This window comes from Amblyomma americanum, chromosome 1 (genome assembly GCF_052857255.1).
Source record: "Amblyomma americanum isolate KBUSLIRL-KWMA chromosome 1, ASM5285725v1, whole genome shotgun sequence".
NCBI classification, from domain to species: domain Eukaryota; kingdom Metazoa; phylum Arthropoda; class Arachnida; order Ixodida; family Ixodidae; genus Amblyomma; species Amblyomma americanum.
The window spans coordinates 91534887-91606975 of NC_135497.1; the positions used below are offsets into that span (position 1 = coordinate 91534887).

The following is a 72089-nucleotide window of genomic DNA, read 5'->3' on the forward strand; positions in this document are numbered from 1 at the left end:
CCTTTTTTACGCACCAACTCCGCGCACTTTGTATAATGTCGCTTGCTGCTGAGAAGCATTCCCCTCTGTTTTTGTTAGCCTTACAAAATATGTCGCATACCCGCATTGGGGAGTTATTCTGTGCCTACAAGACTTTTTCTCATTCGCGCGTTTGCCTCTTCCTCCTCTTTTCCAAACCATTTACTCCCTGATTACCCAAAATACTTGCGCCGATATAAGGCACAGACTCCATGCGTTGTGGGTATGTGTCATTTGATGTTTTAATTTGGTAACAGCGCGAAAAAAAGGAGGAACAAGACACATAAGGATAAAGGTATATGCGCTCTCTCTGTCGCCTTCTTTGATCTATCGCTTTTTGCGCTGTGAAAATGAATTATCAACTCGCCCACTTGGCGAAGTTGCTGCAGGAATCATTGGCAGTGGCGAAGTCGCTTAAACGTCAGTCTATTCTGCCAGCCGCGGAGTGCACAGTGTAGTCATACTGTATGACTCCAAGTACGCTCTAGAGCGCCTGCAACTAGGCACCATCTATGGTAAAATTTTCCTCTGGTCTCTAACCTGATTCATGACAGTTCAAAATATTTAGTCTGCTTCTAGTGGCTACCATATCACGTTGGAGCCGCGGGTAACACAGCGCCACACCTTCTTGCCCTAGAAACTCGGTCATACCCATCTTCAGTGGCTGTCTCAAAGGGCGAGAACTTCGCAACGCAGCCATACTCGGGGATAACGGAAAGAGTGAGGGACGAGCTTCTGTCTCCGTGCCGTGGGGTGCGGGTTTTTCGTTGTCCGGGCGCTATGGGTGCGGAGGGGTGAAATGCGGGAGGTTGGAGAGACGATGCAAGGTCGCTATTGCTGAGCAGCCCACTCCCCACCGCACGGAGACAAAGGCCCGTCTCCATCCCTTTCCTGCCTAGCATCTACTGTAGTGTCGCAAAACAAAGTTGTTCCCGAGTAAAGTGGGGCATCACTTTTCGGCATTTCAATAATCGGTCGCCTCTGCACCTCCCTTGGGTTATACGAGGCTTGTGCGACAGAGCTATACTTTATTGTATCGCTTGCTCACGAAGTCTGCCTTTACGCCGGCATGGATGCCCAAAATTTATCATACTCACTTATGTGCGTCAATTGTTATGTTGTAGATGATATGAACCATTTCATTTTAGCGTGCCCGTGTTTTTATGCCTAGTATGAAGGAGGAGGTGAAGAAAAGTTTATTTAGAAAAGGCGACTGGGAGAATGGTCTTCGTGGGCGGGGTCCTCAGTCCAGGACTGCGCGATAGCTTCTGCTATCCTGCGGGCCCGCGCAATCAGCCGCTGCTGATAGCGCACGCTAGAGCTGGATAAAGCAGCTTCCCATGAGGAGGTAGTGGTGAGGTGATGAGGGGGGGAGGGGGGTTAGGGCACTCCCGCATGGAGTTGCATAGAATGGGTTGGGCGCTGTCGCATAAAGGACAGTGAGAGGGTTATTGTGCCGGGAAGAAGGTGTGCTTGTGGTGGAGGTTCGGAAGGAGTTCCACTGGAGCTTGCGCCATGCCGGGGCGTCCGCCCTTGATAGGGATGAGTGCGGCGGTGGAAGTGTTCTTCACTGTTACCTGGTTGTAGTCTGCAGAATTCGAGTATGTGAGTCGAATATGTGTGAACTATGTGTGAATGTGTGTGAGTTCGACTCGAGTATGTGAGTCTAACTCCTCTCTGAGGAGTGAGTGAGTTTGAGTATGTGAGTGTCGTTGAGGCCTGCTGCCTGGCCTGTAAGTTCTCGGGCGAGCGCAGGTATACGCGCTCGTTGCTAGAAAGGGACGCGAGGCCTGGAGCCCAGGCGATGCGTACCATGGGGAGTGAGCTGGTATCAGGGAGATTCTCCGGTGTGTGTTGTGCTTGGGGAGTGAGCAGTCCGGATACATACGCCTGGCAGGCGGCCTGTGAGTTGGTGACGACATTTATTGCTGCTCCCGCCATCATGTGGCCGTGATGCGGCTTGTAGTATAGCCGATGGCTCCCTCTTCCGCCAACTGGCTCTGATTCAAGGCGATCGATGCGGCAGCTTGTGCGTGTCTGTCCTCGTTCGTGACCGCCATGCACATAGCCGGCTGGTCGGAGTAGCTGGCGGCATCAGTATAAAGCGTGGACGGATCGTTTCCGACGGAGCGCGTCAGCGCTTGCACACTCTGACCTGTCTTCTGCCTCTGTGATGAGCGGGATGCATGTTGCGTGGAATTGGTGCCATCTCTTCCTTCGCACGGATCGCGGGCGTCATGTGCGCTGAGTCGGGCGGCGGAGAGGAATTAAATGCTGGGTACCTAAGGCGGTCGAGGAGTGCTCTGACTGTGCGCGTGCTTTGCAGCCGGACAAGCTGGCCGGCGCGCTGTTGTTCGGTCCGTTCTTCGATTGAATTGTGGATGCCTAGTTGGAGCAGGCATTGTGTTGAGTCGTGTGATGGAAGTCCCGTCGCCGTTTTGAATGCCAGTCGGAGGAGAGCGCTTAAGCGCTTCATTTTTATGCGAATGAATGTGTGGTAGGGCGTGCGGTACGTAAGCCGGCTCGTGTTCGAACATAAATCCCCTAGGCCAATGGTGGCGGTTTAGTCTGCGAGGAAAACGCTGACGTATTGTACGTTCGTGGACCGCAGCGGGAAAAATTAGCGGTGGTTTAGCTCTGGTTAAACCTTCAGTGGCGCGATAGCTACAGCTTGAGGAGAACCTGTTTCGTCCCTGACCATCGTGCGTCAGTACAGCACCGGCTGGGCGATTAGGAAAGTCTTCCTCATGGGGGAAGTGGAAACAGCGACGGGAGCGCCACCTCGAAGGTTACGCGAAATTCCGTGAAACCGGAGAGGTTCTCTTCGAGATCCGCACAGCGTTAGGAGCGGTTGCAGCCGCACGCTGTCGTCATTTTCCGCGGCAGGCGCACGGAGAACCGTCGTACCTTGCCGCTGGACTTCTGGTTGCAGGCAGCGAAGCGAGCGCAGCAAAAGCGCGCTCTCGTCACCTTCCCCAGCAAATGCTAGGGAATGGCTTTGCCCCAAGAATGCGGCGCGCGCGCTAAATCCCAGCCGCCACTGTCGGCGCATAAAAATGTTCGCCGCCAATATTTCAGAAGTCGCGCCCCTGCCCCAGCCGGAAAGTCGGAAACCCTTCTTACGTAGCCTTCTATTTCCAAGGAATGCCTCGTTTATGTTGTGTAGCTAGCTGGCCCGCTCTGTGTGTATTAATTGCAAGAGTAATAAATAGCATATGATTGTTAACGCTTTTTTGTACCTCTCCAGTGTCCCCCACATTTCCCCAAGCTGGCCGGGTGGAACTTCATCAGTTGAATTGCGAAGTCAGTATTTCGAAGCTCCGTTTCGCTGGGCGTTCATTCTTCATCTTCGTCCCACTTGACACGGCGCATGCGCACATCTGTGGCAGCTCGGATTCGCCGGCGCGCCGCCAGCAGCAGCAGCAGCTGCCCCGCACCACGTGACAGGTCACGTGACCAGCCAGGTGACGAACCACGTGATAAGCCACGGCAGCGCGCCGCCGGCAGCTGCTCCGCACCACGTGACAGCGTGGCGGCGCAGCCACGCTGAAGGCTCGAAATGCTACCGTAATGTAGCTATCGCTTGAAAAGACGAGGTTGTGAAGGATCAAGTCGTGGGACAAGTAATCGAACACACCTTTTAAGTCGGGGGCCAGGATCGCCTTGGTCTGTGCAGCGCTTGACGCCCCTGACTTCTGGTGACAGTGTCCATCGGAAATGCATGGGAACTTTCAGAAGCTGTAGCGTGTCTAAAAATGGCTCGATTTTCATGAGGTGATTGGTAGCGTTTTCTTCTTTAATGAGTGGAAGAAATATTGCAGACATATATTATTTTTTAAGTTTCATTTTTTTACAAATCGGAGGTAAATATCCAGAAAAATTGCACTTTCAAATATGTCGCTCTTTCATGTCATTTCGCGAAAAAACTAAGCTAAATATCAGAATTCCGTCCGCAACATTTCCTCCCTTTTTCTTTCTTGATTGTCAAGCCGCAATTTTCATTCATATTGAGCGTAGCATTTGCGTTTTACAGGCTCTGAAAATTGTGTATGTATTTTCTGCGGTGATTTGAAATTCGCGCCAATTTAAGTAGCGCGACGTGGCTCTATCTGGCGTCAGAATATTTGTCGCTACTATACTTTACCACCAGCCTCTTGGTTGTCTGTGTTCGTGCGCGCAGGTTTTTACTCAGAACTTGGACGGACCTGAGATCTTTCCTTTTTCTTGCTTGGGCTGTATTCGGAAAGGATTTCTGCGTTTCTTTTTTGCTGGAGCTCTTGGTGCTGAAAGGAAGTGGAATGCAAGGACACACCCAAAAGTGCCCCCCCCCCCCCCCCTTTCCTCTCCCGGCAGCCACACAATAAGGCATTGTTAGTGCCAAAACACAGGATGGGGGCTCCCTATTCAGGAGAGTGTGGGAGAACAGCATTGTTTCTTGCCCAGCGCAGGAGCGCAGTGACCCAGATGTCGATACAAGTCAAGAATGAAGCTACAAATATTCCTCACAGGAGGGCCTCGAGCCGATAGCGGCCGGCGCTTACATGAACCCACACGCCTGGTTGTTTGAAAACCAGTACTGGTACGCACGCCGAGCCGGGAGTCGGCGTTTCGGGTCCAGTCAATTCCGCCGCAAGGGGTAGGTCACTCAACTCGACCCCGAACCGATGTCCTTGTAAACGCTGTTGGGTCGAAAAGTAGGGTTATTGAAAGGAAAGGGGATAAATGCCAACTTGCTTTCCACGTGCGCCGTCGCACCTCCGATACAGTGATGGCGTGCCTCAATCCTGGACGCTGCTACTGCTTGCTCGACGCTTGGAGTCCCTACAGCTGAACCGGTCTCGAATCGCTAAAATCGAGTTCATGTAAACACGCAGTCGTTGAGTTGGATTGACCATGCTCAACCCGACCCCCGAATCGACCCGACGCTATCGGGTTCATGTAAACAGGGCTAATGGCGTAGACTGATTCTCATGATGTAGCGATTAACCTCATTTCACATCAGGCTTCTTTTCGCCGAGATTAAAGACAGTAATACGCCGCAGGCGATCGGGAAGGTCTTCGTGTGGCGCGTTTGCGACAGCGAGGTTTTGTTCGCTGCGATGACAGCTCCTAGCCTGCCTGAGGAGAATGAACGTTCCGTTGAAGGACGTTTCTCGCATCGTGTACCCTGACGGCTCCGGAACTGAGCGACGATCAGGGTCAAAAACACTCTTGAGGTTTAAAAGGACACTAGCCTTATGGAACAGTGGTGGAGACGTAATCATTCAGATCAGGCGCCGCGGTGGCTGAGTGGTTATGGCGCTCAGCTGCCGGCCCGAGAGACGCGGGTTCGACCCCGCCGCAACGGTCGAATTTCGATGGAGGCGAAATTCTAGAGGCCCGTGTGCTGTGCGATGTCAGTGCACGTAAAAGAACCCCAGGTGGTCGAAATTTCCGGAGCCCTTCACTACGGCGTCCCTCATAGCCTGAGTCGCTTTGGGACGTTAAATCCCCCCATAAACAGTAATCATTCAGATCAGTGACCCAGGCAGCAGTTGACAATAGGCAACTTTAAGGCTATTCCCGCGTGTACATTAGCACTACAACCACACCATCCTCTGAACAACTCACTCGGACCATATTTTCGTCCCTCACGCATGTGCGCGGGATGATATTACTGGCAGCCAACTGAGTCCATCCGCGCTCTGAAGTCCCACGAAATTCGGTGCTCCATTTGTCATCGCGGACATTGACTCCTCACTGCACCTGCTGTGCTGCCAGACCACTACTGAACAGCAGATATGTTTTCAGCTATGACGTTTGTTTACTGTCGCTCCATCGACTCCACGCAATTTGCCTCTCGCTAACAAGAATTTCAGCTTCTCTGCCTTAACCGGCTGCCACACTTCTTGTCTGCTGTCAGGTACGCCGGCCTTCCGAGAGCTGCACACTGCAATCTGTGAACTAGGGCTGCGGCCCTTGAGCATGCGTCTTCTTAAAAGGGATATAAGGGCGTTAACACTCTCCTTTCCGAGCTTGGTAGCTATCATCCTAGCGCACTCTTCAGATACAGAATACCTGTATGATGACCCGCGTCACCTTCACGACTTCACCGGCTTTCGTTGGCTCCGCAGATACCACGTACGCGGTCTCAAATGTAAGACCTGGACAGTGCGTTAGCAATTGCTATCAGACATTCAGTCAGACGTCTCCTACAACTGCTATATACCACTGTGCAGTTGCGGTTACTGTTGCGCGCGGCTAAAACGCTGTATCCTGCTTCCAGTTGGCTCTACCCTTCCAGTTGGCTCTACCCATCCTGTTGACTTCCATCCATCAGCAGGCAGCATGGGTGACTGTAACAGAGTCCAGCGGCGAATAAGCTTCTCTTGTTTTTGGCCACGTTTTTCACTTTATATGTAGCGAAATTACGTTCTTTGATTTGATTTCGTTCTGATTAACGGGCTGACCATACCCATGCGCTAATTTACTGTGCATCTATTTGCTTTTGTACAAGAGAATCATAAAATTGCTTCATTAATTTTGCTGTGAACTTTTATGGTTTATGGGGGTTTAACGTCCCAATGCGACTCAGGCTATGAGGCAAGCCATAGTGAAGGGCTCCGGAAATTTAGACCCCCTGGGGTTCTTAAATGTGCACTGACATCGCACAGTACACGGGTCTCTAGAATTTCGCCTCCATCAAAATTCAACCAGCGGGGCCGGGATCAAACCCTCGTCTTTCGGGTCAGCAGCCAAGCGCCATAACCACCGAGCCACCGCGGCGGCTTAAGTGAGGTTAATAACGTATAGCGTAACGTAATAAACATATTCTTGTGTTTTCCGTCCCACCCCTTTGGGCCTACAATTCCCAGCTACCAAACGTTGTTATCTTTGTGTTTCTGTGATTTTTGTATATCGCCGCCGGTACGTGTTGCTGTCACTTTGCTGGCTACGTGAAACACAGCCAGGACACTATGGAACAACCATGATAAAGCGCAGCAGTTTCTAAGATGCTCGAGATGTTTATCAGTGTTTTAGGCACTTTGTCATCTGGGAATCCTGGAATCCTTGTTGTTCGTTCTCTTCTTTCCCTTTCTCTTGCCTCAGGCGACACAGAGGCGGCTGGGTGACTAATCATTGTCATTCGGCCACAGCTCCACCCCGGCTTGCCAGTGCCCTTTGCCACTGGCCTTTGCCATTGGCGCTTTTTGGCGGGAATTAGAAACCCGCTTGGGCGGCCACGCGCTGCGCGACCGTCCGAGCGGAGCCCAGTGAGGGACTCTTCGAGACAGCGTAAGGTGCATACGCTACTTTTTGTCCGCACCGGCCTTTGCCGTTCGGACCAGTGCATACTCGAGCTCGTCAGCACGGGTCCACTGACCTGCACCGGATCGAGCCTGTCCAATGGGGTCCAGCGACCTCCGACAGGCGTACCTTGCGTTGTCTGGCCACTCTCTCTCGCAAACGGCCCAACGATTGACACGAGAGATAGAGATCACAGCACTTCCGCTTGGACATTGTGCTGCAGCGGCGTGCTAGCGACGGGCATTGCTCTTGTCGCTCCATGCGCGCAGCGGAGCCTTGCTCCTCGCGCGTTCCCGGGACGGGGTGACTGCTGAGTGTGTGTATCGCTGCAGGACGACGTTGATAAACGTCTCTTTTGTGAACATGGAGGCCTGTTTTCCTTGCGGCGAGTCGTTCTCCTCCCTGCGGAGGTTGAGTGCGCCACAGCGATGTCCCCTCAGGGTGCGTGTGGTGACGGCTGATCGGGGCCCTTGCCTCTCGCGAAGCCCGAACACGCGGTGGTTGGTAACCTGTACGTGCCCACTGAGAAACCCACACTCTCTAATGTCCGCTCCCATCTCGAAGTTGAGAGCGGCCGAGAGCGATCGCCATTCTTAACCCCACATCTGCCAACCGCACTTCCGCCTCCGACTTGTTTTCATTTTGTGGGCACAAGTTCTCCAGCAAATTGAGTTCATCGCTTGCCTGATTGCGTGCTGTCTATCACCGGGATTCTAGTCGCGGCCGCGTGATATTTTGTGTAGGTGCAGGGTAGCAGTTCGTGGTTCGCACGCCTCCGTCAAGCCGCGACACAAGCTCGCGTGGTTTGCCTCCTGAGGACGTGATACCCATCTGTCGACTATAGAGTCAAGCCTGAATTTGGATCCCTGCCAGATAAGACCAGCCAAAAGAGCCAAGTCTCGGCATCAACCATAGTGTTTCTTGCAACAACAGCTCCGGTTAGTTTACACCAGCCCTGAATGCCGCTTATCGCCAACGGCTCAACCGTTGAGGATCCCGATGTCTGGCTCAATCAGTTTGAACGTGCGGCCGTTTTCAGCAACTGCGGCTACCCGACGAAAATGAGGAGCGTTGTTGGAAAGCACCGCAAGGATGGGGTAGGAAAACCACGAAGATTCCTGAGCGCCGTGAAATTCGTTCACAAGAGAGCTGCTCAAGGCGTTAGTCAGATACAACTCAAGGGAGCGGCAAACGACCCTCAAAGGACGCCCTTGAGCCAATGGCGTCGACCGATTCTCATGACGTCGCGGTTAATCCCGTTTCATGGAGGCACCTGACAGCCACCTGAGGTGGCACTCTAAGCAATTAACCGCGACGTCACGAGAAACGGTCGACGTCATGGGATGGAGGGTGCCCTTTGAGGGCTGTTTGCCGCTTCATTCTTGGCTAGCACCGTCCGGAAAGAAACAGCGTAGCTTCTTGCTGTCACGCATACAGCACATCAACGAGACAGTGGTTGTTCAGGTCGATAAAGTAAAGGACCTCTTTCGTTGCGCTGACCCTGGTATAGCGAAGACAATGAAGCCTCTTTGATGCGACATGTTAAGGAGTTACTATTCACCGGTATGATTCGCAGCCCACCAAACGCCGTCTCTGAATCCATCAGTGAATCATCCACGATTCAGAGGACCTTGGATGCACAAGCCCGCCATTACCAACGACCGGCAAAGCAGCCCGGTAAGAACGTACAGGTGCAAGCAGGGACAACCTGCGGGATCTGACCTGCGTGATTATCAGGGAAGAGCTGCGTCGGCTACTTCCGTTTTAAGCCCAGCTGCAAGCAGCCACTCTATCGTGCTCGTGCATAAGGAGGTGCATGCAGGAGGTGAAGCAGGGCGAATATTTGCCCTGCATCAACACGTGTTTTTCTTGCTGCAGTTCCAGAAACTGCGAAATTTCTGAGAAACCTAGTTCTCCTTAGTAGACATATGGCTGGACTCAGATGGATACTACGGTCCAATTACTCACTTAATTGGGTGCTATATTGACCATATATTAAATAGAATATATGGTATTACTGTGATGAAATTCTGTCAATTGTCGCACTTTCCGTAGTAATTAATTAGCAGAATTAATTTACTAAATTCACTTATCGCTGCAATCACCGTAACTTGATACACTATACGTGCAAGCAGCTGTTCCTGGCAGAGAAAAAAGTACCAGCCTTCTTGTATACGTGAGGGTCTTGTATGAGAGGCTGAAAAAAGTAAAGAGCAAGTGAAGAAAAGATAAACGAGACAAACACGAAATAGGTAATATCGCATGTAGACCAATTGCTAAAAGACGGAACACGGTGGCCAAGCCTTGGTGCGCACAACATTTGGAGCCAAAAGTACAACTGGCAACAAAAGGAAAGGAAATCAGAAGGCAGCCTATAAGAAACGATCGCCTCCCGAGAGCACAGAATTGGCATCCGGCCGTTCTTTCAGGGAATCCCAACGAAGAGGAGGACGAAGGGACCTCGTTCCATGCTTGCGCACCAAGCGCCACACGTGTCCTCGTTCGGCGCTGGCCAATAGGCGAACGTGCTGTTCCGGCTTCGAATCGCCCCCGATCTCCAGGGCCTGCGTCCTTGCTTCTGTACTGGACAATTCAGCGACTTCCTGCTGTCTCCCCGTCTCCCGATAAACCATCGGCATTTCAGCGCGCTCTTCAACGAAACTCGCGGCGCAGATCGTCTTCGCGGGTGACAACTTGCAGCAGTGGACTGCGTACGGCTGGATCCCAGTATGGCCCGTGGGCTTATAATTGTTACCGCACCCGGAGCGGTTCTGGCCCGCGGACCCCGTTGTTGTGCACCCTGCTGCGATGACGCACCACTGCCCCTACAGGCTTCAGCTGCTGCAATTAGCGTCGACCCGGAGCTGCTCCTTCGTTCTGTATGAGCGGCTGCTGGGAAGCGAACGGCTGGTTGACTTCGGCGAGATCTGCGCTCTCCGTACCGAGGCAGGAAGCGTTGCTCTTCTCTACGGCACACTGGTGAGCGTTCTGCGTCTCGTGCAGACCCTGGAACACCTTGGCAATTTCGCGCTGAAAAAGTGTCCCATTCCTCTGCATTCCCAATGCGAGATGTCTCACGATACAGAGCACGACGGTCGGCATTACCATATGGACGAGCCTGGAGTCAACGCTGGGCACAATGTCATCGCCTTCCGCGCCCAGCGCACGGTGCTACTGGTTTCTGACGGCTCCGGTCGTCCTGATGAAGGCGACCAGCTAGTGCTTCTGGTTCCCCACCACGCTGTTGCTGGACCGTCCAGTCTGGCTCCAGACACTTTGGCCGATCTTCCACACGGCTATCGCTGTCACGCAGAGGCAGAACTGCTCACGGACTTGCGTCATGGGCTCTTCCAAGCCTCTGGTCGAGTCCTCCGTAGCTCTGCAGACTACCCTGTGCAGACACCTGGAGTGCTACGCAGTCTTCATATCGTCGATGACGTGTCAGGCCTCACTAACCTTCTGCGAAACATCATGCAGGTTATTGCCAAAAACCTCGCTGACGACGCCCGTGGAGCGCATGGGCTATCCTGCCCCGTGATCGTCAAGCGAGACGAGGAAGAAGTTGGGGACCTCCTGCTGGTCCCGTCCTGGCCGCTACCCGCTGTCCTCCAGTAGTCCTGGTGGGCCAGATGGGCGTCTACCATCTGCAGCGGCTTCGGTGTCGTCGAAAAAGAAGCGGAAGAACTCTCGTACCAAACCACGCAGCATGAGTACGCCACGGCTGCCGAAGATGTTTGCCTAGGGGAACGTCCGTGTCTTGATGAGGCCCCTGCAGGACCTGCGCCGGGAGCTGGACGTGCCACGCTACCGCATGCCTCACTTCCGCCGTCGTCTCACATCAAGGCAGGACCGACAGAAGGATTAATGAGTGGAGCCACCTCACTTTGACTCATTGATACGGCATTGATGCCATGATGCCTTTTTCTTCACACTGACTTCAGACTGCGACTTGAGGCGACAAGCCATCGACGTATTTATCGCAGCGAAACTACATATACCCGAGGACGCCCGCCGCCACGCATGACCTGCACTCCATGATGTCTTGCAATACGGACGTGCATTTCTTTTTGTTCCCCATCGTTAACTATATGCATGTGCCATATAGTGACGATAATGTGCTGCGGTATAAATGCAGAATTATTCAGTCGATCTTGGCGTTTTCTACTCATTGTGTTGCTTCGACTGCCGATGAGACATTCGTTCTGTTAGCCAGACCAGCTAAGTTTGCTGTAATCGGCCCTGACTATAGTCTTTTTTTAAGTTGCGGATAAAAGGGAGAGTTGTTGTTGCCCACAGATAAAGCGCTAAACGTGCTGCCTTGATTCCGGGGTCCTTTATTTCTGTCTGAAATCTAAGGCTTCGCATTCTCGTGTAGATGGTTTACGCGGGGAAATCAAAAGTGAAGAAAAAGTATTTACTTACCCACTTTAACGACGTTAGCCTCATTTGTGCCACAGGAGAAGTGTTCTATAAAATCTAATATCGTATTGTATCGCTAAGCCGGCTATTGGTGATGGATGGATGCAAATTGGGGCCCCCAGTTGTCAGCATGCTCGCTATTTCTTTTCCTTTCAAACTTGTGGTGCTAACTACAATTCGCCATTTTTGTTTAAATACAAAGTCTACTCAGTGTTACGTTTGATCAATTTTCAGTCATAAGCTTATATCCTATCACCGCCCTGCTTTTGAGCCCCCAATAATCCAAACGGTTTTTGCAAACGTCTACCACAAATTCATTCACATTACCTTCATCACAAAACCCTAATGTCTCAGGGAGAGTGATTGTGAGTGCATCGAGATCTGAATGGATACTGCCACATTATAGTAAAACATGTTCAATTGTTTCTATTGATTTACCCCACTGCACATGTGTCATCTTATTGCTTTAATTTCTTTTTGTAGCTGTGCGTTCTAAGATACCATGATCTAGCTACAAAGAGTTGGGTGCTCCCTCATGAGTTTAAATAGAACGATCATTTTCCTAATTTGCCTTTTCCATTTTCAATACAGGTCTGTAGTCTGCTTTGCTTTCATTGCATCAATCATTTGACATGCTACGCGCACAACTGTGTAAGAGAACGGCGAGTGACAGACATCATGATCGCTCTGAACAAAAACACCAAAGCTTATTCTGAAGTACACAATTGTGTAAAAAGCGAACTCGCAGCTTTTTCTCAGCATGTGCAGCACTGGCCTAGCAGTGATTTTCTTGTTTCAGGGAAATTTTGGATCCTTCAGGTAGCAAATCACTGGTTTCTAATGCCATATAGCGAACTCAGTAAATATTTAGCAAAAAAAATGAGCAGGGTAGCACGTCGTCCGCCATTTTTGTGCAGACATACTTTGCCATTGGTAGTAACATCAATTTTTTTCTTTGCAGTTTCAAGCGTATTATGCACCTTCCAAATGGAAATTATTTGCATGATCGTTCGGGTGCTTGCTTCATAAGTTACGGCATTTCCATGTTGCTATTTCTATCAATTATGACCTTTTGGAGATTTTTCATATCCCTTCCAAAACTTAACTGCCAGTATTTTGCGCTTGAAACCTAAGAAATTTTCTTTCTCAAGCAGCTTAATGTAATATTAAGCGGATTTGGATTGTAAAACTTTTATTTCCAACAGTTTGAGGGGCTTTAGGCCCCTCGCCTAATCGAAGGCCAGAAGGTGTTGGCCCCTGGCGGCGTCTTCGGCAGCTTGGACGACCTTTGTGGTGGTGTCCGGATCGGAGCTGAGTAGGAGAGCCTCCCATTGGTCAACCGACTTTATTTCTTGTTCCCTCCAGGAGGGCAAGAACGCATTTGCAAAGAATATGATTGAGTTCCGCTGAGTCGTTACATAGCTTGCACGCATTTGAGTATTGTCCTGGATAAAAAGACTACAGATAACATTGTTCGGGAACATATATGAGCTTGGAGACGGCCCCAAGAGGTTGCCTGACTCTGTCAATGGTTTATCAGCAGGCGGCACTTCGCTCCATTGAGTCTGTAATGTAGTGTGATCTCTATAGCGCACAAGACAATCCCTGTCTGTGAAACCCTCGGTATGCCCACTGGTTCGGAAAGCAAGACCTCAAGCGAGTTCGTGAGCAGCTTCACCTCCAGCCAGGGATGCGTGTGCAGGAGTCCAGACAATGATAATTTTACGGTTGCCCATTGCGGTTCTCAGGATTCCGTTCGTCAGGAGGGAGACCCTCCCCTTGCGCTGGTGGTCAGTCGCACAATTTATCAATTACCTTTAATCTCCCCCTCGGCATCACAACTTGAACGTCTCGAAGTTTTCCACAGAAAGGGCCTAAGAAGAGCCATTGGAGTTCCTCAAGCGGCTGCGAATAAGGCAGTACTTCATGAGTACTTCATGAGCTGGGGGATCCCTTCTCCAGCGGCTCTGCAAGAGATATGAGTCGAAGGGTTACTTGGCACTCAGTACTCTTAGTTCTTTAGGCCTTAATCTCCGAAGGCAAAAGAAAAGGTTGAAACCCTCCTGGTCTTTTCCGATCTGCAGGGTCACAATTCCCCATATGAGCGCAAAGTGCAGCTCTCCTTTGGCAGCAACGCATTCACTCGTACTTGAACATTTAGAAACAGAGTATGCCCGCCATCTTCAAATTTTCATGGATGGTTCTGTGGACAAGGTCAAACAAGCTAGCGCAGCGGCTTTTTACATTCCTTCTTTGGACTGTAAGTGGTCCGTACGCTTTACTGCTGTCGTATCCTCCACAACGGCTGAAATCGTTGCTATTGAGGCGGCTTTACGGACGTTAGCGTCTTGTCTGGCTCAACCTGTTGCAATCCTGATTCAAAATCTGCCCTTCAGAGGTTAGAGCGCAGATTACCTAGTGATGCCTTGTCTATAAGCTCTCTGCGCTTGGTGCAGAATCTGCACACCAGAGGCTTTACTGTATATTTCCAACGGGTGCCCTCTCACATAGGAGTCAACGGTAATGAGGTGGCAGCCCAGTTGAATAAAACACCAGCCCGTTTCTGGTGTTTACATCAGACCGGATTTTCAGACACGGGTTCTGGTGTGACCTGGTGTAGTGTTTTCTGGTGTGACCGTGTCTGGTGTTCCGACCAGACCGGTTTTTCAGACACGGGTCCTGATGTGGTGTAGTGTGGTGTGTTTAAGTGTGTTCCGGTCTAGCGTTCCGTGCTGTGACCCGGTAATCTGATACCGGTTCTGGTGTGGTTTCGTTTGGTGTTTCCTGGTGTGGTCGGTGTACCATTCGATTTGGTGTGGTTGGTGTACTGTACAATGTCTTTATAGAGATGCTGTGAGTTTGGACATACTATCGTGAGCAAAAACCAAAGAGATCCCTGAGCGCATGCCAAATGGTTTAAAACAGCAAGCACTCCTGATGTCGAGACAGGTGCACTAACATCCACCGATCTCGCTGTGCTGGTCTTGACGGCACGAGCATTTTATAAGTGGCACCTGCACACAGGCATAGTTTGGCACACACTCGCAGCGTCATAATTTTTTACGATTGTACGCTAGAGCATGCACATAACCACATCAATTGTGTTCTTGCCGAAGATGAAGAACAAGCATGTATAGAAAGAAAAAATGCTCACATTTGCTCAAAAGCATCCTTAGCTTTATTGGTAGACAAAATTGGCAGTACAGTTAAGCTAGAGGCCCCTTGCATCGTAGCATGCATCTTTTTTGAGAAAGTCGAAAATCTTGCATTTCCCTGACAGCAGCTTGACTCCAGCTGTGTAGCCCAATACCTGAAGAACAACAGAACAAAATCGCAAATTTGTGTGAAGTACACTATACTAATCAAAGCACAAAGGCAACTAACAAATGTTGCCATTAAATTTAGCTCAGTGGTGCAAACATGTACAACACATTCAATACGACTCGCAATGCCTCTGCAGTAAACCAAGCGAGTCTTCTGCTTTATAGTAAATCAATGCTACTCACATAAAGCACCCCACTTGCATTAAGTTGCTTGAAATCAGTTGCTGGATGTGCTAATATTTCATAGTTTCATTCGCACAGTGTGACAATGCATACACGGAAAGACGCCAAAAAACGCTTTGTGGTGCATCCCCCTTGCCCTTGTTCGTCATCATGCTGTGTGAATGAAAGTGTGAATTATTGCGTTGTGTTTTTTTGCATTCATAGCCAATTGCGCATATTTACACCACAGCTGGGTACGCCCGCTTCATAATCTGAATTCCTACCAAATATTTAGCATTGCATCTGATATTGATCATGCCAGTCCTTCTAATACAAAATCAAGCTTTCTTATACAATGAACAGCACTCTAGCATCTCGGTTAATTTCATTCATTACCAGACTCAGAGATTCTAATACTTCGTAACCTAGAGAAATAAATTACGATGGAAATTCTACTGCTGCAGAAAACAAAAAATTAAGAGGGATTAAGTCATTAGAGAAATTATTAGAAGATGCCCATAAAGATGGGAACAAAAATGAGATAAGCTGCAATTAAAGTAAAAACAAAAGATTTGATGCGAGTGCAATTCAGGGTGACAAAATCCATGTATTGAGACATTTTATGCCCACAGGGTGCAGAACAGTAAAGCAATGGCTGGCCGCATCTATTTAGAAGACCATTCCTCTGCATTTCTTCCTATTTTGGCAAAAAAGCATAAAAAGCAGACTGTTGAAATTTATTTTAAGCTCAATGCCACATACAAAACGACAAGGCTGGAATGTTAACGATTCGAAAGGCAACTTTTTTCCCACTCAATTTCAATGAAAATTAAACAATATGCTCTGAACCCTGGCACTTGTAAAACCGCAACAGATGTGCAAAAAAAGCTGCCAGATTATTTTCTTGCTGAATGTGTTGAAACCAAAGCTGCCTGAGCACACATCAGTTTTGTTTATGTATTATCTTGCTATACACATCCTGAGCATCTGGTGCAGTTCACTGCATGGTACCTGCAGACATTTGCACACATACAAAACCCACAGTAGATTCTGGGTACTGTGCACTATCCACTATGGTGCCTAGCACTCCCTGTCTTCCAGTGAGATGCATTTCTTTTGGTGCATCCACGCGCTAGGGTTCCAGTTACAAAAAATGTCCTAGTTGATTCCGAGTAAAGTGAATAACATAATTGCGCTTTTAGACTGACGTGGTGTGCAAACACTGGTGTGCAAACTATCAACTGAGGTTTATTGTGGCGTGCGCTCATATATAAGGTTAACATGTCAAAACGTAAACGCATCTCAACCAGCAAATTTGCTATCGTATCGTCAAGCATCAGAAAGTCTTTGTCTCAGCAGATCGGTTTACATTTGGTATCTCTTGTCCAAGAATTGCTTTTCCTGTTTGGTAAGCAAAACTGAAGGGTAACTAACACACGTCCCTTCTTTTCCTGATTCCAAGCATTAGCTTCCCACAGCTCCCTGGTTGTCTTATCTCTGGATTTGAGAACTGTAGTCTGTTGCAAGTGTGGTTCGCAGCTATCACATCTGGCGCAATGTGCCGCCAGATTTCAAGGTGACTTAATCTGCCGGAAGTTGCGGTTATGCTCTCTGAGTCTTTCATTTAAATATCTGCCCATCTGGCCCACATATGCTCGGCCGCAAGATAGCCGTATCCTGTAAACCACTCCTTCACAGCACTCAACGAACCTGTTTGTGTGCCTGACGCCACAAGACTTCTCTTCTCCAGGACTGGTTTCGTCATTTACCTTCGCACACATTCCTTTTAGTTTTCTTGGTGCGGAAAAAACTACTTGCACTTCATGCCTTCTAGCAACTTTTTTCAAATTGTGAGAAAGTGCATGAATGTACGGTAGGAAAAAATTTTCCGAAAGGCATGAAGTGCATAGTTTTTTCCGCACCAAGAAAACTGAAAGGAATGCGTGCGAAGGTAAATGAAGAAACCAGTCCTGGAGAAGAGAAGTCTTGTGGCGTCAGAAACACAAACAGGTTCGTCGAGTGCTGTGAAGGAGTGGTTTACAAGATACCGCTATCTTGCGGCCGAGCATATGTGGGCCAGACGGGCAGATGTTTAAATGAAAGACTCGGAGAGCATAACCGCAACTGCCGGCAGATCAAGTCACCTGGAAATCTGGCGGCACATTGCGCCAGATGCGACAGCGGCAAACCACACTTCCAACAAACTACAGTTGCGATGAAATACAGAGATAAGACAACCAGGGAGCTGTGGGAAGCCTAGTGCTTGGAATAAGGAATAGAAGGGACGTGTGTTAGTGACCCTTCAGTTTTGCTTACCAAACAGGAAAAGCAATTCTTGGACAAGAGATACCAAACATAAACCGATCTGCTGAGACAAAGACTTTCTGATGCTTGACGATACGATAGCAAATTTGCTGGTTCAAATGTGTTTTTCATGTCTTGACATGTTAAGCTTATATATGTGCGCACACCACACTAAACCTCAGTTTATAGTTTGCGCACCAGTGTTTGTGCCGTCCCTGTGTTCTCCCACGTCAGTCTAAAAGTGCATTTATGTTTGACTATGTTAACTACCAACTAGCCCAATTTGAAACCCTATTAAGAATAAGCTTAACCAGTTGATTGGTTCTAAGAAGGCATATCACTTGCAAGAGCCGCTTCTCACAGCAAGGCAGATAGCAATAACGGCTGCAGGACACTCTAGTGCAGCAAGGCTGAATGGTGGGCCAGTTGGTAAGTCATGTCAAAGAATAATTTTCACCAGCCAAAAAAAGACAGACAAGAGGAGAACCAATACACAGGAAGCAGTGTAGGTTCTCCTCTTGTCCCTCTTCTTTTTCGGCTGGTAAATATTGTTCTTCGACTTTAGTGGAGGGCTCCAAAACAACTTAGAACAAGTGGGGTTCTTTAATCTTTGCTGACATTGTATGGCAGACTGGCGCCTTTTCGAAAGTAGCAATGTTTACTGCCACACAAATACATGTAAGGCCGGCCTTTGCTAATACGGATTCCAATGACGGGCCAATTGCCTGTACTGCTTTGAATGTGTTTGAACGCATGCTTTGAAGACCAGAATTGCGAACTATCTTCCATCAACTATGCCACGCTCGATGTGACCGCTTACTGATACTTTAATATCTTGTTTCTTTAAACCTTATTGCTGACCCTTGTGTTACTGTCTGTTAATTTGTATCTTGCTTATAAATCCACTCCTGTAACAGTCCCAGTGGGACTAACAGTATGATAAATAAAATAAGAATAACACAAAATTCGCATGATCCCTCCCAACATGTATGAAACAAAGTATTGCATCTGCTTCGAGCCATCTCTACAAGGCCTCACTGGGCCATCCCTCCTAAGTGTGAAAAAGTGGTTAAGATATTCATAATCAATGCCACAAACTGTTTCTTACAAATAATGCAGCAAAACTAGCAAAAGATAGCTCAAGCACACCTATGCTTGAGTAAAAAGTAGCCAAAAACCTTTTACATGTAAGCTGAAGTAGCCCAAGTTAGAATATGATTTGCAAAACTATATGCATAATAGCTCGACAAGAGAGCAGAGAAGGGAAAAGAGGGGTCATTACGGGCTACATGACGGACGCCAACAGTCACTTCCATCATGGCATCTGTCAGCTAGACAATAGGTCGGCTAGCATTCAATTCAAGCTTATTTTGTGCAAAATTTTCAGTGATGGCTACAAGTTATAATATGGAAACTTTCGTCATTAAGCAGAGACAACCAGAGGATTCACGGATGATGGCAAATGTGACAGCACCCACGAAAGCCTACACTGAATCAGCATCACTCAAGCCTCAGCAGTTAAAATCCAAGCTTCAGGGCAATTGACTCCCAAGTACCACCAATCTTCTGTCTCCATTGCATGATACTAAAGTATTCATTAAAAGTTGTTCATTATGGGAAATTTCACTGCTCATGCACTGCCACATTGCACATAGAGCATGGGCCGTTAAGCTTTTATCCTCACATCAGCTAACTGCACCCATATATTAACCTCCTGTAAATGAACTTTCACATGAAGACAATATCTACAATTATTTGGTCATGTCTTATATGTTTGTCATTATCCTTTGTTTGGTGCTTTTATATTATAAACCACTAACAAACCTGAGTCGTAATTCTCACATACACTGATGGATTGAGTATATGCCTCTGAGATAAAGCCAGCTAAAGCTGGCAATTAACTCTCAGTGCATCGATTTTTCATTTCAGACAATGCCTTGCGGAGAGAATTGTAAAACATCACTCCAGCACAGAAAAACACACGAACAAAGAGAATAGACACAATGGTCACCGGACAAATTTTTGTGCACTGGAATGATGTCTCATAATTCTGCCCAGAACCAATTATCCCAGCCCTCTATGCTTAGCCTTGTGGAGAACCTTTTCCTTGCCTTCCATTGTCACCTCCTGAGCACTTGCTACTGGAACTGCATTGTGCAACTGCTTCTATTGACCAGATGGTAGTGGCAGCCCTCTTGTGAAATACTGCATCCTTTGGGATTCCCTTCTTGGTGCCCTAAACTGCCTTCTCTACCTTGAATTCAGATACACCTACAGGAAAAAGAACACGTATAAAAATTCTTAGCCATATTCACAGCCAGGAATATGATATTAATTGCATTTGTACACTTCACAATGGCAGTACACTTTAACACCTGTTGAAGCAAGTAAGTAAGAAATCATTTCGTTTATTACCAATGCAAAACATACACCTTGGTGTTGATGGTGCTATGCAATAGCGGTGAGTTCTGATAGCAGTGTACAAAAGGCAACTGCATGCTTTCCCTTTGAGAATTTGCATCTTTAACTGCAGAATTATTGAAAAATAATTGACTTGATCCTTGAAAATCACAGATTAGTTTAGTAAGTGGAGCAACAAATACTGAAAATAAAATAGTAGGAGCACTGGCAGTGTTTATATCAACAAGCAGCGACTGCTAAGAGCAATTTTCTAATTACAGTTCTTCCCCCATACCCTTGTCAAGCAAGGCACTAATGCCGGTTGACCTGCAGTAAAGCTAATATGTCCTCAACATGCTGCTCAGCAAATTTCTTGTAGTCAAAATTGAACGAAATATTACTTAATATTTTTTTAGCTAGAAGTGCGTGAGCTATTGATATAGTCCAAGGCAAACAACTTAGTGCCTCAGAACAGTTTTCAATGAGGAGCCCACACACGCTGTACTCGCCACTGTTTCCTTATACAAAGCAATACAGGAGTGCATGGCCTATGGTGTTCATGCTACGAAATGCAAAACATAAATAGAAACACAACTGAAGTGCAAAGAAAAATGAGAGAAGTTCTACCATTACACCTTATGTGACACTAGAGAGTACATGTGCATGAAGAAGTAGTAAAATGGTTATTTTGAAATTTTGCACAATCATCAAATCGTCACGACCAAAGTCAGTATGCCTTTTCTTTACACAAAAGGTTTCCAGCGGCTCCGGCACACATTAGTTTCTTTTTAGTACAGTGCCTCTAAGTGACAGAAATTGGTCAAGGACCAAAAAATAGTAATAAGTGTGCATTGTGATTTTCACTTCCATGCTGCATTACTTAACACAACCTCCCATCTTACCTACATGATTTGCTGCAGGAGCAGAAATCCGGCGTCAAATTCCATGAAGGCACAATTAAAGTGCAGTTCAGCGAGTTTGAATACGCAAAAACATGATTTGAACCCAATAGCTTAAGTAAATTTACAAGTGGTCCGTAACATTATGCTGGTAAAAAGACGACTTGAGGTGTCAATGCTTATCAAAGTTGCCTTCTGATCTCAGCTTTGGTGTGCTCATAAAGTGAGGGTGGGGTGCTCAGTTACAATGACCAATTGTCATGGCTGGTACCTTGTGCTACCCCACTTCAATGATGAAAGCTGTGACAAACTATCCTCCAAAATCTGACATCTGGCATAAAGGCTCAAAAACTAAAGCAAATAAAGGGCCACTGAGACCTGAAATTATTCCCTACTTGCACAGTTATGCACATCATAAAGAAAGCTGACAAACGGCACGAAGTTATACTGGTATTCTGGCCCCAGATGCTTGCTCATTTGAGCGACAGTATCCTAACTAAAGCAACAAAAAAGACATGACTGTTGAAGAAGGAACAATAAGGTCCCAGAAACGCTCATCAGCAATGTGAAAAACAAATTCTAACCGCTCATAATAATGCAAGTCAGCCAATGAGGCCACTGTGTCAGTCACCAACTAAGAGACCATATACAAAATATACACTGCAAATGCACAAACTCTACATGAGAGCAAAGCATGCCCTGCATTTGGGAAACAAATTTGTGTCAATGTAAGATTAATGGCAACAGTAGGCATCCCCATTCATGGCATCTGCGAAGAAGGAAGAGGGCACCTAAATGATGCTGTACAATTTAGAATTCAGCCTTTCAGTAAACTATATTTTTTCTAGTACCAGAAGGCAAAAATGAAAGGAAAGCTGCCAGCTGTCATGAGGCCTGCAACAAAAAAAAAGCACTGAAGCAAAGGGATGCACAAACAGAAAAGAAGGGATGCACTATGTGATGACACAACACAAAATAACACAGAAAGACAGGGCACAACCAATCAATGAAAAGAGAACAACAGAAAGAAGGCAAGCAGTACTAAACACTGCTACCTCTGCAAATTGAGAGCAGAGAAATGTGCAACTCCTAAAAAATTAGTTTCAAGGACTATAAACACCTAATTTTGGTCACATATTTTTTTTAATGCGGCATTAGACAAGTATATTCACTGAACTTGCACAACGTCAACACCAGGCAAGTGAAATGGCAAAAAAAACATCAAAACTCACCAAGATAATAACTGAGGTAATGTTTTATGTTGAAGATTCACCTTTTTTTCATTTAGCACTTTCAGCTTTTTTGTGCACAGGCTATATTATAACAGATCCTGAAGTAGTTTGCAGTAGACGGTGCTTATTTTGTACTCAGATCTAGAGGCAGTAAAAATATTGCAACTACAGTGAGAGGCCGCAGAAAAAAAGCTTACAAGGGAAGCTGTAAAGTGCAATTCATGTTTCATTTTGAGGTGCATTCACAGCTGCACTATATAACACTGCTGATATTCTTTTGGCCAAGTGAAATAAGACGCCTTTGCTGGAGAAGCCTCGGAAGAGTGCCATGTGACACCGGCATTATTGCAGAAGAATGACATGATTATCCTGCTATAATTGTCTATGAGGAGTGCCATGTGACCTGGGTACTAGAGAAAAAAGGATAAAAGCATTGTCCTCATGCTGTAATACCACCTCAAAATGCTGCCCTGTAGCCCATTACTTCATATAGGTGTTTTTTAAAGCCTGGCTGCATTGAAGGGGGCCTCTAGTAGCTTGAGAACAGGTGGGGAGGGAACTAGAGCAGGAGAGCGAGAAAGTGGCTGAGGTGAGGCTATGCCAGTGTGCTCGCTGTTGCTGTGTAGCCTTTGAGCTGAGCGGCCAGCTCTGGACTCAATCGTGGTATGAGGGTGTGGGTTTCCCTTTTTCTTCCACCCTTTGTGTTGAGCTGTAAACTTTGCATTTTTTTCCATCTCGGCTTTAATAAAACGTGTTAATGATTCTTGTAAAAATCGCCACGAAATTTTAGAAATGACAGAAGAAATGTTCTAACTACCATTGAAAAAAAAAGAAAATTGGTTGCTTGCTTCGGATTCATACACTCCCTACATTCTAGTACTGGGAGTCTCAGATTCTTCGTTAGTCTTGGTAGGGGCTCTGAGGCTTGCCGAGGCCCCCCTGAATTTAAGCACTGCTTCATACTGAGCATGAAAGTGGCACTATCTGATGGTGACCTATTGAGAAGAGACACACATCTTATTTTGAATAAGGGAACGCCAATACATGCCGTCAACGTTCTGGTCCAAAGCAGACATTGCAACACACTGATCTCAACACAGAGGTGAAAAAACAGATCTTAGAAAACTCAATACATACTTGTGCTCTGCAATGTACGCTGAAAGGGGCACAGACAAGAGCTGCCCCAAATCTGGACAGTCGAGACATCCTCTCCGATGAAGCTCTTCAGATTTCTTCACTACTGAACACCAGGCACTTCACCTGCATAACATAATTTCCCGCTGTGTATTTTTGCACCCACAATGCCTGACACTTCCTAGTAATTATTTGTATTGCTGGCATTTCACACAAACACAGGAAAATGTTTAAACAGCCAAACTTTAAATACATAACGCCACTTGCTCACACCAGTTTATCATGATGAGCTCTGCACTACACAGGTTATTCAAAAACACTTATTTTGAAACGGCTACGAGGCGCTCTTTTTCTAGGGCTACTTCGTCAAAATCTAGGTATGATTTTTATTCACGACCGCCTGCAACAAAAAGAACTTTACAGCTGGAGGCAACGTTACCAATGTTACACTGGTGATCGAGCAGCCAGCTTCCTTTTGGGGTATCGCTGCGACGCGTCGCTCAATTCACTCACTCGCTTGCATGCCTTCACGCGTCACCTCCCTCGCACCCTGAGCTTGACAGCTGGTGTAATCGGCTCGTAGAGGTGTGTTCTAATCTTAAGACGCCACATCATAAAGACGCACATACGCGTAGCGAATAACACAACCCGAAACAGACCGAGCGGCGTACGCTATCGGCAGTCCGCAACGGGCCGATAGTGGCGTCAAAAAACACGCGTGCAGGCAGCGCACGATCACGTCGCACGTCGAATAATAAACAGGAAGTCGTGCAACCACATTAACGAAATCCCGAAACACAGTCACACAGTTCGCTGCGACAGCGCCTTGCTGGGCGGTATCCAATTCGCACATTTACATTTAGGACTCTACGCGTGCCTGGCATTTAGCAAACGCATCTATGACAGACCTCGGCGCTCGCGTAGCAACGCATACACTGTGAACACTGACAGACCAGCATGTTGATGATTCGATGTGGCATGCACTTTGCTGCCGCGGAAACAACCAGCGAAACACGCGCAATGCCGAAGAGAAACGAACAGGACAGAACTGACAGAGCCTCGTCCCTTCCGTTTCTTCTCGCCTTTGTGCTCGCTCGTTTATTTCCGCGGTCGCAAATTGCACGCATTCCGGCGCTACACTTTGGGTCTCACCTGGAAACGAACACTCGACGCCTTGCAGTAACTCCTTTCTTCTCTTGTTTTTCGGCTGCCACGGTTGAAGTCGTACGTGTTGTCAAGATGAAACGGCTCCATGCTTCTCGGCGTGGTCACTTATTCACAAAGTACGCGAACGGCTGCATTGCTGACACGCGGCGCAAGCTACGATAAGCAGGAAACCCAAACGCAAGTTTGAAGCAACGATTTTGAACTCAAACACAAACAGCACACGAACAGCAGCACGGACCATGTCACGGCTCGGCGTAAGGCCTAACCGGATATAGCACTGGAATGCAGAGAGAGAGGGAGAGGATAAAGTTGAGGGTGTGTTGTTTCCTTCCACGTGACCTAGCAGCAGCGCGCTGGATTTGAACGGCGTTGGGAAGCACGCTATGCGCTGGCACGGGGCTATTAGCGCTGTGCGTGTCATGACAAATAATTACTGCGAACTGCTACCAAATTGCAGTTAGACTAAGGCGCTTCGCGCCTTCGTGTTTTAGAATGACCATAATCAGCCCCTCAAAGGCACTCGATGTTGCATTGGCGCTTCATATTAATCTTCAGATATTTCCTGACGCCGTGTAATTCACCGTGATATTCGACATATAATTATTTCTATATAATTAAATTATTATTTAATGGTGTGAAGTAATTGCTTACATATCTATTGTACAATTATGCTGAGCTGCTCATGATCCAAACAGCGAATTAATTCGCTTCTGTGGGCAGTGTTACATACTCAAGAAACACCATCTATCTGATGTGCACGCTACCAACACCAGCGCTCTGATGTGCACTTTAGTCTGGTGTGCACACTAGACCACACCAACCCACCCTGGTGTGCACATCAAAACACACTAACACACTAGGGTGTGCACACCAGCACACACCAAACAAGTCTGGTGTAAACAGTAGAACACACTAAAACTGTCTGGTGTTCACACCAGCAAACACCAGACCACACCAAAACATCCTGGTGTATTTTTCAACTGGGAGACAATCTCGCCCATAAAGCTCTCTCAATGATTCCATCAAAAAAACTATCTCAAGATGGGAAAAGACTGTACGGGAAAACGGTGCTCGATCATTTATGTACCCTGTGGAGTGCGCCCCACAAGCCATGTGTGACCAAGGGACTGAGAAGATCCCAGGCGACTCTACTACATCGAATTCGCACGGCCTCTGCTCGCACGGCCTCTGCTCGCACTCCTGCCTGGATGCATAAGACGGGCATAGCATCGTCTCCACCCTGTTTTTTATGTGGTGTGTGCGGGGATATCGAACTTTTTATTATGTACTGCCCCGAGTACAACGCGGAAAGGTATGTGATGTTCGCTTCCGTCAAGAAGACAGGAACCCGTCACAGTACATTTCAGGACATTGTCTACCCGAGTGGAAGCCAGACATGCAGAAGGGAGGCTGCACGCCTTCTTTTAACATTTCTGCAGGACACGGATCTTGTTCCTAAATGGTTGCAACAGGAACAGACTGTGGCCTACTGTGATTGAATGTGTGCGTAGATGGTGTCTTCCGGAGTGGACTACGTTATACTGTGAGTGAATGTGTGTATGGATTGTGGCACTACAATGACCTATGTTCTACTGTGACTGAATAGTATGTGCATAGATGGTGACTTCTGGAGTGAACTGTGATGTGGACTGTGTGGATTGATTGTGTGCATAGATGGGGACTGCGGGAGAGAATGTGTGCTATTATAAGATGGAGTGCGCATAGCGGGGTAGATGCGACAGGCTTTAGGACAATATTAATATAAAAGGGACGCTACGCTGGAGCAATTGCCGGCAGATAAAGCAAGGCTAACCCCACCTGTAGCTTTCAACACCTCAAATCAACTCAACTCAACCCTCCCCTTGGCAAAGTTCATCACTGCAACGTTTTATGACTATCGCTTACGTCCCAGTGCCCGCAATCGCGAGCGCGGAAAACTATTTCTTTCCGGTGAAAAAAAAAAACTGGCGTCTGAAAGGATTATATTCCATGCAGTTCTATGCCCTCTGTGTGTTTTTCCGTCTTTGTTTGCTGCTTCCATACCTACCGGTTAGTTTCCTGGTCCTTTTCTGCCACTTTGAGTCAACGCACGTATCGGCCAGCTTCCTCAGGCGACGTGATGGGTGGGTGGATGGAATATAGGAGCGTCCCCTTTGAAACGGGGTGGTTGCAGCTGGCACCATGCTTGGCTTTTTTTAAGTGAGTGCGTTAGTATCCCCCATATCGGTAAAAAAATTGTCAGGCGTCGGCAGTGGCGACCGTTAAAAGCCTCGCTGCCGGTGTGGCCGGGGCAGGTGGGCCACCTAGGTCATGTGACCTTGTGGCGTCATCACAACCTGCCCACCGGATTGTGAGCAAACTGCCCACGGTGGCAGGTGGCAGTTAAATTATTGATTGGTCACGAGACGTTACCTGGGTCGCGCAAGTCCCACCGGTGGTGACAGCAACCGCGATCGCACGGCAGTGGCGACATCGCTTAATCGATACAGCACTGCGCCAGGAGTGGTATGATGACAATGAGTGTAAACTAGGGAACGACCAATTCCACATGTATGGGCATTAACGCTATCGCGTCATACCCTTAAGGCGGAGCTTAAATGTCTCCAATTTTTGAACCGAAAAGCTTCACTACCAGTTGAGTTCCTTTTTACCCTTTCTCTTCTTTGATGTCAGCCCGAAGGGGAAAGGTAGAAGTTGTTGGATGCCGACGTCTTGAGGTTCTAAACTTGCTCAGTCACATTACTCGTGGAACTTCAGGAAGTAAACAGTTTAATCACACAAAATAGCTAAGACAGAACGGAAGGTACAACAAGGAGAACAACTATGTACATAGTGATTGATCCGCAGAGTGACCAGACGAAATCAACCCCCGGTCCCACCAAAACGTCTTCTTTTAATCCCTAAGTCCCCGCCCTCAGTGGGGACACCAACCAATTAGGTCAAAACACAAGCACGCATCCAATCAAGGACCGGGGAAAGGAAAACACATCCAATAAAACACATGGGAGAGGAAAACACATTGAAAAAGAGACAGAGGAGCGTAAAACACGCCCAATCAAAGATTGGGGAGAGGGGACAGTTCATTGTCACGAATACTAACAATTCCCCTCTCGGATCACTCCATCCTCCCCCGCGGGGCGGCATGATTACTCGCTTAAAGGGCATGCGAGGGCCGCACAGATTGTCGAAAGCCGTGCCACTTAAGGCGCCGTCGCTCCCCAATTCTTCCTGATGCCCCACGTGTACAGGAAGTGCCTGGCAGTCATATGGAGCTGATAAGTGCTCACAGTGAACATGAGGAACGCGTCTTCAAAATTGCCTCCTAGCCACACACTGAACGACCGCCGCCCGGGTAATGGCCTTGGGCAGCGTCGCCGCGGTAGGGATGAAAGGCGACGCGCCTTCGTTGCTGCTTCTCGGAGCGGGCTGCGAACAATGGGGCCCGGCCAAGCTGGGTCGTCTGCGCACCCCGAACTCCCCTCCGTCGCCGTCCGCTTGACTCGTTAGTTCCATGTGGAGTCAAAAGGAAATGGATCACAGCGTACGCAGTCTTGTCCACATACAGGCGGCGTTCCGTACGTGATTACTTGAGGCTCCGGATGTGTCCAAGCCAGCCGCGCCCGACACCTCCCCAACAAGTGTGCTGCATAACATCTTGGAATGAAGCACACACAAAAAAACCGAACAGACCAACGTGGCGCGGGCCCGGAGCCGAAGAAGCACCACCTGCCGCTGCCGAACCATATGCGTTGCCAAAGCCTCAGGGTACACCTCCATAAATGACATAACTCCAGGCCCCGGATACCCCCACGCCTCTAGTTGGCAGCTACGAGTCGCGACATTGCATCGGCATTAGCGTTTTGCTCCCCCTTTTTGTGCTCGACCCGGATATCAAATCTCTGCAGAGCGAGTGCCCAGCGTGTCAGCTTGGCGCTGTGCGGACTACTCAGAGTCAAATATTTGAGCGGGTTATGGTCCGTTATGACCCTAATTTGTGCGCCACACAACCAGACTTCAAGTCGCCCCAATGCCCAAATGATGGCATAAGCCTCCTTCTCGATAGTCGCCCAGCGGGTCTGAGCCGGGCTTAGCTTTTTGCTCAGAAAAGCGATAGGCTGCTCGCGGCCCTCGTCATCGCACTGGGCAAGGCAGGCACCCACCGCGTAGTCCGAAGCATCGGTTGCGAGCACGAACTCCTTACTTGGGTCAGGCGCATGAAGTGAGGATGCGCTCTTCAAGCAAGCTTTCACCTCATCAAAAGCTTTCTGCGCCTCGTCATCCCATGGGAGCCGCTGCGGTGTCCGCCTGTTAGTTAAGCTCGTCAGTGGGAGCACGACGCGAGAATAGTCGGGGACATATTGTCGGTAATAGTTAGCTAAGCCCAGAAAGCTTCTGAGCTCCTTCTTTGTTTGGGGCCTCGGCATCTCGTCTATTGCCTTGACCTTTCCTGGATTAGCGCTGTGCTTCCCCGACCCAACCACATGGCCCAAAAATTCGACTTCTCGTCTCGCGAAATGACATTTGCCTGCGTTCACGGTGAACCCGGCGGCTGCGATCGAAGCGAGCACCGCCCGAACGTGCCTCAAATGCTCCTCCCAGGTGTCTGAATAAATCGCGAGGTCATCTATGTAGGCACATGCGTACTCGCGGTGCGGTGCTAGTACCTGGTTTATGACCCTCTGAAATGTCGAACTCGCATTTCGAAGGCCGAAGGGCATGACCCTCCATGCGTACTGCCCCACCGGAGTGACGAATGCCGTGAGGGCCTGTGCCTGCTCGTCAAGGGATATTTGCCAATAGCCTCTCAGCATGTCTATTAGGCTGATGAAGTTGGCCTTCGCTACTCGGAACAGCAGCTCGGACGGTAGGCTCATCGGGAAGGCGTCCTGCTCGGTTATCGCATTCAACTTCCGATAATCGCAGCACAGGCGCAGCCCCCCATCTTTTTTAGCGACGCAAACCACTGGGTGAGCATGAGGACTCTCAACGGGATATATTAGTCCCCACTCCAGGAGCTCATCTACTTGCCTCTCCACTTCCTTCCGATACGCCATCGGGACCTTGTACGCATGGCCAGCCCGTGGCTGAGCACCCTCCTTTAGCACGATTTTGTGCGCTCCTAGCGTGCATTTGCCGGGCCTACTGCTGAAAACCTGGCCATTCTCCTCGATCAGTGCCTCTAGATCTCGGCGCTGCGCTTCGTTCAAATGTTCGAGAGCACCCGGCGGCAGCGCGTCGCCTGGCACTGAGCGCATGGGGAACGTGGGCACGTCGCCGAACTCCGCGTCGCCCTCGATTATCACCCCTACTACATTCACCCGTGCGTGGTATGCTCTGAGCTTGTTTGCGTGTACAGTCCGACATGCGCCATTGTCGAGCTTGATCAGATAACTGTACGGGCGCGTCTTCCGCATTACCGTCACAGGCCCCGTCCACTTGGACATCAACTTTCCCTCGCCATCCCTTTCAAGCAACGACACCTGCTGCCCATCTGTGAAGTGTTTATCGACAGCGCGCAAGTTGTATTGTCCAGTGTACCTGCGTTGCGCTACCGTGCTGTTGTTACTAGCCTTTGCGTTTGCCTTGGCCAGCTTCTCGCGCAAAGCTGACAGGTACTCTGCCGCCGGCGTTGCCAAAGAATCTGGTACTGCCCAGTCTCCCGTCCAAGTTTTTTGGAGAATGGATAGCGGTCCGGTCGGTATTCTGCCATACATTAACTCAAACGGCGACTGCCCGGTCGTCTCATTAGGGACCTCTCTGTAAGCCCAGAGCAAGAATGGCACAAGCCTATCCCAGTCACGTCCGTGCTCCTGAATAATCTGGAATAGCATGGATTTGAATGTTCCATTCCAGCGCTCGACTAGACCGTTGCTTTGAGGGTGGTCCGGCGTGGAAAACCTCGGAGAGGCGCCCAATTTTCTGAGAAGCTCTTGTGTAAGCTTTGCGGTAAAATTTGTGCCCTGGTCACAGCACACTGTTTCAGGGACTCCCAGGCTCGCGAATATTCGCAAAAGAGCCTCACACGTGGCCTTAGCGGTCAGCGCTTTTAAACACACGACTTCGGGCCAACGGGTGTTCATGTCCACTACACAAAGTGCATAGCGGTGCCCTCGAGCTGACGGTGGTTCTATCGGTCCTATGCAGTCGATGTTTACCACTTGGAATGCGGCCTCTGGTCTAGCGATCGGCGCGATCGGCACTCGATCTGCTGTGCGTGCACGCGACTTCACCTGACATGAGTGGCATGAGCGGCAGTACTGCTTCACGTCGCGTGTGACCCCGGGCCAGAAGAATGAAGCCTTTATCCGCTGAAGCGTTTTCCGCTCGCCGAGATGACCTGCCCACACTGAGTCGTGCGCCATTTTTAACACCTCTGCGCGTCGCTCGGTTGGGAGGACAAGCTGAGTACATGGATGCCCAGCAACAGGCTCCTGGTGGAACAAAAGCTCGTCCCGGACCGCCATGCCGTGTGTTCCCTCTCTAGCCTGAGCCCACGCTTCCTGGAGTGATTCGTCTCCAATCTGCGCCTCGCGAAACCGTTGCCGCGTCGTCTGTGCCACCGCGGTTTCCCCTTCGCTGCAATCTGCTGCTACCGCGCCCGCTAGAACCTCGTCAACCCGCTTCTCCCTCTCTTCGATTTCTTCGTCAGAACACTCGGCTTCTCCCTGTTCTTGCGCATGGACACGATCGCTCAGAAGCTGCTCATAGTCTTCGGGAGTGATTAACGCGCTTATCCCCGTTATAAGCTCGTCTGTGACTGCACACAGTATGCCCCGCTCCGACGGGTCAAATGATACTCGCGGTGCTCCCTGAGTTGTTACTAGGGGAACGTACGCCAGCTCCGCGACAACCTGCTTTCCGAAAGCCCCGGTGAGTTTTATTGTTGCCCCCGCGCATTCATATCGCGGCACGAGCGACCTGCGGATGACCGTGATGTCGGCCCCTGAGTCAATGCGCGCAGAACAGGGAGAAGTTGTTGGATGCCGACGTCTTGAGGTTCTAAACTTGCTCAGTCACATTACTCGTGGAACTTCAGGAAGTAAACTGTTTAATCACACAAAATAGCTAAGACAGAACGGAAGGTACAACAAGGAGAACAACTATGTACATAGTGATTGATCCGCAGAGTGACCAGACGAAATCAACCCCCGGTCCCACCAAAACGTCTTCTTTTAATCCCTAAGTCCCCGCCCTCAGTGGGGACACCAACCAATTAGGTCAAAACACAAGCACGCATCCAATCAAGGACCGGGGAAACGAAAACACATCCAATAAAACACATGGGAGAGGAAAACACATTGAAAAAGAGACAGAGGAGCGTAAAACACGCCCAATCAAAGATTGGGGAGAGGGGACAGTTCATTGTCACGAATACTAACAATTCCCCTCTCGGATCACTCCATCCTCCCCCGCGGGGCGGCATGATTACTCGCTTAAAGAGCATGCGAGGGCCGCACAGATTGTCGAAAGCCGTGCCACTTAAGGCGCCGTCGCTCCCCAATTCTTCCTGATGCCCCACGTGTACAGGAAGTGCCTGGCAGTCATATGGAGCTGATAAGCGCTCACAGTGAACATGAGGAACGCGTCTTCAAAATTGCCTCCTAGCCACACACTGAACGACCGCCGCCCGGGTAATGGCCTTGGGCAGCGTCGCCGCGGTAGGGATGAAAGGCGACGCGCCTTAGTTGCTGCTTCTCGGAGCGGGCTGCGAACAATGGGGCCCGGCCAAGCTGGGTCGTCTGCGCACCCCGAACTCCCCTCCGTCGCCGTCCGCTTGACTCGTTAGTTCCATGTGGAGTCAAAAGGAAATGGATCACAGCGTACGCAGTCTTGTCCACATACAGGCGGCGTTCCGTACGTGATTACTTGAGGCTCCGGATGTGTCCAAGCCAGCCGCGCACGACACTACCCTCGGTAAAGCAGTCGTCGCGTACGCCGGAGAATGACCTTGAACGACCTTCAGCCCAACCACGTTTATCTTCTCATGGCGCGGCTCGGGTGTCCACCGATATATGTGAGACAGTTACTGCGCCATTTCCTTTCCTCAAATCATACACACGCACGCATACTCACGCACAAACAGGGAGAGAGAGAGAGAGACGGGTTTCGCTCAATGAGGCAAGCAAGGCTTACGCCTTAAAACGGAGCAAACTAGACTGGACACACCAGAGGAAGAAGACACCACACGCGCTGACTCGTAACAAAAGGTATAACGAAAAGGAGCAGGAATATAAACGGAGAACCACCGAAAACTGCCCACATCACGGCAGCGTGAGATATGGGGACACACGTGGCATGAAAGAGATTGCGTACAAAAGTTACCAGTTAGGGGTAGAGGACCTAAGTAAAGGCATTCTTCACCTGACAGGTCCACTCAAGGATGGCTGACACACAGGTTAATTTGTTTGTTTTATCATAATAAAAAAGGCTTCCATTACCTCACTTATCCTGTCCTGGTGACGGGACAGGGTAGTGGTGCTCGGAAAGTATGGGCGTGCATTTGCATTTTCATTTACCTATTTTATCGGGAAAAACACCTTCAGTGGCACTGTCGGATAAAGAATTGCGTTACTTAGTTCTAAGTGGCTACCCTCTCCTCCTGACTAGCAATATTTGTACGCAACCTCATTTAGCGTTTCACCTTTACACCACGCCGTCGGAATGTTACGCAGTTTTCGGTCGTTACCTCCATGTATTCCTTCGCCTTTTCATTACACCTTTCGGCGCGAGTCAGCGCATGTGGTGTCCTTATTCTCATGTGTTTCCCGTCTAGCTTGCGCTGTTTTTCACCATGTGAATACGAGGCACTATTGCGAAATGTCGTTGAGCACACATGACTAACGCGAACATTTCAAGCACAAAGCATTCGGCGCTCAACTGTCTCTGTGATTGCAGGACTTATTGCGACATGCATGTGTGGTGATATGGCGCATTGTTATCCACGTATTAGGGGCGATATGATATCGTTCGAATCACTCCGTTCTGATTCTTTTTGCACTTCGATTGCAGCATGTACTCGCTGCAATGAGTCATACAGACGTATGGATGTATAAGAAGCGAATAGAATCAAGAGAAGATAGTTTTGTCATAGCGGTCTTACGTTTATTACACGCCGTCCAACCTCTGCACAAACTGAGAGCACAAGGCGCGGTTTAGAGTGCGCGGAAAAAGGCGACCCCATTGTTAACTATTTCCACATTAGAAATCTACACACGATTAGAATTCTATACTAAAGGTATTATAAATTATATATTATAGATCTATACCCGTATTTGAAGTACCAACATGGCCAATAAAATTTATCAGCGTAAAAAAACGCAAAATTCGAACGAAAGTGAAGAGAAAATGTCTTTGCTTGTTTACTCGAAGCAGCATAACAAACTGGCAATAAATTGGTATGGTTTTGTCCTTCAACAGCTGCACAAAAGCCTACATCGACGATATTATTCATTTTAAATTCCCCCCAAAGTGTGCGTCGATTGCCAACCGTGTACCGATTCCGCGCCGGGGAACTCCAGACAGCGATTCCTTCGTGGTTTTTCGTTTATACCTTTACACCATCGAGAAAATAGATAGTGGGCCTCACATTAGGTTGCCACTAGCCTCAAACAACCACGAGTTTGCCGCGAAATGTTTAACCAAGCCAGATTTCACATACGCCGACCTCAGAAGCAGTCCTTCGAAGCGCCGCCATATTGCATCAATTTAGGCGCCTTCTGTACATGTCGTGGAAATCACCAGAACCCTTATTGCGTTCGAGTATAGCAAGAGAGACTGATGGCCTTCTTAATGGCAGCGTCATAATATTCCCAAACGGCGGCAGGTGGCAACCATTCATCGGAATTCGTTTTTCCGATTTGGTCGTCGCCCTTTTCAAACGCGGCTGTAAAACTCGGCCAGTACTGATCTGTCTCCAAGTTTCCCCTCATTAGCATTGACGCAAGGGATTTATTTCACTTTTTTTATTCATATTTGTTCTGCACCGACTGCAACGCCACCAACCGATGGTTGCCGCTTGATACGCAGCACAGTATAGCGAGTAGCGAGCTTTGTAGTAAACTGGCAAAAAAGGTTTGGTTTATGGTTTATGGGGTCAAACGTCCCAAAGCGACTCAGGCTATGAGGGAGGCCGTAGTGAAGGGCTCCGGAAATTTCGACCACCTGGGGTTCTTTAACGTGCACTGACATCGCAGAGGACCCGGGCCTCTAAAATTTCGCCTCCATCGAAATTCGACCGCCGCCGCCGGGATCGAACACGCGTCTTTCGGGCCAGCAGCCGAGCGCCATAACCACTCAGCCACTGCAGCGGCTTGGCAAAAAAGGAACGGGTCGGGTTCGAGGGTGTTCCTTTTCTCCGCGGATGTTCGCGGGGCGGCCAAGCCTTGGCTGGCACAACATTTGGAGCCAAAAGTACAACTGGCACCAAAAGGAAATGAGAAGGCAGCCTTTGAGAAACCATCGCCTCCCGAGAGCGCAGAATTGGCATCCGGCCGACCTTTCAGGCAATCCCAACGAAGAGAAGGACGAAGGGAGCTCGTTCCATGCTTGCGCATCACGCGCCACACGTGTCCTCGTTCGGCGCTGGCCACCAGGCGAACGTGCTTTTCCGGCTTCGAATCTCACCCGATCTCCAAGGCCTGCGTCTTTGCTGCTGTACTGGAAAATTCAGCGACTCCCTGCTGTCTTCCCGTCTCCCGCTTCACGATCGCCATTTCAGCGCGCTCTTCAACGAAACTGGCGGCGCAGGTGGTCTTCGCGGGTGACAACTTGCAGCAGAGGACAACTTTCGGCTGGATCCGGGTACGGCGCGTGGGCCTACAAATGTTACCACAGCCGGAGCGGTCTTGGCCCATGGACCCTGTTGTTGTGCACCCTGCTGCGATGACGGACCACTGCCCCTACAGGCTTCAGCTGCTGCAATTAGCGTCGACCCGGAGCTGCTCCTTCGTGCTGTATGAGGGGTTGCTGAGAAGCGAGCGGCTGGTTGACTTCGGCGAGTTGTGCGCCCTCCGCACCGAGGCAGGAAGCGTTCCTCTTCTCGGCAGCGCACTGGTGAGCGTTCTGCGTCTCATGGAGGCCATGGAACACCTTGGCAATTTCGTGCTGAAGAAGGTTCCCATTGCTGTGCATTCCCAATGCGAGATGTCTCACGATACAGAGCACGACGGTCGGCATTACGATATCGACGAGCCTGGAGTCAACGCTGGGCACCATGTCATCGCCTTCCGCGCCCAGCGCACGATGCTACTGGTTTCTCGCGGCTCCGGTCGTCTTGATCAAGGCGACCAGGTTGTGCTGCTGGTTCCCCACCACGCTGTCGCTGGACTGTCCAGCCTGGCTCCACACACTTTGGACGCACTACCACCCGGCTATCGCTGTCACGAAGAGGCAGAACTGCTCGCGGACTTTCGTCATGGGCTCGTCCAGGCCTCTGGTCGAGTCATCCATAGCTCTGCAAACTACCCTGTGCAGACACCTGGAGTGCTGCCCAGTCTTAATGTCGTAGATGACGTGGCAGACCTCGCTAACCTTCTGCGAAACATCCTGCAGGTTATTGCCAAAACCCTCGCTCACGACGCCCGCGGAGCGCGTGGCCTATCCGGTCCCGGGATCGTCAAGCGAGACGAGGAAGAAGTTGGGGACCTCCTGCCGGTCCCGTCCTGGCCGCTACCCGCTGTCATCCAGTAGTCCTGGTGGGCGAGCTGGGCGTCTACAATCTGCGGTGCTTCGGTGTCATCGAAAAAGAAGCGGAAGAACTCTCGCACCAAAGCACGCAGCATGAGTACGCCACGGCTACGAAGCTGTTTGCCTAGGGGAACTTCCGGGTCTTGATGAGGCCACTGCAGGACCTGCGCCGGGAGCTGGACATGCGGCGCTACCGCATGCCTCACTGCCGCCGTCGTCTGACATCCGACAAGAGCGACAGGAGGATTAATGAGCGGAGCAACGTCACGTTCACTCAGCTTTATTGGTACGCCATTGATGCCATTGATGCCATGATGCCTTTTTCTTCACACTCACTTGAGACTGCGACTTGAGGCGAGAAGCCATCGACGCATTTATCGGAGCGAAACTATATATATACATGGGGACGCCTGCCGCAACCCATGACCTGCACTCTGGACATGTCTTGCAATACGGACGTGCATATCTTTTTGTTCACCATCCTTAACTATATGTGCCAGATAGTGATGATAATGCGCTAATGTGATAAATGCAGAATTGTTCAGTCGATCTTGGCGTTTTCTCCTCATTGTGTTGCTTCGACTGCCGATGAGACATTCGTCCTGTTTGCCAGACCAGCGAAGTTTCCTGTAATCGGCCCTGACTATAGTCTTTTTTTAAGTTGCGGATAAAAGGGAGAGTTGTTGTTGCCCACAGATAAAGCGCTAAACGTGCTGCCTTGATTCCGGGGTACTTTTTTCTGTCTGAAATCGAAGATTTTGCGTTCTCGTGTAGATCGTTTACGCGGGGAAATCAAAGGTGAAGAAAAAGTATTTACTCACCCACTTTAATGAGATTAGTCTCATTTGTGACACAGAAGTGTTCTATAAAATCTAATATCATATATCGCGCAGCCGGCTATTGGTGATGGATGGATGCAATTTAGGACCCCCGTTGTCAGCGTGCTCGGTATTTCTTTTCCTTTCAAACTTAATGGCTCCATTTACAATTCACCATTTTTGTTTAAATACAAAGTCTACTCAGGGTTACGTCTGATCAATTTTCAATGCTGAGCTTATATCTTATCACCGCCCTGCTTTTAAGCCCCCGATATTCCAGATGCTTTTTGCAAACGTCCATCACAAATACATTCACATTACCTTCATCACAAAACCCCAATGCCTCAGGGACAGTGATTTTGCCTGCATCGAGATCTGGATGGATACTGGGACATTTTATTTAAAAAATGTTCAATGTGTCATCTTATTGCTTTGATTTATTTCTGTAGCTGCGCGTTCTAAGATACCGTGATCTAGCTACAAAGAGTTGGTTGCTCCCTCATGAGTTATAATAGAACGATCAGCTTCTTAATTTGCCTTTTCCATTTTCAATACAGGTCTGGAGTCTGGTTTGTTTTCATTGCATCAATCCTTTGACATGCTAAGCGCACAACTTTGCAAGAGAACGGAGAGTGACAGATCGCATGATCGCTCTGAACAAAGCAACACCAAAGCTTATTCTCAAGTAAACAATTGTGTAAAAAGTGAACCCACAGCTTTTTATCAGCATGTGCAGCACTGGCTTAGGAGTGCTTTTCTTGTTTCAGGGAAATTTCGCATCCCTCAGGTAGCAAATAATTGGTTTCTAGTGCCATATACCGAACGCAATAAATATTTCGCAAAAAAAATGAGCAGGGTAGCACGTCTTTCGCCATTTCTGTGCAGATATACTTTGCCAATAGTAGTAACATCCAATTTTTTTTCACAGTGTCATGCGTATTAGGCACCTTCCAAATGGAAATTATTTCCATGACAGTTCGGGTGCTTGCTTCATGAGTTATGACCCTTTGTACGAAAGTATTCACATCCCTTCCAAAAATTGACCGCTGGTATTTTGAGCTGGAAAACTAACAAAATTTCTTTCTTTAGGCCTAAATATAATATTTAGGCGGGTTTGGACTGTAAAACTTCTATTTCCAACAGTTTGAGGGGCTTTAGGCCCTTCGCCTAAACGATGGCCGGAAGGTGCTGGCCCCTGAGGCGTTTTAGGCCAGTTGGACGACCTTTGTCTGGGTCTCCGGATCGGAGCTGAGTAGGAGAGCCTCCCATTGGTCAAGCGACTTTATTTTTTGTTCCCTCTAGGAGGGCACGAACGCATTTCCAAAAAATATGGTTGAGTTCCGCTTAGTCGTTACATAGCTTGCGCTCATTTGAGTTTTGTCCCGGATAAAAATGTCAACACATAACCGGGTTCGGGAACGTATGAGCTTGGAGACGGCGCCAAGAGGTGGCCTGACTCTTTGTCAATGATTGATGAGCAGGCGGTACCTTGCTCTCTTGAGTCTGTAATGTTGTGTGATCTAACACACAAGACGATCCCTGTCTGTGAAGCCCTCGGTATGCCCACAGGCTCGGAAATCAAGACCTTGAGCCAAAGTAGAAGACTGGGCGAGTTTGTTTGTACTCATTCTGAAATCCAGCGCACACAGTCCAGGGACGAAGAAAGGAAACGACAACACGAGCGCTGACTTACAACTGATCTTCGTTGAGCAACATGTGCACAATATATAGGAAGGAAGGAAGTAGCAGATGCAATCAGAAGCAGTCGACGTCAGGTGTAAATGGCCATAAAAGCGACAAAAACGTAAAAGGGTGGTTAGGATAAAACAAGACGAAGTCTCAAAAGAGATGGTAGCGGTGACCAAGCACTATGGTTGACTACGTAGCGAATGATGTCAGAGGGTGTAAAGAGCCATAAAAACGAAAAATACATCAATAACAAAAAAACGATAAAATATAACAAGTGGACGGCATATGAAGATGACGAGGTTATGCTGACTACTGTACTACCTTAATAAAAAGACTAAAAAGATAACATGATTGAATTAGGCATGCGCGAACAAATTTAACTAATTTTCTAGAAGGCAAGCTCACTCTCTCATTCAATGGTTTTTGACATATTACATGCACAATGACACGCTTGCAAAAGGAATTAACAAGCACATGTTTTCACATTTTTATCTTTTTCTTGTTCCTTTTTTGGAAAGGAACGTCCTTTCTTTGTCTGATAAGATTATAGACGGCGCACTGACACAGGTATATTTATTAGATTTTATGTTGAAGGCTTCAATCACTTCCCTGGTTAGTTGATCAGCGTGGCGTCCTATGACATTGCAAAGTTTTAATTCTGGCTGACAGGCACTGCAGTTTTCTACATGGGCTGCTATATGTCCTTTTTCCCCTTTTTCCACATCTTTGTCATGTTCACGTAACCGGTCATTAAAGAATCTGCCTGTCTGCCCATTGTATTTGTCACCGCATGTTAAGGGGATTGAAGAAATCACTTATCTCTGAGAGCATAAATTGAATTAAGTGCTTTCACCTCAATATAAGATCAGTGTGCAATAAACAAGATTTACTTAATATTCTACTAGAAAAATTTAACTTCAATTTTGAGGTAATAATGCATAGAGAAACTTGGCTTCATTCAGAGTATGATAATATCACTGATGACAGGTACAATACATTTTGTCTGAATCGAACTCGGAAAGGTGGTGGCGGTCGGTTGTTACACGTAAAAATATGTATAGAGTGTGATGTGCTTGATCAGTTTTTTATTGTTTCCAATGATGTAGAGTGCCTTACTGCCATAAGTCAAAGGTATCTTATAGCTGTCATGTATCGTCCTCCTAATGGAGTAGTTGACTCTTTTGTTAGTCACCTTGAAGGCATCCTTAATTATGGAAGCAATAACAACCTCAACTTGTTTTTGGGTGGTGATTTCAATATTGACCTGATGACTAAATGGAACACTCAGCAGTGCTTAGAAACCATACTCCTATCACACTCCTTTCACAATGTTATCAAAGACGCTACACGCATAACAACAACGTCGTGTACCTTATTGGACGTCTTTGTCACAAACATACCTGAACACGAAGTTTTTGGTGGCGTTATCACGTCTGCCATAAGTGACCACTTGCCTATTTTCTTACTCTCTAAAAAAACGCTAAGGAAACATAGGGACGGAGCCGATATAATTAAAGCATTCCAAGAGATTAACAAAAAAACTTTCAACACATTTTGCAGAAACCTTTGTGCAGTAAACTGGGAACCAGTGTATAGCTCCCCGACCTGCGATGCCGCTTATGAAGTATTTTTGAGATTGTCCATTGATGCATACTCAGGTTCATTTCCAATGAAAACTTGCAAGAAAAGAAGAAAAGTTCGAAAACCTTGGATAGATAACGATTGTTTGCAACTAATAAGAAAAAAAGAAAGGCTATTTACTAGGTTCTTGAACACTCACAATCTGAAAGACTGGGAAATTTTTAAAGGCATAGAAACAAAACAAATGCTAGGCTGCTGAAGGCAAAACAGGTTTATTTATGCAAATACTTTGAAGTTGTTAGTGCGCCTAAATAGAGCTCCTGTGCAGGAAAATATTAATGAAATCATATAGAACAATACAGTCATTACGGGAGCTATGCTAGTAGAGGAATTTAATACCTTTTTTGTAACCTTGGTCACCAGAACACATTCCTCGGAGGCAACAAATGGAATGATTAGAAATCCACAAAGTCTTTACATTGACCTTACAAGCGAGACTGAGGTCTGTGCCGTGTACCATTCACTGAAAAACAGCTTTGCTTGTGACATTGATAATATCCAAATAAGACCAGTAAAATATGCACTAGACCTCATTTTGTCGCCGCTCACATACTTACACAATATTTCCCTCTCAACAGGCACTTTCCCCAGGAAGATGCAATTCGCTAAGGTAGTCGCTATATTTAAAACAGGGGACAAAAATAATTTGTCAACCTATCGTCCAATTTCCATCTTGCCAGTTTTATCGAAAGGGCTAGAAAAACTCATTCACACACGAATTACCAAGTTTGCAACTAAACATAATTTAATTAATCCCACTCAGTTTGGCTTTAGAAAAGGAATGTCCACAGAATATGCTCTTTTGGCTCAAAAAGAAATAGTTTTGAAAGCAATCGAAGAAAAATATGTAATTGCAGGTTTCTATATATAGACTTCTCGAAGGCATTCGATAGCATAAACCATGTTACTTTGTTAAAAAAACTGGAAGTATATGGAATACGTGGAATACATCTCGAACTCTTAAAGTCTTACCTCGAAAACAGAATGCAGTGCGTTTCCATGCAGGAAATTTTATCCACTTGCCAACCAATAAAAGCAGGTGTCCCCCAAGGGAGCATACTTGGCCCCCTATTGTTTAACTTGTACATAAATGATATCACGAGCATTAGTTGCAACGCAGAATATGTAACATGTGCAGACGACACGACAATATTTTTTCCGCAGTCGTTCCTATCATTCTCTTCAATCCGAAATAAACAACACTCTTGAAAAACTGGCCACCTGGAGCGCAATAAATTCTTTACAGATTAATGTTAATAAAACAAAGGCAATTATTTTCACTTCCAGACAAGCAGCCAGCGCTCCAGAGATGACGTTCACCTTAGGCGACGCAGATATATAAATCGTAGATTCTGTCAAATGCCTTGGTGTCCACTTTCACAAAAATATGTCCTGGGACACGCACGTTGACCACGTGACCACACAGATAGCAAAAGCTGCTGGGGTCATAACTAAATATAAATCGTACTTACTGACGGCTGTTAAATTACACATTTGCAATTCACTTTTCCTTTCACATGTTAACTACTGTGTCTTAGCGTGGGGCAAAACAACAATTGGTAATTTAAATCGCATACATGTCCTACAGAAAAGAGCGATCCGCGGCATAGCAAAGGTTCCTTACCATGAACACACGCCCGAACTTTTCATTAAATTTCACATTCTTTCCATCCACATATGCACTCATTCTACCTTGCAAAGCGATATCAGCATGACTCGCATGAAATTCTCCGTACACTTGCAAACTTGACTCCTCACAAAAGACAATACACGCAATAATCTAATTTGGAAAATTACTTACTCACGATTAAAACTTTCTGAACAAATGCTCAGTCATGCACTACCGACCCTACTAAACCACCTTCATTGTCAAGGAATAAACATAAGCACCATTAACAACAATTATACTTAAGTCCTTCTTTTAACGCGAGAGTGAGCGTGTATGAAATTATTCATGTATTTAGAAATTCTCTTTCCATTGTAAAATTGGTGTGCTACCATGGCTGCCCTGTATATATTGACTTTTATTTGTGGCTGGAGATTGAGTGCATATTATATTGTATTGCATATTATACGTACTGACTGTTACACTTTCTAATGTATAAAGATGTATATTTCTAAATCTTCCAATGTATATGCCTTGTAAACAGGGGGCTCGAAGCTCGTCAAGTGGAAACTTCCACTTTTTATTCGAGCCCTCCTCGACCTCCGTTATTTCTTTTCCAGAGGAAGAAATAAATATTGATTGATTGATTGATTGAATGATTGATTGATTGATTGATTGATTGATTGATTGATTGATTGATTGATTGATTGATTGACTGACTGACTGACTGACTGACTGACTGACTGATTGATTGATGGTACGAACTGTTTTTGGTGTATGGTTATGCATGTTCTTGCTGTCTTGGAAGAAGGGTTAACTCGATTGCAGATATTGGCCAACTTTTCGGGTGCTCAAAACACCACCTTCAGTTTTGCATGATTCATAATGTTTTTGAGGTAATGGGACAGAGCGTGGCAGTATGGAATGACTGCGACTTTTTGTTTCTTTCTGTCTTTATTCTCCCTAACTTCTTCAATTTGCCTGCCTTTTCTTTTGACCTGCTTTTGAAGTTTCTGGGAGACAGAAATTAAAAATGATTGGGGTAGCCCGCTTCTGATAACCTATTGCATTGATTTTTAAAGCTGGAAAACATGCGGAGGGGACATGATTTTTTGAGCGCATTAGACATACAAAGACTAGCAATCGCTCTCTTCACTAATTTGGAATGAGCTGAATGGTACGAAATCGCCGGTTTCTTATTACGTGGTTCATAGGTCCAACAAATGTGGTGGCCTTGGAACAAATGTGGTGCACTTGGCTCTGTCCCATAATTTCAAAAAAATTATGAATCATTCAAAAGTGAAGGTGGTGTTTTCACCACCCGAAAAGTTGGCTAATATCTGCAATCGGGTTAACCCTTCTTCCAAGACAGCAAGAACAGTTCGCCCCATGTGATAAGGAAGTGATTTATTCAATCCCCTTAACATGCGGTGACAAATACTTTCGGCAGACAGGTAGATGCATTAATGACCGGTTATGTGAACATGACAAAGATGTGGAAAAAGGGGAAAAAGGATATATAGCAGCCCATGTAGAGAACTGCACTGCCTGTCAGCCAGAATTTAAACTTTGCAATGTCATAGGACGCCACGCTGATCAACTAACCAGGGAAGTGATTGAAGCCTTCAACATAAAATCTAATAAATATGCCTGTGTCAGTGCGCCGTCTATATTCTTATCAGACAAAGAAAGGACGTTCCTTTCCAAAAAAGGAACAAGAAAAAGATAAAAATGTGAAAACATGTGCTTGTTAATTCCTTATGCAAGCGTGTCAATGTGCATGTAACATATCAAAAACCATTGAATGAGACTGAACTTGCCTTCTAGAAAATTTGTTAAATTTGTTCGCGCATGCCTAATTCAACCATGTTATCTTTTTAGTCTTTTTATTAAGGTAGTGCAGTTGTCAGCATAACCTCGTCACCTTCATATGCCATCCACTTGTTAGATATTATCGTTTTTTATTGTTATTCATGTATTTTTCGTTTTTATGGCTCTTTACACCTTATGCCATTATTCGCTACGTAGTCAAGCATAGTGCTTCGTCACAGTTACGATCTCTTTTGAGGTTTCATCTTGTTTTATCCATACCATCATTTTATGTTTTTATCGCTTTTATGGCCATTTACACCTGACGTCGACTGCTTCTGATTGCATCTGCTACTTCCTTCCTTCCTGCATATTTTGCACATGTTGCTGAACAAAGATCAGCTGTAAGTCAGCGCTCGTGTTGTCGTTTCCTTTCTTCGTCCCTGTATTGTGTGCGCGGTTTTTTCAGAATGACCTCGAGCCAGTTCGTGAGCAGCTTCATTTCCAGCATGGGATGCGCGTGCGGGTTTCCAGACTATGTTCTTCTTGCGGTTGTCCTCTGCGGTCATCAGGATTCCGTTCGTCAGGGTGGAGACCCTCTCCTTGGCAGACTTCATCACTGCAACCTTGGAGTCACTGACTATCGCTTGCGTCCCAGTGCCCGCAATCGCGAGCGCGGAAAACTATTTCTTTCCGGTGAAAACAAAAACTGGCGTCTGAAAGGATTATATTCCATGCAGTTCTATGCCCTGTGTGTTTTTTCCGTCTTTGTTTGCTGCTTCCATACCTACCGGTTAGTTTCCTGGTCCTTTTCTGCCACTTTGAGTCAACGCACGTATCGGCCAGCTTCCTCAGGCGACCTGATGGGTGGGTGGATGGAATATAGGAGCGTCCCCTCTGAAACGGGGTGGTCGCAGCTGGCACCATGCTTGGCTTTTTTTAACGCGAGTGCGTTAGTACCCCCCCCCCCCCCCATACCGGAAAAAAAAAATCCTCCGGCGTCAGCGTCGGCATTGGCGACCGTTTAAAGTCTCGTTGCCGGAGTGGCCGGAGCAGGTGGACCACCTAGGTCAAGTGACCTTGTGGCGCCATCGCAACCTGCCCACCGGAATTGTGAGAAAACTGCCCTCGATGGCAGGTGGTGTTTAAATTAATGATTGGCACCAGAGGGTACCTGGGTCACGCAAGCACCACCGGTGACAGCACCCGCCATCGCACGGCAGTGGCGGCATCGCTTAACCGACACAGCACTGCGCCAGGAGTGGTATGAGGACGCGCAGGGATCTATGAGTGTAAACTAGAGAATGACTAATTCCGCATGTATGGGCATTAACCCATTCAAGATATCGCCTCATACGCTCAAGGCGGAGCTTAAGTGTCCCCTCCAATTTTTGAACCGAAAAGCTCCCCTACCCTCGGTAAATCTGTCGTCGCGTAGGCCGGAGAATGACCTTGAACGACCTTCAGCCCTACCACATTTATTTATTAGACGGCTAATGCGCCATTTCCTTTCCTCATACGACGCGTACGCACGCACGCACAGTAAGAGAGACGGGTTTTCGCTCAATGGGGCAAGCAAGGCTTGCGCCTTAAAACGGCGCAACCTAGATATGGGGACACACGTGGCATGAAAGAGATTGCGTACAAAAGTTACCAGTCAGGGGCAGAGGACCTAAGTAAAGGCATTCTTCACCTCACAGGTCCACTCAAGGATGATTGACGCACATTTCAAGCACAAAGCATTCGGTGCTCGACTGTCTCTGTGATGGCAGGCCTTATAGCGGCATGCATGTGTGGTTATACGCTGCTTTCTTATCCACGTCTGGGGGGGGGGGGGGGCAATACGATACCATTCGAATTCCATTCCATTCTGATTTTCTTTGCACTTCGATTGCAGCATGTACTCGCTGCAATGAGTCATACAGACGTATGGATGTATAAGAAGCGAATAGAATCGAGAGAAGATAGTTGTGTCATAGCGGTCGTACGTTCATTACACGCCGTCCAGCCGCTGCACAAACTGAGAGCACAAGGCGCGGTTTAGTGTGCGCGCAAAAAGGCAACGTCATTGTTAACTCTTTCCACATTAGAAATCTGCACAATATTATAAATCTATACTATAGATATTATGAATTATAAATTATAGATCTATACTCGTATTTGAAGTACCAACATGGCCAATAAAATTTATCAGCGTAAAAACACGCAAAATTCGAGCGAAAGAGACTGGAAAATTTCCTAGCTTGTGTTCTGCGAAGCAGCATAACAAACTGGCAATAAATCGGTATGGCTTTGTCCTTCAACACCTGCACAAAGGCCTACATCGACGATATTATTCATTTTAAATTCCCCCCAAAGTGTGCGTCGATTGCCGACCGTGTACCGCTGCCGCGCCGGCGAACACCAGACAGCGATTTCTTCGTATCTTTCGATTATTCCTTTACACCAACGAGAAAATAGACAGTGGGCCTCACATTAGGTTGCCACTAGCCTCAAACAACCACGAGTTTTCCCCTAAATGTTTAACCAAGCCATATTTCACATACGCCGACCTCAAAAGCAGTCCTTCGAAGCGCCGCCATACTGCATCAATTGAGGCGCCTTTTGTATAGGTCGTGGAAATCACCAAAACCCTTCTTGCGTTCGAGTACAGCAAGTGAGACTGAAGGCCTTATTAATGACAGCGTCATAATATTCCCAAACGGCGGCACGTGGCCACCACGCATCGGAATTTGTCTTGCCGCTCTGGTAGGCGCTCTCTGCAAACGCGTCCGTAAGCGAGAACTCATTTGTCACCAAGTTCACCCCTCATTGGCATTGGCGCAAGTGATTTATTTCACTTTTTGTATTCATATTTGAACTGCACCGACTGCTACGCCACCAACCGATGGTTGCCGCTTGATGCGCAGCACAGTATAGCGAGTAGCGAGCTTTGTAGTAAACTCGCAAAAAAGGTTTGGTTTATGGTTTATGGGGTTTAACGTCCCAAAGCGACTCAGGCTATGAGAGAGGCCCTAGTGAAGGGCTCCGGAAATTTCGACCACCTGGGGTTCTTTAACGTGCGCTGAAATCGCACAGGACACGGGCCTCTAGAATTTCGCCTCCATCGAAATTCGACCACCGCGGCCGGGATCGAACCCGCGTCTTTCGGGCCAGCAGCCGAGCGCCATAACCACTCAGCCACCGCGGCGGCTTGGCAAAAAAGGATCGAGTCGGGTTTGGGGGTGTTCCTTTTCTCCGCGGATGTTCGCGGGGTGGCCAAGCCTTGGCTGGCACAAAATTTGGTGCCAAAAGTACAACTGGCACCAAAAGGAAATCAGAAGGCAGCCTATGAGAAACCATCGCCTCCCGAGAGCGCAGAATTGGCATCCGGCCGACCTTTCAGGGAATTCCAACGAAGAAAAGGACGAAGGGAGCTCGTTCCATGCTTGCGCACCACGCGCCACACGTGTCCTCGTTCGGCGCTGGCCACCAGGCGAACGTGCTTTTCCGGCTTCGAATCGCACCCGATCTCCAAGGCCTGCGTCCTTGCTGCTGTACTGGACAATTCAGCGACTCCCTGCTGTCTCCCCGTCTCCCGCTACACGATCGGCATTTCAGTGCGCTCTTCAACGAAACTGGCGGCGCAGGTGGTCTTCGCGGGTGACAACTTGCAGCAGTGGACTCCTTCGGCTGGATCCCGGTACGGCGCATTGGCCGACAATTGTGCCCACAACCGGAGCGGTCCTGGCCCGTGGACCCCGTAGTTGTGCACCCTGCTGAGATGACGCACCATTTTACCTACAGGCTTCAGCTGCTGCAATTAGCGTCCACCCGGAGCTGGTCCTTCGCGCTGTATGCGAGGTTGCTGGGAAGCGAGCGGCTGGTTGACTTCGGCGAAATGTGCGCTCTCCGCACCGAGGCAGGAAGCGTTCCTCTTCTCGGCAGCGCACTGGTGAGCGTTCTGCGCCTCGTGCAGACCCTGGAACACCTTGGCAATTTCGCGCTGAAAAAGCTTCCCATTGTCGTGCATTGCCAATGCGAGATGTCCCACGATACAGAGCACGACGGTCGGCATGACCATATGGACGAGCCTGGAGTCAATGCTGGGCACATTGTCATCGCCTTCCGCGCCGAGCGCATGGTGCTACTGGTTTCTCACGGCTCCGGTCGTCTTGATCATGGCGACCAGCTTGTGCTGCTGGTTCCCCACTACGCTGTCGCTGGACTGTCCAGCCTGGCTCCAGACACTTTAGTCGCACTACCACCCGGCTATCGCTGTCACGAAGAGTCAGAACTGCTCGCGGACTTGCGTCATGGGCTCGTCCAGGCCACTGGTCGAGTCCTCCGTTGCTCTGCAGACTACCCTGTGCAGGCACCTGGAGTGTTGCTCGGTCTTCATATCGTCGATGACGTGGCACACCTCGCTATCCTCCTGCGAAACATCATGCAGGTTATTGCCAAAAGCCTCGCACACGACGCCTGCGGAGCGCGTGGCCTATCCGGTCCCAGGATCGTGAATCGAGACGAGGAAGAACTTGGGGACCTCCTGCTGGTCCCGTCCTGGCCTCTACTCGCAGTCCTCCAGTAGTCCTGGTGGGCCAGCTGGGCGTCTACCATCTGCAGTGGCTTCGGTGTCGTCGAAAAAGAAGCGGAAGAACTCTCGCACCAAAGCACGCAGCATGAGCTCGTCGCTGCTACCGAGGTCGTTTGCCTAGCGGGACGCCCTCGTTTCAGCGGGGTCACTGCGGGACCTATGCCGAGAGCTGGACATCCCACGCTACCGCATGCCTCGCTGGGGTCGCCGTTGCGTGTCCGGCACGACCAACGGATGGACTAGTGAGGGGGGCGGCCTCACGCTGATACTAATGAATGATACGCCACTGCTATTTGAGATGCTTTTGACCCCACATATAGGACTGCGCCTTGAGGCGTCAATCGTAAATCCGTCGAAGTATTTCTCGCAGCGAAACTACCGAGAAGTGCCTGCCACCACCCATGATCGGCACGATGGGGATTGCGTCATTGTTGATGGTACATTTTTCTTGTGCCCCATTATTGACTGTGTATAATATGCCCCAACGAGGCTGATAATCAGCTGCCGCAGAAATGCAGAATTCTTCAGCCAGTCTGTGTTTTGTCTTCATTGCGTTGCTGAGACTGCCGACGAAATGTGGCTATTTAGGCCGGCTTGTACGTGGTCGCTCTAGCAAGAAATTTCGCGAGAAAATGGAATTCGAAAGGAAAAACGTGCACGCGCGGTGTGTTCTCTCCCACTCAGCGTCCTTTTTTTTCTCGGCGTTTCCTGTTCGTGCCGGTGAAAATATCGTGTTTGTTCAAGCAACACCGAACTCTTATCGAATGGCCACTGATTCTTATCAGCGGAGAAGGGGGAATGCTTATACTGCGGTGAAATAAAGCACTATACCGGTTAACGTACTGCCGGAGGCTATTTGTTCTTGCGAATATTCGTATTCCGCCCTGTAAAATCCCAAGAAGGCGAACATTAAAGCAAGCAAAAGGAGCAGCAGCAATTGCTTCGCCCCAGCTTAACGAGATTCGCATCATCTGGGCCATCGGAGATGTTATGCAAAAGCAGTGTCTATTATCGTATCACATCCCTCAGCTAGCGGCCACCTTGCTTGCATTCGAGTACAACATGATATACTGGAGGCGATATTAATGGTAGCGTCAGTGCTTCCAAGAGCGGCGGCTGGCGTTCTCCACACGCATTCGTTCTGCCGCTTTGGGCGTCGCTCACTGCAAAGGCGGCCGCAGAGAAAGGATGTAAGCACGTGGATTCAAAGTGGCTGTTCGGGCGAGGTTTTTGTCGTGACGGAACATACAGCGCTACGACACCAGGACGAACGCAGTAAGAGACAACACGAGCGCTAACTTTCAACTGAAGTTTATTCATTGCATGTGAAGTTCTTATACAGGCTGAATATCGCAGAAATACTACTAGGCTATCATGTCATGAGTCACCACATAACGCACTTACTTTTCATTTACATCATCAGGGAATTCAATTTCTTTCTTTGAGAGCGAGATAGATGCTGCACTAGCACATTAATCTTTCAGTTTTCGTATGTGTCTGGCTTCTACAATCTCAGCATCTATCCCGCAGCATCTATCTCAAAGAAGGAAACTGAATTCCTTCATCATGTAAATAAAAAAGTAAGTGCGTGTTAGGTGGTGACTCACGGCATGATAGCCTGGTAGTATTTCTGCGATATTCAGCCTGTTTAAGAACTTCACATGCAATGAATAAACTTCAGTTGAAAGTTAGGGCTCGTATTGTCTCTTCCTGTGTTCGTCCTGGTGTCGTAGCGCTATATGTTCCGACGTGGATTCAAGTTTCGCGAGAAATGATTTGTCGCCTATATTCGTCCTGGTGCAATTGATTGATTACTTCTTGCAAAAATTTTTTCTCGACATTTTCCGCACCGACGGCAAGCGTCTTCAACGACTTGGCAAGATGCATGCAAACTCTGCTGGGTTGCACATAGATGGGCTGACTTCTGACTTCTAAATCGACCCGGTGACACGGAGAAAAGTTTCAGACGTCCGCTTCAAGGCGCAGTCGTCGTTGTGTTTGCAACGGACACCTCTGGGCGATCTGCATTTTTACTACAAAAGGAATTCGAACGCACGCTTGTCTGAAGGGGGAAAACTGTTCTATTTTCTAAAGCAGTTGTAACATTCAAAGTTCGTCACTGAAATTTCTTTTGCGCCATCATGTCTTCCTTTTTTACGCACCAACTCTGCGCATTTTGTATAATGTCGCTTGCTGCTGAGAACCATTCCCCACTTGTTGTTGTTGTTGTTAGCCTTACAAAAGATGTCGCATACCCGCATTGGGGAGTTATTCTGTGCCCACAAGACTTTTTCTCATTCGCGCGTTTGCCTCTTCCACCACTTTTCCAAACCATTTACTCCCTGATTACCCAAAATACTCGTCCCGATGTAAGGCACAGACCCCATGCGTTGTGGGTATGTGGCATGTGATGTTTTAACTTGGTAACAGCGCGAAAAAAAAGGAGGAACAAGACAAAGAAGGATAAAGGTATATGCGCTCTCTCTGTCGCCTTCTTTGATCTATCGCTTTTTGCGCTGTGAAAATGAATTACCAACTCGCCCGCTTGGCGAAGTTGCTGCAGGAATCATTGGCAGTGGCGAAGTCGCTTAAACGTCAGTCTATTCTGCCAGCCACGGAGTGTGTAGTCATTCTGTCTGACACCAAGTACGCTCTACAGCGCCTGCAACTAGGCACCATCTTTGGTAAAATTTCCATCTGGTCTTTAACCTGATTCATGACAGTTCAATATTGTTTCCTTCTAGTGGCTACCATCTCACGTTGGACCCGCGGGTAACACAGCGGCAGACCTTCTTGCCCTAGAAACTCGGTCATACCCATCGTCAGTGGCTGTCTTAAAGGGCGAGAACTCCGCAACGCAGCTTTACTCGGGGATAACAGAAAGAGAGAGAACGGGTCTTTGTCTCCGTGCCGTGGGGTGCGGGTTTTTCGTTGTGCGGGCTATGGGTGCGGAGGGGTGAAAGGCGGGAGGTTGGAGAGACGGTGCAAGATCGCTATTGCTGAGCAGCCTACTCCCCACCGCACGGGGACAAAGGCCCGTCTCCTTCCCTTTCCTGCCTAGCCTGTACTGTAGTGTCACAAAACAAAGTTGTTCCCGAGTATAATGGTGCATCACTCTGCTGCATTTCAGTAATCCGTCGCCTTTGCACCTCCCTTGCGTTATATGAGACTTGTGCGACAGAGCTATACTCTATTGTATCGCGTGCTCACGAAGTCAGCCTTTACGCCGGCATGAATGCCCAAGAATTTACCATACTCTTATGTGCGCCAAGTGTTCTCTTGTAGATGATGTGAACCATTTCATTTTAGCGTGCCCGTGTTTTTATGCCAAGTATGAAGGAGTAGGTGAAGGTAAGTTTATTTAGAAAAGGCGACTGGGAGAATGGTCTTAGGTGGGCGGGGTCCTCAGTCCAGGACTCCGCGATAGCTTCTGCTATGCTGCGGGCCCGCACGATCAGCCGCTCAGGGAACTCCCACATGGAGTTGCATAGAATGGGTCGGGCGCTGTCGCATAAAGGACAGTGAGAGGGTTATCGTGCCGGGAAGAAGATGTGCTTGTGGTGGAGGATCGGAAGGAGTTCCACTGGAGCTTACGCCATGCCGGGGCGTTCCCCCTTGATAGGGATGAGTGCGGCGGTGGAAGTGTTCTTCACTGTTACCTGGATGTAGTCTGTAGAACTCGAGTATGTGAGTCTCTCTCAAGAGTGAGTGAGTGTGATTGAGTATGTGAGTGTCGTTGAGGCCTGCTGCCCGGCCTGTAAGTTCTCGGGCGAACGCAGGTATACGCGCTCGTTGCTAGAAAGGGACGCGAGGCCTGGAGCCCAGGCGATGCGTACCATGTGGAGTGAGCTGGTATCGGGGAGATTCTCCGGTGTGTGTTGTGCTTGGGGAGTGAGCAGTCCGGATACATACGCCTGGCAGGCGGCCTGTGAGTCGGTGACGACATTTATTGCCGCTCGCGTCATCATGTGGGCGTGATGCGGCTTGTAGTATAGCCGATGGCTCCCTCTTCCGCCAACTGGCTCTGATTCAAGGCGATCGATGCGGCAGCTTGTGCGTGGCCGTCCTCGTTCGTGACCGCCATACACATAGCCGGCTGGTCGGAGTAGCTGGCGGCATCAGTATAAAGCGTGGACGGATCGTTTCCGACGGAGCGCGTCAGCGCTTGCACACTCTGACCTGTCTTCTGCCTCTGTGATGAGCGGGATGCATGTTGCGTGGAATTGGTGCCATCTCTTCCTTCGCACGGATCGCGGGCGTCATGGGCGCTGAGTCGGGCGGCGGAGAGGAATTAAATGCTGGGTACCTAAGGCGGTCGAGGAGGGCTCTGACTGTGCGCGTGCTTTGCAGCCGGACAAGCTGGCCGGCGCGCTGTTCTTCGGTCCGTTCTTCGATTGAATTGTGGATGCCTAGTTGGAGCAGGCATTGTGTTGAGTCGTATGATGGAAGTCCCGTCGCCGTTTTGAATGCCAGTCGGAGGAGAGCGCTTAAGCGCTTCATTTTTATGCGAATGAATGTGTGGTAGGGCGTGCGGTACGTAAGCCGGCTCGTGTTCGAACATAAATCCCCTAGGCCAATAGGCCAATCCCCTAGGCCGAGGAAAACGCTGACGTATTGTACGTTCGTGGACCGCAGCGGGAAAAATTAGCGGTGGTTTAGCTCTGGTTAAACCTTCAGTGGCGCGATAGCTACAGCTTGAGGAGAACCTGTTTCGTCCCTGACCATCGTGCGTCAGTACAGCACCGGCTGGGCGATTAGGAAAGTCTTCCTCATGGGGGAAGTGGAAACAGCGACGGGAGCGCCACCTCGAAGGTTACGCGAAATTCCGTGAAACCGGAGAGGTTCTCTTCGAGATCTGCACAGCGTTAGGAGCGGTTGCAGCCGCACGCTGTCGTCATTTTCCGCGGCAGGCGCACGGAGAACCGTCGTACCTTGCCGCTGGACTTCTGGTTGCAGGCAGCGAAGCGAGCGCAGCAAAAGCGCGCTCTCGTCACCTTCCCCAGCAAATGCTAGGGAATGGCTTTGCCCCAAGAATGCGGCGCGCGCGGGAAATCCCAGCCGCCATTGTCGGCGCATAAAAATGTTCGCCGCCAATATTTCAGAAGTCGCGCCCCTGCCCCAGCCGGTAAGTCGGAAACCCTTCTTACGTAGCCTTCTATTTCCAAGGAATGCCTCGTTTGTGTTGTGTAGCTAGCTGGCCCGCTCTGTGTGTATTAATTGCAAGAGTAATAAATAGCATATGATTGTTAACGCTTTTTTGTACCTCTCCAGTGTCCCCCACATTTCCCCAAGCTGGCCGGGTGGAACTTCATCAGTTGAATTGCGAAGTAAGTATTTCGAAGCTCCGTTTCGCTGGGCGTTCATTCTTCATCTTCGTCCCACTTGACACGGCGCATGCGCACATCTGTGGCAGCTCGGATTCGCCGGCGCGCCGCCAGCAGCTGCAGCAGCTGCCCCGCACCACGTGACAGGTCACGTGACCAGCCAGGTGACGAACCACGTGATAAGCCACGGCAGCGCGCCGCCGGCAGCTGCTCCGCACCACGTGACAGCGTGGCGGCGCAGCCACGCTGAAGGCTCGAAATGCTACCGTAATGTAGCTATCGCTTGAAAAGACGAGGTTGTGAAGGATCAAGTCGTGGGACAAGTAATCGAACACACCTTTTAAGTCGGGGGCCAGGATCGCCTTGGTCTGTGCAGCGCTTGACGCCCCTGACTTCTGGTGACAGTGTCCATCGGAAATGCATGGGAACTTTCAGAAGCTGTAGCGTGTCTAAAAATGGCTCGATTTTCATGAGGTGATTGGTAGCGTTTTCTTCTTTAATGAGTGGAAGAAATATTGCAGACATATATTATTTTTTAAGTTTCATTTTTTTACAAATCGGAGGTAAATATCCAGAAAAATTGCACTTTCAAATATGTCGCTCTTTCATGTCATTTCGCGAAAAAACTAAGCTAAATATCAGAATTCCGTCCGCAACATTTCCTCCCTTTTTCTTTCTTGATTGTCAAGCCGCAATTTTCATTCATATTGAGCGTAGCATTTGCGTTTTACAGGCTCTGAAAATTGTGTATGTATTTTCTGCGGTGATTTGAAATTCGCGCCCAATTTAAGTAGCGCGACGTGGCTCTATCTGGCGTCAGAATATTTGTCGCTACTATACTTTACCACCAGCCTCTTGGTTGTCTGTGTTCGTGCGCGCAGGTTTTTACTCAGAACTTGGACGGACCTGAGATCTTTCCTTTTTCTTGCTTGGGCTGTATTCGGAAAGCATTTCTGCGTTTCTTTTTTGCTCGAGCTCTTGGTGCTGAAAGGAAGTGGAAGGACACACCCAAAAGTGCCCCCCCCCCCTTTCCTCTCCCGGCAGCCACACAATAAGGCATTGTTAGTGCCAAAACACAGGATGGGGGCTCCCTATTCAGGAGAGTGTGGGAGAACATCATTGTTTCTTGCCCAGCGCAGGAGCGCAGTGACCCAGATGTCGATACAAGTCAAGAATGAAGCTGCAAATATTCCTCACAGGAGGGCCTCGAGCCGATAGCGGCCGGCGCTTACATGAACCCACACGCCTGGTTGTTTGAAAACCGGTACTGGTACGCACGCCGAGCCGGGAGTCGGCGTTTCGGGTCCAGTCAATTCCGCCGCAAGGGGTAGGTCACTCAACTCGACCCCGAACCGATGTCCTTGTAAACGCTGTTGGGTCGAAAAGTAGGGTTATTGAAAGGAAAGGGGATAAATGCCAACTTGCTTTCCACGTGCGCCGTCGCACCTCCGATACAGTGATGGCGTGCCTCAATCCTGGAGGCTGCTACTGCTTGCTCGACGCTTGGAGTCCCTACAGCTGAACCGGTCTCGAATCGCTAAAATCGAGTTCATGTAAACACGCAGTCGTTGAGTTGGATTGACCATGCTCAACCCGACCCCCGAATCGACCCGACGCTATCGGGTTTATGTAAACAGGGCTAATGGCGTAGACTGATTCTCATGATGTAGCGATTAACCTCATTTCACATCAGGCTTCTTTTCGCCGAGATTAAAGACAGTAATACGCCGCAGGCGATCGGGAAGGTCTTCGTGTGGCGCGTTTGCGACAGCGAGGTTTTGTTCGCTGCGATGACAGCTCCTAGCCTGCCTGAGGAGAATGAACGTTCCGTTGAAGGACGTTTCTCGCATCGTGTACCCTGACGGCTCCGGAACTGAGCGACGATCAGGGTCAAAAACACTCTTGAGGTTTAAAAGGACACTAGCCTTATGGAACAGTGGTGGAGACGTAATCATTCAGATCAGGCGCCGCGGTGGCTGAGTGGTTATGGCGCTCAGCTGCCGGCCCGAGAGACGCGGGTTCGATCCCGGCCGCAACGGTCGAATTTCGATGGAGGCGAAATTCTAGAGGCCCGTGTGCTGTGCGATGTCAGTGCACGTAAAAGAACCCCAGGTGGTCGAAATTTCCGGAGCCCTTCACTACGGCGTCCCTCATAGCCTGAGTCGCTTTGGGACGTTAAATCCCCCCATAAACAGTAATCATTCAGATCAGTGACTCAGGCAGCAGTTGACAATAGGCAACTTTAAGGCTATTCCCGCGTGTACATTAGCACTACAACCACACCATCCTCTGAACAACTCACTCGGACCATATTTTCGTCCCTCACGCATGTGCGCGGGATGATATTACTGGCAGCCAACTGAGTCCATCCGCGCTCTGAAGTCCCACGAAATTCGGTGCTCCATTTGTCATCGCGGACATTGACTCCTCACTGCACCTGCTGTGCTGCCAGACCACTACTGAACAGCAGATATGTTTTCAGCTATGACGTTTGTTTACTGTCGCTCCATCGACTCCACGCAATTTGCCTCTCGCTAACAAGAATTTCAGCTTCTCTGCCTTAACCGGCTGCCACACTTCTTGTCTGCTGTCAGGTACGCCGGCCTTCCGAGAGCTGCACACTGCAATCTGTGAACTAGGGCTGCGGCCCTTGAGCATGCGTCTTCTTAAAAGGGATATAAGGGCGTTAACACTCTCCTTTCCGAGCTTGGTAGCTATCATCCTAGCGCACTCTTCAGATACAGAATACCTGTATGATGACCCGCGTCACCTTCACGACTTCACCGGCTTTCGTTGGCTCCGCAGATACCACGTACGCGGTCTCAAATGTAAGACCTGGACAGTGCGTTAGCAATTGCTATCAGACATTCAGTCAGACGTCTCCTACAACTGCTATATACCACTGTGCAGTTGCGGTTACTGTTGCGCGCGGCTAAAACGCTGTATCCTGCTTCCAGTTGGCTCTACCCTTCCAGTTGGCTCTACCCGTCCTGTTGACTTCCATCCATCAGCAGGCAGCATGGGTGACTGTAACAGAGTCCAGCGGCGAATAAGCTTCTCTTGTTTTTGGCCACGTTTTTCACTTTATATGTAGCGAAATTGCGTTCTTTGATTTGATTTCGTTCTGATTAACGGGCTGACCATACCCATGCGCTAATTTACTGTGCATCTATTTGCTTTTGTACAAGAGAATCATAAAATTGCTTCATTAATTTTGCTGTGAACTTTTATGGTTTATGGGGGTTTAACGTCCCAATGCGACTCAGGCTATGAGGCAAGCCATAGTGAAGGGCTCCGGAAATTTAGACCCCCTGGGGTTCTTAAATGTGCACTGACATCGCACAGTACACGGGTCTCTAGAATTTCGCCTCCATCAAAATTCAACCACCGGGGCCGGGATCAAACCCTCGTCTTTCGGGTCAGCAGCCGAGCGCCATAACCACCGAGCCACCGCGGCGGCTTAAGTGAGGTTAATAACGTATAGCGTAACGTAATAAACATATTCTTGTGTTTTCCGTCCCACCCCTTTGGGCCTACAATTCCCAGCTACCAAACGTTGTTATCTTTGTGTTTCTATGATTTTTGTATATCGCCGCCGGTACGTGTTGCTGTCACTTTGCTGGCTACGTGAAACACAGCCAGGTCACTATGGAACAACCATGATAAAGCGCAGCAGTTTCTAAGATGCTCGAGATGTTTATCAGTGTTTTAGGCACTTTGTCATATGGGAATCCTGGAATCCTTGTTGTTCGTTCTCTTCTTTCCCTTTCTCTTGCCTCAGGCGACACAGAGGCGGCTGGGTGACTAATCATTGTCATTCGGCCACAGCTCCACCCCGGCTTGCCAGTGGCCCTTGCCACTGGCCTTTGCCATTGGTGCTTTTTGGCGGGAATTAGAAACCCGCTTGGGCGGCCACGCGCTGCGCGACCGTCCGAGCGGAGCCCAGTGAGGGACTCTTCGAGACAGCGTAAGGTGCATACGCTACTTTTTGTCCGCACCGGCCTTTGCCGTTCGGACCAGTGCATACTCGAGCTCGTCAGCACGGGTCCACTGACCTGCACCGGATCGAGCCTGTCCAATGGGGTCCAGCGACCTCCGACAGGCGTACCTTGCGTTGTCTGGCCACTCTCTCTCGCAAACGGCCCAACGATTGACACGAGAGATAGAGATCACAGCACTTCCGCGGGGACATTGTGCTGCAGCGGCGTGCTAGCGACGGGCATTGCTCTTGTCGCTCCATGCGCGCAGCGGAGCCTTCTTCCTCGCGCGTTCCCGGGACGGGGTGACTGCTGAGTGTGTGTATCGCTGCAGGACGACGTTGATAAACGTCTCTTTTGTGAACATGGAGGCCTGTTTTCCTTGCGGCGAGTCGTTCTCCTCCCTGCGGAGGTTGAGTGCGCCACAGCGATGTCCCCTCAGGGTGCGTGTGGTGACGGCTGATCGGGGCCCTTGCCTCTCGCGAAGCCCGAACACGCGGTGGTTGGTAACCTGTACGTGCCCACTGAGAAACCCACACTCTCTAATGTCCGCTCCCATCTCGAAGTTGAGAGCGGCCGAGAGCGATCGCCATTCTTAACCCCACATCTGCCAACCGCACTTCCGCCTCCGACTTGTTTTCATTTTGTGGGCACAAGTTCGCCAGCAAATTGAGTTCATCGCTTGCCTGATTGCGTGCTGTCTATCACCGGGCTTCTTGTCGCGGCCGCGTGATATTTTGTGTAGGTGCAGGGTAGCAGTTCGTGGTTCGCACGCCTCCGTCAAGCCGCGACACAAGCTCGCGTGGTTTGCCTCCTGAGGACGTGATACCCATCTGTCGACTATAGAGTCAAGCCTGAATTTGGATCCCTGCCAGATAAGACCAGCCAAAAGAGCCAAGTCTCGGCATCAACCATAGTGTTTCTTGCAACAACAGCTCCGGTTAGTTTACACCAGCCCTGAATGCCGCTTATCGCCAACGGCTCAACCGTTGAGGATCCCGATGTCTGGCTCAACCAGTTTGAACGTGCGGCCGTTTTCAGCAACTGCGGCTACCCGACGAAAATGAGGAGCGTTGTTGGAAAGCACCGCAAGGATGGGGTACGAAAACCACGAAGATTCCTGAGCGCCGTGAAATTCGTTCACAAGAGAGCTGCTCAAGGCGTTAGTCAGATACAACTAAAGGGAGCGGCAAACGACCCTCAAAGGACGCCCTTGAGCCAGTGGCGTCGACCGATTCTCATGACGTCGCGGTTAATCCCGTTTCATGGAGGCACCTGACAGCCACCTGAGGTGGCGCTCTAAGCAATTAACCGCGACGTCACGAGAAACGGTCGACGTCATGGGATGGAGGGTGCCCTTTGAGGGCTGTTTGCCGCTTCATTCTTGGCTAGCACCGTCCGGAAAGAAACAGCGTAGCTTCTTGCTGTCACGCATACAGCACATCAACGAGACAGTGGTTGTTCAGGTCGATAAAGTAAAGGACCTCTTTCGTTGCGCTGACCCTGGCATAGCGAAGACAATGAAGCCTCTTTGATGCGACATGTTAAGGAGTTACTCTTCACCGGTATGATTCGCAGCCCACCAAACGCCGTCTCTGAATCCATCAGTGAATCATCCACGATTCAGAGGACCTTGGATGCACAAGCCCGCCATTACCAACGACCGGCAAAGCAGCCCGGTAAGCACGTACAGGTGCAAGCAGGGACAACCTGCGGGATCTGACCTGCGTGATTATCAGGGAAGAGCTGCGTCGGCTACTTCCGTTTTAAGCCCAGCTGCAAGCAGCCACTCTATCGTGCTCGTGCATAAGGAGGTGCATGCAGGAGGTGAAGCAGGGCGAATATTTGCCCTGCATCAACACGTGTTTTTCTTGCTGCAGTTCCAGAAACTGCGAAATTTCTGAGAAACCTAGTTCTCCTTAGTAGACATATGGCTGGACTCAGATGGATACTACGGTCCAATTACTCACTTAATTGGGTGCTATATTGACGATATATTAAATAGAATATATGGTATTACTGTGATGAAATTCTGTCAATTGTCGCACTTTCCGTAGTAATTAATTAGCAGAATTAATTTACTAAATTCACTTATCGCTGCAATCACCGTAACTTGATACACTATACGTGCAAGCAGCTGTTCCTGGCAGAGAAAAAAGTACCAGCCTTCTTGTATACGTGAGGGTCTTGTATGAGAGGCTGAAAAAAGTAAAGAGCAAGTGAAGAAAAGATAAACGAGACAAACACGAAATAGGTAATATCGCATGTAGACCAATTGCTAAAAGACGGAACACGGTGGCCAAGCCTTGGTGCGCACAACATTTGGAGCCAAAAGTACAACTGGCAACAAAAGGAAAGGAAATCAGAAGGCAGCCTATAAGAAACGATCGCCTCCCGAGAGCACAGAATTGGCATCCGGCCGTTCTTTCAGGGAATCCCAACGAAGAGAAGGACGAAGGGAGCTCGTTCCATGCTTGCGCACCAAGCGCCACACGTGTCCTCGTTCGGCGCTGGCCAATAGGCGAACGTGCTGTTCCGGCTTCGAATCGCCCCCGATCTCCAGGGCCTGCGTCCTTGCTTCTGTACTGGACAATTCAGCGACTTCCTGCTGTCTCCCCGTCTCCCGATAAACCATCGGCATTTCAGCGCGCTCTTCAACGAAACTCGCGGCGCAGATGGTCTTCGCGGGTGACAACTTGCAGCAGTGGACTGCGTACGGCTGGATCCCAGTATGGCCCGTGGGCTTATAATTGTTACCGCACCCGGAGCGGTTCTGGCCCGCGGACCCTGTTGTTGTGCACCCTGCTGCGATGACGCACCACTGCCCCTACAGGCTTCAGCTGCTGCAATTAGCGTCGACCCGGAGCTGCTCCTTCGTTCTGTATGAGCGGCTGCTGGGAAGCGAACGGCTGGTTGACTTCGGCGAGATCTGCGCTCTCCGTACCGAGGCAGGAAGCGTTGCTCTTCTCTACGGCACACTGGTGAGCGTTCTGCGTCTCGTGCAGACCCTGGAACACCTTGGCAATTTCGCGCTGAAAAAGTGTCCCATTCCTCTGCATTCCCAATGCGAGATGTCTCACGATACAGAGCACGACGGTCGGCATTACCATATGGACGAGCCTGGAGTCAACGCTGGGCACAATGTCATCGCCTTCCGCGCCCAGCGCACGGTGCTACTGGTTTCTGACGGCTCCGGTCGTCCTGATGAAGGCGACCAGCTAGTGCTTCTGGTTCCCCACCACGCTGTTGCTGGACCGTCCAGTCTGGCTCCAGACACTTTGGCCGATCTACCACACGGCTATCGCTGTCACGCAGAGGCAAAACTGCTCACGGACTTGCGTCATGGGCTCTTCCAAGCCTCTGGTCGAGTCCTCCGTAGCTCTGCAGACTACCCTGTGCAGACACCTGGAGTGCTACGCAGTCTTCATATCGTCGATGACGTGTCAGGCCTCACTAACCTTCTGCGAAACATCATGCAGGTTATTGCCAAAAACCTCGCTGACGACGCCCGTGGAGCGCATGGGCTATCCTGCCCCGTGATCGTCAAGCGAGACGAGGAAGAAGTTGGGGACCTCCTGCTGGTCCCGTCCTGGCCGCTACCCGCTGTCCTCCAGTAGTCCTGGTGGGCCAGCTGGGCGTCTACCATCTACAGCGGCTTCGGTGTCGTCGAAAAAGAAGCGGAAGAACTCTCGTACCAAACCACGCAGCATGAGTACGCCACGGCTGCCGAAGATGTTTGCCTAGGGGAACGTCCGTGTCTTGATGAGGCCCCTGCAGGACCTGCGCCGGGAGCTGGACATGCCACGCTACCGCATGCCTCACTTCCGCCGTCGTCTCACATCAAGGCAGGACCGACAGAAGGATTAATGAGTGGAGCCACCTCACGTTGACTCATTGATACGGCATTGATGCCATGATGCCTTTTTCTTCACACTGACTTCAGACTGCGACTTGAGGCGACAAGCCATCGACGTATTTATCGCAGCGAAACTACATATACCCGAGGACGCCCGCCGCCACGCATGACCTGCACTCCATGATGTCTTGCAATACGGACGTGCATTTCTTTTTGTTCCTCATCGTTAACTATATGCATGTGCCATATAGTGACGATAATGTGCTGCGGTATAAATGCAGAATTATTCAGTCGATCTTGGCGTTTTCTACTCATTGTGTTGCTTCGACTGCCGATGAGACATTCGTCCTGTTAGCCAGACCAGCTAAGTTTGCTGTAATCGGCCCTGACTATAGCCTTTTTTTAAGTTGCGGATAAAAGGGAGAGTTGTTGTTGCCCACAGATAAAGCGCTAAACGTGCTGCCTTGATTCCGGGGTCCTTTATTTCTGTCTGAAATCTAAGGCTTCGCATTCTCGTGTAGATGGTTTACGCGGGGAAATCAAAAGTGAAGAAAAAGTATTTACTTACCCACTTTAACGACGTTAGCCTCATTTGTGCCACAGGAGAAGTGTTCTATAAAATCTAATATCGTATTGTATCGCTAAGCCGGCTATTGGTGATGGATGGATGCAAATTGGGGCCCCCAGTTGTCAGCATGCTCGCTATTTCTTTTCCTTTCAAACTTGTGGTGCTAACTACAATTCGCCATTTTTGTTTAAATACAAAGTCTACTCAGTGTTACGTCTGATCAATTTTCAGTCATAAGCTTATATCCTATCACCGCCCTGCTTTTGAGCCCCCAATAATCCAAACGGTTTTTGCAAACGTCTACCACAAATTCATTCACATTACCTTCATCACAAAACCCTAATGTCTCAGGGAGAGTGATTGTGCCTGCATCGAGATCTGAATGGATACTGCCACATTATAGTAAAAAATGTTCAATTGTTTCTATTGATTTACCCCACTGCACATGTGTCATCTTATTGCTTCAATTTCTTTTTGTAGCTGTGCGTTCTAAGATACCATGATCTAGCTACAAAGAGTTGGGTGCTCCCTCATGAGTTTAAATAGAACGATCATTTTCCTAATTTGCCTTTTCCATTTTCAATACAGGTCTGTAGTCTGCTTTGCTTTCATTGCATCAATCATTTGACATGCTACGCGCACAACTGTGTAAGAGAACGGCGAGTGACAGATATCATGATCGCTCTGAACAAAAACACCAAAGCTTATTCTGAAGTACACAATTGTGTAGAAAGCGAACTCGCAGCTTTTTCTCAGCATGTGCAGCACTGGCCTAGCAGTGATTTTCTTGTTTCAGGGAAATTTTGGATCCTTCAGGTAGCAAATCACTGGTTTCTAATGCCATATAGCGAACTCAGTAAATATTTAGCAAAAAAAATGAGCAGGGTAGCATGTCGTCCGCCATTTCTGTGCAGACATACTTTGCCATTGGTAGTAACATCAATTTTTTTCTTTGCAGTTTCAAGCGTATTATGCACCTTCCAAATGGAAATTATTTGCATGATCGTTCGGGTGCTTGCTTCATAAGTTACGGCATTTCCATGTTGCTATTTCTATCAATTATGACCTTTTGGAGGAGATTTTTCATATCCCTTCCAAAACTTAACTGCCAGTATTTTGCGCTTGAAACCTAAGAAATTTTCCTTCTCAAGCAGCTTAATGTAATATTAAGCGGATTTGGATTGTAAAACTTTTATTTCCAACAGTTTGAGGGGCTTTAGGCCCCTCGCCTAATCGAAGGCCAGAAGGTGTTGGCCCCTGGCGGCGTCTTCGGCAGCTTGGACGACCTTTGTGGTGGTGTCCGGATCGGAGCTGAGTAGGAGAGCCTCCCATTGGTCAAGCGACTTTATTTCTTGTTCCCTCCAGGAGGGCAAGAACGCATTTGCAAAGAATATGATTGAGTTCCGCTGAGTCGTTACATAGCTTGCACGCATTTGAGTACTGTCCTGGATAAAAAGACTACAGATAACATGGTTCGGGAACATATATGAGCTTGGAGACGGCCCCAAGAAGTTGCCTGACTCTGTCAATGGTTTATCAGCAGGCGGCACTTCGCTCCATTGAGTCTGTAATGTAGTGTGATCTCTATAGCGCACAAGACAATCCCTGTCTGTGAAACCCTCGGTATGCCCACTGGTTCGGAAAGCAAGACCTCAAGCGAGTTCGTGAGCAGCTTCACCTCCAGCCAGGGATGCGTGTGCAGGAGTCCAGACAATGATAATTTTACGGTTGCCCATTGCGGTTCTCAGGATTCCGTTCGTCAGGAGGGAGACCCTCCCCTTGCGCTGGTGGTCAGTCGCACAATTTATCAATTACCTTTAATCTCCCCCTCGGCATCACAACTTGAACGTCTCGAAGTTTTCCACAGAAAGGGCCTAAGAAGAGCCATTGGAGTTCCTCAAGCGGCTGCGAATAAGGCAGTACTTCATGAGTACTTCATGAGCTGGGGGATCCCTTCTCCAGCGGCTCTGCAAGAGATATGAGTCGAAGGGTTACTTGGCACTCAGTACTCTTAGTTCTTTAGGCCTTAATCTCCGAAGGCAAAAGAAAAGGTTGAAACCCTCCTGGTCTTTTCCGATCTGCAGGGTCACAATTCCCCATATGAGCGCAAAGTGCAGCTCTCCTTTGGCAGCAACGCATTCACTCGTACTTGAACATTTAGAAACAGAGTATGCCCGCCATCTTCAAATTTTCATGGATGGTTCTGTGGACAAGGTCAAACAAGCTAGCGCAGCGGCTTTTTACATTCCTTCTTTGGACTGTAAGTGGTCCGTACGCTTTACTGCTGTCGTATCCTCCACAACGGCTGAAATCGTTGCTATTGAGGCGGCTTTACGGACGTTAGCGTCTTGTCTGGCTCAACCTGTTGCAATCCTGATTCAAAATCTGCCCTTCAGAGGTTAGAGCGCAGATTACCTAGTGATGCCTTGTCTATAAGCTCTCTGCGCTTGGTGCAGAATCTGCACACCAGAGGCTTTACTGTATATTTCCAACGGGTGCCCTCTCACATAGGAGTCAACGGTAATGAGGTGGCAGCCCAGTTGAATAAAACACCAGCCCGTTTCTGGTGTTTACATCAGACCGGATTTTCAGACACGGGTTCTGGTGTGACCTGGTGTAGTGTTTTCTGGTGTGACCGTGTCTGGTGTTCCGACCAGACCGGTTTTTCAGACACGGGTCCTGATGTGGTGTAGTGTGGTGTGTTTTAGTGTGTTCCGGTCTAGCGTTCCGTGCTGTGACCCGGTAATCTGATACCGGTTCTGGTGTGGTTTCGTTTGGTGTTTCCTGGTGTGGTCGGTGTACCATTCGATTTGGTGTGGTTGGTGTACTGTACAATGTCTTTATAGAGATGCTGTGAGTTTGGACATACTATCGTGAGCAAAAACCAAAGAGATCCCTGAGCGCATGCCAAATGGTTTAAAACAGCAAGCACTCCTGATGTCGAGACAGGTGCACTAACATCCACCGATCTCGCTGTGCTGGTCTTGACGGCACGAGCATTTTATAAGTGGCACCTGCACACAGGCATAGTTTGGCACACACTCGCAGCGTCATAATTTTTTACGATTGTACGCTAGAGCATGCACATAACCACATCAATTGTGTTCTTGCCGAAGATGAAGAACAAGCATGTATAGAAAGAAAAAATGCTCACATTTGCTCAAAAGCATCCTTAGCTTTATTGGTAGACAAAATTGGCAGTACAGTTAAGCTAGAGGCCCCTTGCATCGTAGCATGCATCTTTTTTGAGAAAGTCGAAAATCTTGCATTTCCCTGACAGCAGCTTGACTCCAGCTGTGTAGCCCAATACCTGAAGAACAACAGAACAAAATCGCAAATTTGTGTGAAGTACACTATACTAATCAAAGCACAAAGGCAACTAACAAATGTTGCCATTAAATTTAGCTCAGTGGTGCAAACATGTACAACACATTCAATACGACTCGCAATGCCTCTGCAGTAAACCAAACGAGTCTTCTGCTTTATAGTAAATCAATGCTACTCACATAAAGCACCCCACTTGCATTAAGTTGCTTGAAATCAGTTGCTGTATGAGCTAATATTTCATAGTTTCATTCGCACAGTGTGACAATGCATACACGGAAAGACGCCAAAAAACGCTTTGTGGTGCATCCCCCTTGCCCTTGTTCGTCATCATGCTGTGTGAATGAAAGTGTGAATTATTGCGTTGTGTTTTTTTGCATTCATAGCCAATTGCGCATATTTACACCACAGCTGGGTACGCCCGCTTCATAATCTGAATTCCTACCAAATATTTAGCATTGCATCTGATATTGATCATGCCAGTCCTTCTAATACAAAATCAAGCTTTCTTATACAATGAACAGCACTCTAGCATCTCGGTTAATTTCATTCATTACCAGACTCAGAGATTCTAATACTTCGTAACCTAGAGAAATAAATTACCATGGAAATTCTACTGCTGCAGAAAACAAAAAATTAAGAGGGATTAAGTCATTAGAGAAATTATTAGAAGATGCCCATAAAGATGGGAACAAAAATGAGATAAGCTGCAGTTCCAGTAAAAACAAAAGATTTGATGCGAGTGCAATTCAGGGTGACAAAATCCATGTATTGAGACATTTTATGCCCACAGGGTGCAGAACAGTAAAGCAATGGCTGGCCGCATCTATTTAGAAGACCATTCCTCTGCATTTCTTCCTATTTTGGCAAAAAAGCATAAAAAGCAGACTGTTGAAATTTATTTTAAGCTCAATGCCACATACAAAACGACAAGGCTGGAATGTTAACGATTCGAAAGGAAACTTTTTTCCCACTCAATTTCAATGAAAATTAAACAATATGCTCTGAACCCTGGCACTTGTAAAACCGCAACAGATGTGCAAAAAAAGCTGCCAGATTATTTTCTTGCTGAATGTGTTGAAACCAAAGCTGCCTGAGCACACATCAGTTTTGTTTAGGTATTATCTTGCTATACACATCCTGAGCATCTGGTGCAGTTCACTGCATGGTACCTGCAGACATTTGCACACATACAAAACCCACAGTAGATTCTGGGTACTGTGCACTATCCACTATGGTGCCTAGCACTCCCTGTCTTCCAGTGAGATGCATTTCTTTTGGTGCATCCATGCGCTAGGGTTCCAGTTACAAAAAATGTCCTAGTTGATTCCGAGTAAAGTGAATAACATAATTGTGCTTTTAGACTGACGTGGTGTGCAAACACTGGTGTGCAAACTATCAACTGAGGTTTATTGTGGCGTGCGCTCATATATAAGCTTAACATGTCAAAAAACATAAACGCATCTCAACCAGCAAATTTGCTATCGTATCGTCAAGCATCAGAAAGTCTTTGTCTCAGCAGATCGGTTTACATTTGGTATCTCTTGTCCAAGAATTGCTTTTCCTGTTTGGTAAGCAAAACCGAAGGGTAACTAACACACGTCCCTTCTTTTCCTGATTCCAAGCATTAGCTTCCCACAGCTCCCTGGTTGTCTTATCTCTGGATTTGAGAACTGTAGTCTGTTGCAAGTGTGGTTCGCAGCTATCGCATCTGGCGCAATGTGCCGCCAGATTTCAAGGTGACTTAATCTGCCGGAAGTTGCGGTTATGCTCTCTGAGTCTTTCATTTAAACATCTGCCCATCTGGCCCACATATGCTCGGCCGCAAGATAGCCGTATCCTGTAAACCACTCCTTCACAGCACTCAACGAACCTGTTTGTGTGCCTGACGCCACAAGACTTCTCTTCTCCAGGACTGGTTTCTTCATTTACCTTCGCACACATTCCTTTTAGTTTTCTTGGTGCGGAAAAAACTACTTGCACTTCATGCCTTCTAGCAACTTTTTTCAAATTGTGAGAAAGTGCATGAATGTACGGTAGGAAAAAATTTTCCGAAAGGCATGAAGTGCATAGTTTTTTCCGCACCAAGAAAACTGAAAGGAATGCGTGCGAAGGTAAATGAAGAAACCAGTCCTGGAGAAGAGAAGTCTTGTGGCGTCAGGCACACAAACAGGTTCGTCGAGTGCTGTGAAGGAGTGGTTTACAAGATACCGCTATCTTGCGGCCGAGCATATGTGGGCCAGACGGGCAGATGTTTAAATGAAAGACTCAGAGAGCATAACCGCAACTGCCGGCAGATTAAGTCACCTGGAAATCTGGCAGCACATTGCGCCAGATGCGACAGCTGCAAACCCCACTTCCAACAAACTACAGTTCTGCTGAAATCCAGAGATAAGACAACCAGGGAGCTGTGGGAAGCCTAATGCTTGGAATCAGGAAAAGAAGGGACGTGTGTTAGTGACCCTTCAGTTTTGTTTACCAAAGAGGAAAAGCAATTCTTGGACAAGAGATACCAAACATAAACCGATCTGCTGGGACAAACTCTTTCTGATGTTTTGACGATACGATAGCAAAGTTGCTGGTTCAACTGTGTTTTTCATGTTTTGACATGTTAAGCTTATATATGTGCGCACACCACACTAAACCTCTGTTGATAGTTTGCGCACCAGTGTTTGTGCCGTCCCTGTGTTCTCCCACGTCAGTCTAAATGTGCATTTATGTTTGACCATGTTAACTACCAACTAGCCCAATTTGAAACCCTATTAAGAATAAGCTTAACCAGTTGACTGGTTCTAAGAAGGCATATCACTTGCAAGAGCCGCTTCTCACAGCAAGGCAGACAGCAATAATGGCTGCAGGACACTCTAGTGCAGCAAGGCTGAATGGTGGGCCAGTTGGTAAGTCATGTCAAAGAATAATTTTCACCAGCTGAAAAAAGACAGACAAGAGGAGAACATATACACAGGAAGCAGTGTAGGTTCTCCTCTTGTCCCTCTTCTTTTTCGGCTGGTAAAAATTGTTCTTCGACTTTAGTGGAGGGCTCCAAAACAACTTAGAACCAGTGGGGTTCTTTAATCTTTGCTGACATTGTATGGCAGACTGGCACCTTTTCCAAAGTAGCAATGTTTACTGCCACACAAATACATGTAAGGCCGGCCTTTGCTAATACGGATTCCAATGTTGGGCCAATTGCCTGTACTGCTTTGAATGTGTTTGAACGCATGCTTTGAAGACCAGAATTGCGAACCATCTTCCATCAACTATGCCACGCTCGATGTGACCGCTTACTGATACTTTAATATCTTGTTTCTTTAAACCTTATTGCTGACCCTCGTGTTACTGTCTGTTAATTTGTATCTTGCTTATAAATCCACTCCTGTAACAGTCCCAGTGGGACTAACAGTATGATAAATAAAATAAGAATAACACAAAATTCGCATGATCCCTCCCAACATGTATGAAACAAAGTATTGCATCTGCTTCGAGCCATCTCTACAAGGCCTCACTGGGCCATCCCTCCTAAGTGTGAAAAGGTGGTTAAGATATTCATAATCAATGCCACAAACTGTTTTTTACAAAGCATGCAGCAAAACTAGCAAAAGATAGCTCAAGCACACCTATGCTTGAGTAAAAAGTAGCCAAAAACCTTTTACATGTAAGCTGAAGTAGCCCAAGTTAGAATATGATTTGCAAAACTATATGCATAATAGCTCGACAAGAGAGCAGAGAAGGGAAAAGAGGGGTCATTACAGGCTACATGATGGACGCCAACAGTCACTTCCATCATGGCATCTGTCAGCTAGACAATAGGTCGGCTAGCATTCAATTCAAGCTTATTTTGTGCAAAATTTTCAGTGATGGCTACAAGTTATAATGTGGAAACTTTCGTCATTAAGCAGAGACAACCAGAGGATTCACGGATGATGGCAAATGTGACAGCACCCACGAAAGCCTACACTGAATCAGCATCACTCAAGCCTCAGCAGTTAAAATCCAAGCTTCAGGGCAATTGACTCCCAAGTACCACCAATCTTCTGTCTCCATTGCATGATACTAAAGTATTCATTAAAAGTTGTTCATTATGGGAAATTTCACTGCTCATGCACTGCCACATTGCACATAGAACCTAGGCCTTTAAGCTTTTATCCTCACATCAGCTAATTGCACCCATATATTAACCTCCTGTAAATGAACTTTCACATGAAGACAATATCTACAATTATTTGGTCACGTCTTATATGTTTGTCATTATCCTTTGTTTGGTGCTTTTATATTATAAACCACTAACAAACCTGAGTCGTAATTCTCACATACACTGATGGATTGAGTATATGCCTCAGATAAAGCCAGCTAAAGCTGGCAATTACCTCTCAGTGCATCGATTTTTCACTTTAGTCAATGCCTTGCGGAGAGGATTGTGAAACACCACTCCAGCGCAGAAAAACACACGAACAAAGAGAATAGACACCATGGTCACCGGACAAATTTTTGTGCACTGGAATGATGTCTCATAATTCTTCCCAGAACCAATTATCCCAGCCCTCTATGCTTAGCCTTGTGGAGAACCTTTTCCTTGCCTTCCATTGTCACCTCCTGAGCACTTGCTACTGGAACTGCATTGTGCAACTGCTTCTATTGACCAGATGGTAGTGGCAGCCCTCTTGTGAAATACTGCATCCTTTGGGATTCCCTTCTTGGTGCCGTAAACTGCATTCTCTACCTTGAATTCAGATACACCTACAGGAAAAAGAACACACGTATAAAAATTCTTAGCCATATTCACAGCCAGGAATATGATATTAATTGCATTTGTACTCTTCACAATGGCAGTACGCTTTAACACCTGTTGAAGCAAGTAAGAAATCATTTCGTTTATTACCAATGCAAAACATACACCTTGGTGTTGATGGTGCCATGCAATAGCGGTGAGTTCTGATAGCAGTGTACAAAAGACAACTGCATGCTTTCCCTTTAAGAATTTGCAACTTTAACTGCAGAATTATTAAAACAATTGACTTGATCCTTGAAAATCACAGATTAGTAAGTGGAGCAACAAATACTGAAAATAAAATAGTAGGAGCACTGCCAGTGTTTATATCAACAAGCAGCAACTGCTAAGAGCAATTTTCTAACTACAGTTCTTCCCCATACCCTTGTCAAGCAAGGCACTAATGCCGGTTGACCTGCAGTAAAGCTAATATGTCCTCAATATGCTGCTTAGCAAATTTCTTGTAGTCAAAATTGTATGAAATATAACTTAATATTTTTCGAGCTAGAAGTGCACGAGCTATCGATATAGTCCAAGGCAAACAACTTAGTGCTTGAGAACAGTTTTCAATGAGGAGCCCGCACACGCTGTACTCACCACTGTTTCCTTATACAAAGCAATACAGGAGTGCATGGCCTATGGTGTTCATGCTAAGAAATACAAAATATAAATAGAAACAAAACTGAAGTGCAAAGAAAAATGAGAGAAGTTCCGCCATTACACCTTATGTGACATCAGAAAGTACATGTGCATGAAGAAGTAGTAAAATGGTCATTTTGAAATTTTGCACAATCATCAAATTGTCACGACCAAAGTCAGCATGCCTTTTCTTCACACAAAAGGTTTCCAGCGGCTCCCGCACACATTAGTTTCTTTTTAGTACAGTGCCTCTAAGTGACAGAAATTGGTCAAGGACCAAAAAATAGTAATAAGTGTGCATTGTGATTTTCACTTCCATGCTGCATTACTTAACACAACCTCCCATTTTACCTACATGATTTGCTGCAGGAGCAGAAATCCGGCGTCAAATTCCATGAAGGCACAATGAAAGTGCAGTTCAGCGAGTTTGAATAAGCAAAAACATGATTTGAACCCAATAGCTTAAGGAAATTTACAAGTGGTCCGTAACATTATGCTTGTAAAAAGACGACTTGAGGTGTCAATGCTTATCAAAGTTGCCTTCTGATCTCAGCATTGGTGTGCTCATAAAGTGAGGGTGGGGTGCTCAGTTACAATGACCAATTGTCATGGCTGGTACCTTGTGCTACCCCACTTCAATGATGAAAGCTGTGACAAACTATCTTCCAAAATCTGACATCTGGCATAAAGGCTCAAAAACTAACGCAAATAAAGGGCCACTTAGACCTGAAATTATTCCCTACTTGCACAGTTATGCACATCATAAAGAAAGCTGACAAACGGCACGAAGTTATACTGGTATTCTGGCCCCAGATGCTCGCTCATTTGAGAGACAGTATCCTAACTAAAGCAACAAAAAAGACATGACTGTTGAAGAAGGAACAATAAGGTCCCGTAAACGCTCATCAGCAATGAGAAAAACAAATTCTAACATCTCATAATAATACAAGTCAGCCAATGAGGCCACTGTGTCAGTCACCAACTAAGACACCATATACAAAATATACACTGCAAATGCACAAACTCTAAATGAGAGCAAAGCATGCCCTGCATTTGGGTAACAAATTTGTGTCAATGTAAGATTCTTGGCAACAGTAGGCATCCCCATTCATGGCATCTGCGAAGAAGGAAGAGGGCACCTAAATGATGCTGTACAATTTAGAATTCAGCCTTTCAGTAAACTATATTTTTCTAGTACCAGAAGGCAAAAATGGAAGGAAAGCTGCCAGCTGTCATGAGGCCTGCCACAAAAAAAAGCACTGAAGCAAAGGGATGCATAAACAGAAAAGAAGGGATGCACTACGTGATGACACAACACAAAATAACACAGAAAGACAGGGCACAACCAATCAATGAAAAGAGAACAACAGAAAGAAGGCAAGCCGTACTAAACACTGCTACCTCTGCAAATTGAGAGCAGTGAAATGTGCAACACCTAAAAAATTAGTTTCAAGGACTATAAAC

The 72089-nt window shown here is 48.0% G+C and overlaps 2 long non-coding RNA genes across 6 annotated transcripts in view; both read right to left on the reverse strand.

Annotated features, from left to right (window-relative positions):
- Positions 1–13111: 13111 nt before the first annotated feature.
- LOC144113220 (uncharacterized) lies at positions 13112–24635 on the reverse strand. Of its 3 annotated transcripts, none has more exons than XR_013310704.1 (5): positions 24132–24229; positions 23182–23304; positions 19625–19784; positions 14879–15034; positions 13112–13691 (listed from the first exon to the last, which is right to left on the reverse strand). It is a non-coding gene; the product is annotated as an uncharacterized LOC144113220 (long non-coding RNA). The 3 variants fall into 3 exon arrangements; XR_013310705.1 differs by lacking the exon at positions 24132–24229 and adding an exon at positions 23618–24092; XR_013310703.1 differs by lacking the exon at positions 24132–24229 and adding an exon at positions 24331–24635 and having other exon boundaries at positions 13120–13691.
- Positions 24636–63352: 38717 nt separating this feature from the next.
- LOC144113221 (uncharacterized) overlaps positions 63353–72089 on the reverse strand; it is an 11245-nt gene continuing 2508 nt past the window's right edge. The window contains exons 2-4 of one of the 3 annotated variants that reach the window (XR_013310706.1): positions 69796–69955; positions 65049–65204; positions 63353–63861 (exon numbers count right to left, since the gene is read on the reverse strand). This is a non-coding gene — a long non-coding RNA (uncharacterized LOC144113221). The remainder of the gene's footprint in view (positions 63862–65048; positions 65205–69795; positions 69956–72089) is intronic. The other 2 variants (XR_013310708.1, XR_013310707.1) reach the window with 2 other exon arrangements.